The following is a 72,089-nucleotide window of genomic DNA, read 5'->3' as shown; positions in this document are numbered from 1 at the left end:
CATCTGTCGCTGAAACTCTCACTCATGCCTTCGTTAACTCTAGAGTCGACTATTCCAATGCACTCCTGGCTGGTCTCCCACATTCCACCCTGCACAAACTTGAGGTCATCCAAAACTCTGCTGCCCATGTCTTAACTTGTAGCGAGTCCTGCTCCCTATTCACCTCTGTGCTCACTGACCCACACTGGCTCTCGGTCAAGCATTGTCTTGATTTTAAAATTTTCATCCTTGTTTTCAAATCACTCCATGGCCTCTCCTCTCCCTATCTCTAATCTCCTCCAGACCCACAATCCTCTAAGGTATCTGTGCCCCTCTAATTCTGGCCACCTTGTGCTTCCCCAATTTTAGTGGCTCCCGGTTGGTGTCCGTGCCTTAAAGTTGCCTAAATCCCCAAGCTCTGGAATTCCCTCCCTACACTTCTCCACCTTTCTGCCTCACTTTCCTCCTTTAAGACAGAAAGAGGTGCACAATCAGTGAGGGGAGACTTTGGCCTGAGTGAGACAGAGACCGAGTGAGTATTTTTGGGAATTCGGTTCAAAGTGGGAATTCGGTGCATAGGGAGAAAGAGGTGCTTTAGGTAAGGTTTACTGCAAGGAGTGTGACTTAGAATAAAGTGCTGGAAGTTGGGTAATTAAAGGAGTTAGGGAAGGAATGGAAAGAGGTGTTCTTTTGCTTTTTGCTTTCTAACTTTCTCAGCCTTCAGGAAGTGGTTGTGCTCTGTCACAGGAGAAGAAGCTAGTTATTTGGTGAGTATCTGGTAAATGACTAAGGTTTATTCTATTCCTAAGGTTCAAAATAGTCTTGCAACTGGACGTAAGGCTAATAAAACATATAAAAACAAAAGTAAAATATATAATTGAATAAAATAATTAAATAATTAATTAGAAAACATTAAGGATGTCAGGACAGGTGATGTGTCACAGCTGCAGCATGTGGGAGATCCTGAATGCAGTTTGGTCCAGGCTAAACACATGTTTGAAGTTTGAGCAGCTTCAGCTCAGAGTTTATGAGCTGGAGGTTGAACTGCAGACACTGCGATGAATCAGGGAGGGGGAAAGTTACCTGGATTCTATGTACCAGGAGGCAGTCACACCTCTTCGGACAGGGTCTTCTGATTTGGTCAGTGGTCAGGGACAGGAGAGTGTGACTGCGAGTGAGGCAAGTAAGGGGACTCAGAGGGCAGAAGCGCAGGAGCCTCAGCCTTTACAGTTGTCCAACAAGTTTGAGGTTTTTTCAGCTTGTTTGAATGAGAGTGAGGGCTGCAGGGTAGATGAGCTAACTGGCCATGGCACCATGGTACAGGAAGCCATTCAAGTGGGGGGAGAAAAAAGGAATGTAGTGCTAGTAGAGGATAGTATAGCCAGAGCTCTGTAGCAAAGACCGTGAGTCCAGGCGGCTGTGTTGCCTGCCTGGTGCCAGGGTGCGGGACATCTGCTCTGGGCTGGAGAGGAACTTGCAGTGGGAGGGGGAGGACCAGTCGTCATGGTCCATATAGGTATCAATGACATAGGCAGGACAAAGAAGGAGGTTCTACATAGTCAGTATGAGGAGCTTGGCACCAAATTAAGAAGCAGAACCACAAAGGTCATAATCTCTGGATCATTACCCAAGCCACATGCAAATAGGCATAGGACAAATCAGATTAGGGAGATGAATGTGTGGCTTAAAGACTGGTGTGGAAGAAGTGGGTTCTGGCTCATGGGGCACTGGCACCAGTGCTGGGGAAAGTGGGATTTGTACGCTTGGGATGGTCTACACCTGAACCATGCTGGAACCTGTGTTCTTGTGAGCTGCATAACTAGGCAAGTAGAGAGGGCTCTAAATGAGATAGTGAGGCCAAGGGATCAAATTTGGGAAGATGTGGTAAATCAAAGAGCAGAGCAAGGCAAAAGGAAAAGGTACTTTACGGGAAATGAAAAACAGATTGTGATAGGAAGGGATAGAGTACAAATCTAACAGTAAATCAACAGATGAAACTAGAGGTTATAAAAAGAATAAAAGGATAAAACTAAAGACTCTGTACCTGAATGCACATAGTATTCAAAACAAAACAGATGAACTGCGAGTGCACATAGAAATAAGTAATTACAATTTGATAGCCACTACGGAGACATGGCTGCAGCACGACATTGATTGGGATCTGAACATTGAAGGGTACAGGGTATTTGGGAAGGACAGGAAGTGAGTAAAAGATGAGAAATGGTAAAGGCAAGAAGTCACTTGTGGGAGTTGTGTACAGGCCCCCTAACAATAACCACGGGAGGTAGAGTTAAGCATAAAGGAATAAATTATTGGAGCTTGTCAGAAAGACATGGCGATAATCATGGGAGATTTAAATTTACATGTAGGGCAGAATCTTCCGGTCAGTGTGCGGGGGCGGGCATGACACGCATACACGTAAAATGATGACCGATGATGTCGGGCATGCATCCCGATGACATCGCGCATCATCACGATATTTCATTCGGCCAGCGCACGCCTGCCGAAATGTTAAAGGCCTATTAAGGCCATTAAGGGATTAATTAAAGTACATAAGAATGCTGCCCGTCCAACCTTAAGGTTGGCGGGCAGCCGAAAACCCAAGCGGCCTTCATGTTCTTCAGTAAACCTCATCCACGGGTGGGATGAGGTTTCCTGAAGCTTTTATAAAATAAATAAATTAATTTTCCCACCTTTACAAACATGTCCCAACTCATGTGGCACTGTCACATGATGAGACATGTTTAAATAAATTTTTACATCATTTACTGAACTTTTTTATTGTCTATTCAATCTCCCTGAGGGAGCTCCATGCCTCAGGGAGGTTGCTGCGCACTTTCGCGTGCATGTGCGAAAGAGTGCAGGCCCCGATTCTCCCTCCTCCCCCCGTCCGCACATATAGCGCTGCACTACCAGCCGCACATTACACTGGGCGGGCCTTAACTGGCCCTCCTGCATAAATTGGCGGCACACAGCCGATCGCGGGCAGCGATCAGCTTTGGACCCGCCCCCCAGCTGCTGCCGCCCAGCCCGCCCACTGTAGGAAAAATCCAGGCCATTGACTGGAAAAGTCAGATGGGCAAAACTAGCCTAGTTTGAGACTACACTGAATGTTTTCAGGATAGTTTCTTAGAACAGCATGTTCTGGAGCCAACCAGAGAGCAGGCTATGCTAGACCTGGTATTGTGCAATTAGATAGAAGTAATTAATGATCTCATAGTGAAGGCACCCCTAGGTATCAGCAACCATAATATGATTGAATCTTACATTCAGTTTGAGGGAGAGAGGAGTGGGTCTGAGATTAAGTTTTTAAACTTAAATAAGGACAATTATGAGGGCATGAAAGCTTAGCTGGCTCAAGTGAATTGGCAAATTAGGTTAAGGGATAGGTCAATAGAGATGCAGTGGCTAATATTTAAGGGGATATTTCAGAATGCACAGAATAGATGTATTCCAACGAGTAAGAAAAAGTCCAAGGGACGGACACACCATCCGTGGTTAACTAGAAAGGTTAAAGATAGTTTCAAACTTAAAGAAAAAGCATTTAATTGTGCAAAGCCAGGTGGTAGGCCAGAAGGTTGGACAGAATATAAGGAACAGCAAAGAATGACTAAAATACTAATAAGGAGGGAAAAATTAGAGTATGCGAGAAAGCTAGCCAGAAATATAAAAGTAGATAGTAAGAGTTTTTATAAATACTTAAAAAAGAAAAGAATTAACAAAGTGAGCAGTGGTCCTATAGAAAGTGAGTCTGGAGAATCGATAATGGAAAACAATGAGATGGCAGATGAATTGAACAGGCATTTTGCATCAGTTTTCACTGTAGAGGATGCTAGTAACATCCTAAGAGCAGCTATAAGCCAGGAAATGGAAGTGGGGAAGGAAGTCAGGAAAATTACAGTCACCAGAGAAGTGGTACTGAGCAAATTGTTGGAGCAGTGGGCTGATGAGGGCCTGGGTCCTGATGGACTTCATCCTAGGGTCTTAAAAGAAGTGGCTAGTGAGATAGTTAATGCATTAGTTTTAATTTTCCAAAACTCACTCAATTTGGGGAAGGTCCCATTAGATTGGAAGATAACAAATGTAATTCCATTATTCAAAAAGGGAGGGAGACAGAAAGCGGGAAATTACAGGCCAGTTAGCTTAACATCTGTCATAGGGAAAATGTTAAGAGCTGTTATTAAAGAAGTTATAGCAGGGCACTTGGATAAGTTCAAGGTCATCAGGCAGAGTCAATATGGTTTTGTGAAAGGGAAATCATGTTTAACCAACTTACTGGAGTTCTTTGAGGAAGTAACATGTGCAGTGGATAAAGGGGAACCTGTGGATGTACTATACTTAGATTTCCTGAAGGCATTTGATAAAGTGCCACATCAAAGGTTATTGCGGAAAATATAAGTTCATGGTATTGGGGGTAACATATTGGCATGGATAGATTGGCTGGCTAACAGGAAGCAGAGAGTAGGCATAAATAGGTCTTTTTCAGGTTGGCAAGATGTTGGCGTGGTGTGCCACAGGGATCAGTGCTGGGGCCTCAACTGTTTACAACTTATATAAATGACTTGGGTGAAACAATTGAAGGGATGGTTGCCAAATTTGCTGATGACACAAAGAGAGGTAGGAAAGTAAGTTGTGAAGAGAACATAAGGAGGCCACGAAAAAATATAGATAGGTTAAGTGAGATCTGGCAAATGGAGTATAATGTGGGAAAATGTGAAATGGTCCATTTTGGCAGGAAGAATAAAAGAGAAGCATATTATCTAAAAGGTAAGAGATTGCAGAGCTCTGAGGTACAGAGAGATCTGGGTGTCCTAGTGCATGAATCACCAAAAGGCTAGTATGCAGGTACAGCAAGTAATTAGGAAAGCTAAAAGGGTGTTCTCATTTATTGAGAGGGGAACTGAATACAAAAGTAGGGAGGTGATGCTCAAGTTTTACAGAGCACTAGTGAGACCACATTTGGAGTACTATGAACAGTATTGGTCACCTTGTTTAAGGAAGGGTGTAAATGCATGGGAAGCAGTTCAGAGAATGATTACCAGACTAATACCTGGAGTGGGTGGGTTGTCTTATGAGGAAAGGTTGGACTGACTGGGCTTGTATCCGCTGGAGTTCAGAAGAGTAAGAGGCGACACTCGAAACATATAAGATCCTGAGAGGTTTTGACATTGTGGATGTGGAGAGAATGTTTCCTCTTGTGGGAGAATCTAGAAGTAGGGGTCACTGTTTAAAAATAAGGAGTGACCCATTTGAGGTGAAATTTTTTCACTCAGGCAGTTGTGAGTCTTCGGAACTCTCTTCCTGAACAGGTGGTGGAAGCAGAGTCTTTGAATATTTTTAAGGCAGAGGTGGGTAGATTCTTGATAAACAAGGGGGTGATAGGTTATTGATGGTAGGTGGGATGCAAATTTCAGGTTACTATCAGATCAACCATGATCTTATTAAATGGCGGAGCGGGCTCGAGAGGCCAAATGGCCTACTCCTGCTCCTTGTTCATATGTTAAAAGCTATTTCTTTGACCCAAGCTTTTGCTCATCTGATCTAATATCTCCTTATGTGGCTTGATTTCATCCTTTGTTTTACAATGCTCCTGTGAAGCATCTTGGGACATTTCGTTATGTTCAAAGTGCTACAAGTTGTTGTTGTAATGCCTGTTTAAAAAACTGGCCTTCCAATGCAAGGAGCTGAACTCCCACAGCATTGCTAACAGTAAGTTGTATGGTACTCTGTTTTATAATGACAGGAACGTCATACCATGTAACATAAAAGCCATTATAGAGTCATAGAGTCACAGAGCCATAGAGGTCTACAGCACAGAAAAAGGCCCTTCGGCCCATCGAGTCTGCACCGGTCAAACAAGTACCTAACTATTCTAATCCCATTCCAGCACTAAGGCCATAGCCTTGTATGCCACGGCATCACAAATGCACATCCAAATACTTCTTAAATGTTATGAGGGTTTCTGTCTCTACCACCCTTCAGGCAGCGAGTTCCAGATTCCCACCCCCTCTGATTGAAAAAATCCTTCCTCACATCCCCTCTAAACCTCCTGCCCCTTTTCTTAAATCTATGCCCCCTGGTTATTGATCCTTCCACCAAGGGGAAAAGTTCCTTCCTGTCTACCCCATCTATGCCCCTCATAATTTTATACACCTCAAGCATGTCCCCCCTCAATCTCCTCTGCTCCAGGGAAAATAACCCCAGTCTATCCAATTTCTCCTCATAACTAAAACTCTCCAGCCCGGGCCACGTCCTGGTGAATCTCCTCTGCACTCTCTCTAGTGCAATAACATCCTTCCTATAATGCGGATACTCTAGCTGTGGCCTAACCAGTGTTTTATATAGTTCCAGCATAACCTCCCTGCTATTATATTTTATGACTCAGCTAATAAAGGCAAGTATCCCATATGCCTTCTTACCACCTTATCTACCTGTCCCGCTACCTTAAGGGACCGGTGGACATGCACACCAAGGTCCCTCTGATCCCCGGTACTTCCCAGGGCCCTACCATTTATCGTGTATTCCCATGCCTTATTTGTCCTGCCCAAGTGCATCACCTCACACGTATCCAGATTAAGTTCCATTTGCCACTGATAGCCCATCTGACCAGCCCATCCATATCCTCCTCACTATTTACCGCCCCACCAATTTTCGTGTCATCTGCAGACTTAGTGATCAACCCTCCTACAGTCAAGTCTAAATTGTTTATATATACCACAAACAGCAAGAGACCTAACACTGATCTCTGTGGAACCCCACTGGACACAGGCATCCAGTCACAAAAACACCCCTCGACCATCACCCTCTGCTTCCTGCCACTCAGCCAATTCTGGATCCAATTTGCCAATTTGCCTTGGATCCCATTATTTTGCCAGTAAATGTGCTGTGTGCTAAATGTGGCCTGTTCCTTATAGATGATAAAAGTTCTAAATGAAGGAAAGCAAATTGTTTGGTTAGCTACAACGACGAGAAGAACTTGCATTTATACCGCATATTTAACATTGTTGAAGGGATTTTAAAAGCTGATGACCAAAAGCTTGGTTAAAGAGGTTAATTTTTAGGAGTATGCTAAAGGAGAGAGAGAGAGGGAGAGAGAGAGAGAGACAGACAAAGAGAGAGAGAGAGGCAGAGAGCAGTCGGGAAGGAATTCCAGAGCTCAGAGCCTAGGTAGCTGAAATCACGGCCTCAAATGATAGGGTGATTAAAATCACAGATGGTCAAGAGATCAGAATTGGGGAAGCAGGAAGTTTTCGGAGGGTTGTTTAGCTGGAGGAGGTTGCATAAATTTAGAGAGGTGAGGCCATGAGGGACTTTTAAACAAGAATGAGAATTGGGAGCCAATGTAGTTCAGCGAGCAAAGGTGTGATAGATGATTGCGACTTGGTGCGAGTTAGGATATGATAGCAGAGTCAAGCTTATGAAGGGTGGAAGATGGGAGGGTGGCCAGGAGTGTGTTGGAATAGTCATGCCTCAAGGTAACGAAGGCATAAATGAAGGTTTCTGTAGCAGATGAGCTGAGGCCAGGGCAAAATCAGGTGATGTTCTGGAGGTGAAAATAATCAATCTTAGTGATGAAGCTGATATGTGGTTGGATGCACATCTCACGGTCAAATATGACATCAAGGTTACAAATAGTCTAGTTCATTCTCAGACTGTTGCCAGTGAGTGGAGATGCAGTATCTACCGATCAGAATTTGTGAAGGAGGGCAAAGAAAATGGTTTCAATCTTCCCAATATTTATTTGGAGGAAAGTTCTGCTCATCCAACACTGGATGTTGGACAAACAATGTGACAAATTAGTGACAGTGGACAGGGTCGAGAGAGGTGGTGGTGAGGCAGAACTGGGTGCATCAGTGTGCATGTGGAATGGGACATTGTGTTTTAGCATGATGTCACTGAGGGAGAAGTATGGAAATGAGAAATAGGGAGGGGGCCAAGGGTATATTCTTGGGGGACACTGGAGGTAATGTGCAGGAGCAGGATGAGAAGCCACTACAAGTGATTCACTGGTCGCAACTGTGTAAATAAGAATGGAACCAGGTGAGAAAGGTCCCACCTAGCTGGACAACAGTGGAGAAGCATTGAGAGGATAGTATGGTCAACCGTGTCAAAGGCTGAGAGGGATGGGATGCGAAGGTTTACCATGGTCACAGCCATGTAGGATTTCACTTGTCTCTTCCACAGGGGGCTGTTTCTGTACTGTGGCTTTAGTTTGGGGTCTAGATGGGGTTCAGGGATGGAAATTCATTCCTCAATACCTCACCAGGCTACTCATCAGCAATTTCATCAGCTTTGTAAATGAGCCTCAGCTGCAAGCATTCTTTTCTGCTCAGTAATGATGATTCCCGGTTCTTGATCACATGCAGGGGTTCCACAATTTCTTTATCTTTATATCTCAATCTTGTCAAGTTTTGGCCTATTACTTTCAGTGTCGCCCCTCCTGGACATTACAACTGGATGGAGGAAGGCTGCAATGTGATATTTTTAAGCCATTTTACTTCATCAGATTCTACTGAAACACCTGCGCCAGTATTTAGCTTGAATTCTGTGGGGTGACCATAAACTTCTAATTTAATGCGCCAATAATTATTTTCTGCTTCGTTAACTGCTCCTAAGAAGGTTATTTGTTTTTTTTGTAGTTCTTCCACTTTTTGGGTCTTACTTGGCTTTGTTGTTATTTCTGTCTACTTATGAGCTACAGGAACTTTAGATCTGCAGACTATTTTAAAATGTCCTAACTTCCTACAATTGTGGCACTCAGCTCCCCCTGCTGGGCATTCTTCCCACTTGCAGGATTTTCCCGCCTCACCGAGAGCATCTTAAGATGGCGATTAGCATGCCTTTTTCTGATTTTACGGGCTTTTACTTCACTGCCTTTTCTCTTTTTTGTTCGACATATTGAATGGCTTCACTCATTTTTTCCAAGGGACATCACTTTCCCCATGAACATCTACTTTGTTTAGCTTCCTAAGCTCGGTCTGTCATGCTATTTTTATTGCCTTTGTGAGAGTTAAATCTTCCGTTGTTTGTAAAAGACCAATAGGGTTTCATCTAAGATCCCCAACCATTATACGATTGTGTAATAATTCATCCCTGAGGATCCCATAGTTGCAATTTTCCACAGGTCTGTACAGGTCATTTATAAACGAGTCCATGGATTTGCCTGGTTTTTACCTCCTCTTATTAAATTTCACTCTCTCAATGACCAAATTTTTTTCAACACTGAAATATGGATCATAAACCTGGAGGACTTCCTCATAAGAGATTAAAGCCTCACTGACACCCTATCTACCCTGTCTTGCAATAACACTGTCTGCCTTGGCCCCTACTGCATAGAATAAAGCATTGACCTGATCCTCCTAGCCCTTGTTATGCAAACCTGAAGCTGTTCTGTATCTGGATAATCTCTTCCGCCAATTGTCTCAGCGTTGAGCCTGTTATGAGCCTTCACCGCTTCGGAATGGTTCTGGGAGTGACAATGTAGACTCAATGCTTAATCTAAGCTCTGGATCTGTTGCTGCTTCAGTAGTTTGGCTTGTAGATTATACTCGCTACTGTCTAGACTCTGGGTCTGTATGTCTGCTTGCATCTACAGCACTCATGATGCTCTATTCTCAGGTGAGTCTTCAATCATTTTTCTTTTTGTCCTTTTCCCAAGGATTTTTCGGTATTTCAGGTCTGCAGTCTTCTCTTGGAGTTTTCCTGGGTCTTTATGCTCTTTCAGCTGCCATCATGTTTTGTCTTGAGTTCTGGATCTATTTGGGGTTTCTTTCGGATTTGTCTGTTACCCTAAGAGTGCTACCATAGACTCATATTCCTAAAAAACCATACTCGTTTATTTATAGAATTATGTACATCTCAGTTGTACTCCTACATCCCACTGGATCTCAGTTTCTTAGACATTGCATCATGGTTACATCATTAATTACATCAGTATCAGGTGCTCCTGATGTTAACCCTCTACTCTACAGTGGCAGGGGGAGAGCACTGACTAGAGGGCTTCAAACATGGAGTTACTGGAAAAGTGGGCAATGATTTGGGAGGCAACAAAATCTTCAAGGATTTTGGGGAGGGAAGGGAGATTGGAGATGAGATGGTAATTTTCAAGGACAGAGGAGTCAAGTGCTTTTTGTTTCAGAAGAGAGCGGTGATGATGGCAGATTTAAAGGATAAAGGGACACCTGAAGGGAAAGAACTGTTTACAATATCAGCTAACATGAGGGCCAGGAAGGGAAGCTGGGTGTTCGGCAGTTTAGTGGGAATAGGGCTGAGGGAGCAGGAGGTGCTTCTCACGGACAGCACAAGAGGGGATAGGAGAGAAACTAGAGAATGATGCGATTTCAGGGCCAGGGCAGAGGGGGCTTTACAGGCAGATTGGCCCAGTGGGTTAGTGGGCATGAGGGACATGGCTGAGGCAGCTGATCGGATAGTATCAAAGTGTGATTAGTGTCAAAGAAACCCATGAGCTCCTTGCACTTATTGTCAGAGGTGAGGGTGCACAACACAAGGGAGAGGGGGTGAAACAGATTGTTTGTAGGGGAGGAGAGAAGCTGGGAGTTATCTTTGCATTCCAGGATGATCCTGGAATAGTGAGCAGTTTTAGCGGAGGAGAACTGGACCCGATGGCGTTTTATGTTGTCCAGCCAGATCTGGTAGTGAATGGCTAAATCAGTTGTCCATCACATCTGTTCAAGTCTGCCTCTCTTGGGCTTAATGCAAGGGTTATGAGGGCCACACCGGAGGATTGACTGGGATGAGAGAGGGTAGTAGATTTCATCAGGACAAGCCCATCAATGGTGGAGTTAATGGCATGGTTCAGCAGAATGTGGGTTGCAGAAAGATTGTGGTGACAGGAGGTCAAAGGCTAGACACAGGAAATTGAAAGTGCAGTTGAAAGTGACTTGTGGGTGAGTTTTTTTTCTGTTGCAGACACAAGTGGAAGTGAAATTTAGAGTGTAGAGGGGGATGTGGGTGGAAAGTCATACAAGGAAGTGATCAAAAATGGCTTTTCTGTGATTGACACATTGAAGTAGGGAGGTCACTGAGATGACACGTTCAAGGGGGTGGCCATGAATATGGATCGGTCCAATGGTATTGGTGAGGGAAGCTCATGGATTGGGCAGGTACTTGTAAATCTACATCTCCAGGTCAAAATAAACCAGAATGAAATTATTTCTCTTTTATTTTGCTATCTTTGACACTGAACATTGATAGACAGATGCTCGTTGGTAACAGGACATTTATGTAGATTGATTGAAGGCCCCGCCAAAAGGAGGTTGGTCAGATTTCCCAGAGATTTGAAGAACTGCTTATGGTCCTTCGATTCTTTGGGTTGTCGCAAATCTTTAACTTACTTAATTTTATGCAAAATGGATGGTGATAAATTAAGCAAGTAGATAAATATTTGTACATCACAAAACGCAGGTGATTGTTCAGGGGGGAGGTTGACTTTTGAAGGCCTGGAAAGGACTTAGTATCAATTTAACAGAAGTTTGCACAACGTAGCTGATGAAAAATCATCTGGGGGCAATTTTGTCAATGGAATGGACATTTTTACACTTAAAGGTGTGAAAAAAACACCTTTCAGTCTCATTTATTTTGACATTGCTTGAATATTCCTTAATTGCAATGCGTTGCCCTAGTAACGGAATTGAAAGATGATCTCTCTCAGAGAAATGTTGGGAAAATTTGCCTTGACTCTTTAGCAAATGTAACTTAGCATCCGCCTGTCACCGCATGCTTTGTTATATTGACTATATTGATATTGACTCTGAATATTAAGAATTTGCAACTCAATCCAAACTACTGCATGAAAAGCAGAGCTTCCAGCCAATTAGGTGAGAACAGAAAAAGGTGCCTGCATCCCTCCTGTTACTGTGACAGTAATCAGCTCCCAGAGCAGAGAGGTTACCTTTCTAAACAAAAACTGCTGAGCATTTCTGCTCAAAAACACCTGTCATTCAGGAGTAAAATGGAGAATAGCAGAGAAACATATTTTTTCTTTATTCTTGCATGGGACGTGGACGTCTCTGGCAAGGCCAGCATTTGTTGCCCATCCTTAATTGCCCTTGAAACAGAGTAGCTTGCTAGTCCATTTCAGAGGGTAGTTAAGAATCAACCACATTTCTATGGGGTCTGGCATCACATTTAGATCAGACCAGGTAGGGATGGCAGATTTCTTTCCCTAAAGGAGATTAGTGAACCAGATGGGTTTCAATGACAATCGATGATAGTTATTATGGCCAGCATTACTGAGACTAACTTTATAATTCCAGATTTATTAACTGAAATTAAATTTCACCAGCTGCCATGGTGGGATTTTAACCTGTGTCCCCAGAACATTTGCCTGGGCCTCTGGATTACTAGCTCAGTGACACCATCTCCCTCATGAAATTAAAATAACAGATCCCTGATTCAAACATATATGACATGGTAAATTCTCTTGTCTTGTTGAATTATTGCACTTTTGTCTGGAAGCCAATAATTGCATTTATGCAGGGCACTATCCACCAAGGGAAAACAGGACAGCACAGTGGGAACCCTGGCATAGGGAGATCGGCATAGAGCATTGGTGTGCAATACACTTTCAAGCAGATTTAGACTCCCAGACAGCCCATAATTGTTTGCGGCCTCGAGATGTCTATGTTTCATCTCCATATGGCGTATATGAGGCTGCAGCTCCTCCTCCTCTACTTGAAGAGGCTGCTCAATTGCTGGCTGCACTTCAGTCCCATATTCCTTGGTCATCCAAGTGCAGAGGTGGGTAACTTGAAGCTCCTCCTCATGGATCAGCTCCTGGACCTGGCTTAACAGGTCTTGTCAGCGTGCAGTTGAGGGGACCATTCAGTCCGACTGCCTGTCTCTCTTCCGCACCCATGTACGTGCGCAGGTGTCCTTAGGAATATGTGATAGTAATAACTACCCTTGACATTAAAGCAGCAGGATTGAGGGAGCTTGACAGGGTAGATGTTGAGAAGATGTTTCCATTAGTGGGGGAATCTCGAACTAGGGGACATAGTTACAGAACAAGGGGACATTCATTTAAAACTGAGATGTGAAGGAATTTCTTCTCTCAGAGGGTAGTGAATGTCTGGAATTCTCTACCTCAGAGAGTTGTGGAGCCTAGATCACTGAAAGTATCTAAAGAGGAGGTAGATAGGTTTTTTGAAATATCAGGGAGTTGAGGATTATGAGGAGCTGGCATGAAAGAGGAGTTGAGGCCTGGGGCAGATCAGCCATGATCTTATTGAATGGTGAGGCAGGCTTGTGGCACCGAATGGCCTACTCCTGCTCTTATTTCTTATAATTTGACAAAGTGTGGCATCAAGGACAAAACACTCAATTGGCTGGATCATGACTAGCGTAAAGGAAGAAGGCTGTGATTGCTGCAGTTGTCCAGTCCCTCCGCTGCCCTGATATTCCGCGCTCCAAACGCTAGAGTGTGCTGCAGCCGCCACTCCCGACTTCTGTGACGGTAGGGGCGGATCTTCCAGCATCCCAGTGTCCCCCATTGTTGGTTCCTCCAACATCCCAGTATCCTTCAGGCCCACTCCTTCCATGTCCCAGTGACTAAATTTCCAGGATCCGCTCTTCCTATATCCCAGGGTCCTCCACTAAACCACTATCCTCCAGTATCCCAGGATCCTCCAGGGGTCGCTCCTCCAGTATCCCAGGGTTTCGCCGCTCCCAGTCACCTGACGGCTCGTGGTTTCCGGTGCTGTGTGACCAGCTGCCTCCCACCGGTGTCCTGACCCAGTGCGAACCTGCGGCTCCTCGGCAGCGGCCCTTTCTGATCCGGCTTCGACCCTCCGCCCACACTCACTCAGGATGCTGGCGCTTTTCAACCGGTTGCTGGACTGGATCAAGTCGCTGTTCTGGAAGGAGGAGATGGAGCTGACTCTGGTCGGGCTGCAGTATTCGGGAAAGACTACCTTCGTCAACGTTATCGCGGTGAGTGAGCCTGCGGCCGACCTAGACGCCCCCCCCCCCCCTCCTACGATGCATACATACCCCCCTCCTACGATGCATACATACCCCCCCTCCTACGATGCATACATACCCCCCTCCTACGATGCATACATACCCCCCTCCTACGATGCATACATACCCCCCCTCCTACGATGCATACATACCCCCCCTCCTACGATGCATACATACCCCCCCCTCCTACGATGCATACATACCCCCCTCCTACGATGCATACATACCCCCCTCCTACGATGCATACATACCCCCCCTCCTACGATGCATACATACCCCCCTCCTACGATGCATACATACCCCCCTCCTACGATGCATACATACCCCCCCTCCTACGATGCATACATACCCCCCTCCTACGATGCATACATACCCCCCTCCTACGATGCATACATACCCCCCTCCTACGATGCATACATACCCCCCTCCTACGATGCATACATACCCCCCTCCTACGATGCATACATACCCCCCTCCTACGATGCATACATACCCCCCTCCTACGATGCATACATACCCCCCTCCTACGATGCATACATACCCCCCTCCTACGATGCATACATACCCCCCTCCTACGATGCATACATACCCCCCTCCTACGATGCATACATACCCCCCCTCCTACGATGCATACATACCCCCCCTCCGACGATGCATACATACCCCCCTCCCACGATGCATACATACCACCCCTCCCACGATGCATGCATGCCACCCCCATGTATGCATGCATCTCTCTCCCCCCCCCCCCCATGTATGTCCCTGCCAATCACCTCACCCCGCTGCCCCTCACCCGTGTGCCCCCCCTCCCCCCCCCCCAATTCAATACGACCATGGCTTAATCAGCTCCATTTTCCTGCTCCGTCCCCATATCCCTTAATTCCCTGAGATCAAAATTCTGTATCCCAGCCTTAAACATATTCAACGATGGAGCATCCAAAACACTCTGGGGTAGAGAATTCCAAAGATTTACAATCCTTTGAGTGAAGTAATTTCTCCTCTTCTTAGTCCTACATGATCAGCCCCTTATCCTGACACTGTGCCCCTGTGATTTAGACTCTCCAAATCGGCAAAAACAATGTGCCGACCCTGTCAAGCCACTTCAGAATGTTGTAGGTTTCAATGAGATCATTTATCATTCTTCTAAAGTCCAGAGTATATTAGCCCTATTTACTCAGCCTCTCAACAGACAACCCCCCATTGACCCTTTGCTGTACCGCCTCCAATGCAAGTGTATCCTTTCTCAAATGTGGAGGCCAAAACTGCACTACTCCAGAAGCAATATCACCAAAACCCATACAACTGTAGCAAGACTTCTTTATTCCTGTACCCCAATCCCTTTACATTAAAGGCCAACATGCCATTTGCCTTCCTAATTGTTTGCTGCACTGGTACCTTTCTGCTTTTCATGTACATGCACACCCAAGTCTCTTTGAGCACCAGCACTTAGACATTTCTGACCTTTTAAAAACTATTTTTTTTATTCTTACGACCAAAGTGAATAACATCACACTTTCCTATATTATATTCCATCTGCCACCTTGTTGCCCATTCACCTAACCTTTATATATCTCTTTGCAGCCTCTGTGTCCTCCCTGCAGCCTACCTTCCCGCCTAGCTTGGTATCATCAAATTTACATGAGATTGTCTCCTTATCTAAGTCATTAACATAGATTGTAAATAGTTGAGACCCTAGCACTGAACGTAGCGACACTCCACTATTCATAGAGATAAAAACAAAAAACTGCAGATGCTGGAAATCCAAAACAAAGACAGAATTACCTGGAAAAACTCAGCAGGTCTGGCAGCATTGGCGGAGAAGAAAAAAGTTGATGTTTCAAGTCCTCATGACCCTTCAACAGAACTCTGTTGAAGGGTCATGAGGACTCGAAACATCAACTTTTTTCTTCTCCGCCAATGCTGCCAGACCTGCTGAGTTTTTCCAGGTAATTCTGTTTTTGTTCTCCACTATTCATAGCTTGCCAACTTGAAAAAGTCCTGTTTATGCCCATTTTGTTTTCTATCCATTATCCCAGCTACTATATTACCCCCAACTCCATGAGCCCTTATCTTACCTATTAATCTTCTATGTGGCACCTTATCAAATGCCTTTTGGAAATCCAGGTACACTACATCCGCTCGTTACCCTCTATCTACCCTACTAGTTACATCCTCAAGAAACACTTATAAAGTTTGTTAGACAGGATCTCTCTTTAGTAAAACCATGTTGATTAGTCATACTGTGCTTTTCTAAGTGTATTGTTGCTTTGTATTGGTGAGCAGGTTATTGCTGAATAAGTGCTGCTTGATAGCACTGTTGACAACTCCTTCCATTTTGCTGTGAGTTGAAGATGATGATTGATCGGGTTGGATTTCTCCTTTTTATGGATAGGATATTCCTCGCAATTTTCTGCATTGGTTGATAAATGCCAGTGTTGTTGCTGTACTGCAGCAGCTTGGATAGAGACTGTTGTCCCCTCCTTGCTCATGTTTCTTTCCTGTTCCTGCTAAGCCATTCCTTCACCATTCCATCAAATCCTAAACTATCCCACTGTCCTGCCATACTTTTCCTATCCCTCAGCTCTCTATTCAGGCTCCCGCCATGCAGTTTCCACCCATCTCCCCACATTCCTTCTTGCTTCATTGATCACAGACAATGGTGAGTGAGTTGATTTCCACCGGTACAGCAGTGACAGTGTCAGAATTGCTGTCTGAATCTCTGGGCTAGGAAAATTGTCCTGTGCTTGTGCTCCTGAACCTAATTGTCCTGTGTTTGTGCTCCTGAACCTAATTGTCCTGTGTTTGTGCTCCTGAACCTAATTGTCCTGTGTTTGTGCTCCTGAACCTAATTGTCCTGTGTTTGTGCTCCTGAACCTAATTGTTCTGTGTTTGTGCTCCTGAACCTAATTGTCCTGTGTTTGTGCTCCTGAACCTAATTGTCCTGTGTTTGTGCTCCTGAACCTAATTGTCCTGTGTTTGTGCTCCTGAACCTAATTGTCCTGTGTTTGTGCTCCTGAACCTAATTGTCCTGTGTTTGTGCTCCTGAACCTAATTGTCCTGTGTTTGTGCTCCTGAACCTAATTGTCCTGTGTTTGTGCTCCTGAACCTAATTGTCCTGTGTTTGTGCTCCTGAACCTAATCTATTGATCCCTTGTGAAGAATATGTATTTCTGTTAAGAATAAGATTAGCTGTAGCTGTGATGCCGTTTACAGTATGATGGCTTACTCGCACTTGGCTGGCACACAGTAATGCCATTGGGGCAGGGTATTACAGGGTTTCTGGCACCAGTGGAACTGCACCACAGCAAGAGGAATAAATTGCAATGGAAGCAACTACTGTATTAAAAATAATTAGTCATTACTGACTGAAACAGATGAGTAATTAAACTCGTAATCCTGAAAATTAACACATCTTCCACATAACTCAGTCACCACTCTTTACTATGTTACTCAGCTGTCTGGCTACATTTGCTCACAAAATGTCTGTTCACTTGTGAACAAGGCTCTTGCCGTTCGAGCTTATTGTGGATGATTCCATCAACATTATAGCCTTGTCAGAAACCTGGCTAAGGGTTCATGACACCTTCCCACTAAATGAAGCCCACTATGCCATCCACCATTTGACCCCCAAGACTGTCACAATGGTGGTGTGGATCTTATCACCGAATCACCATGAAAACTTTCTAAATATCTTCTCTGCTTCCCTTCCTGTACTTCTGTATTGAACAGCTTCTCATCCTTGATGACTTTAACCTCCACCTCAACTCATTCTATCTATCGTCATGAGTTCACTTCCCTCTTATCCTTCCTTCATCTCTTCCTTGTAAGCTCCCCAATCCATATTCTTGGCCGTCTCCTAGACTTTGTTGTCTCATATGGCCTCACTGCTCTGTTTGTATCAATCCTTGTATCACTCCACCTATGTTCCTATTCCCCTTCCAAACTGCACTTTCAAAATTCTAACTGCTTTTGGTCCACCACTCACCATGATTGCTGCAATTACTGATCTGCTCAACCACAGCCTTACCTTCACCTTTACCGTAGTTCCTGTTGAAACCATTGCTCTCTCCCTGGTTGTTCCCCCTGCTCGATCTGGCTGGATCACATAAAGCACTATTGTGTTCTGCTCTGGTCTGCCAAAGCTACTTATTATTCCAGTATCATCTTGAAATGTAAATGTAACTACCGCCCCCCCCTCTAATGCAAACTGTCTTAAATGCCTCTTTCCTATCTCCTCCACCCTCAGCTTGAACCTGGTGAGGAACTCACGGAAGATGACGATTGAGACTATTGAATTAGTTGCCTCCGCTGTCAGACGCTTGCCCTACATTTGAATTTCGGGAAGATCAAAGCCACTCACTTTGCTGGCTGCCACAAACTCTGCTCCCTTGCTACTGTATCCACCCTTTCCCCTGGCAACTTTGCTGAACCAGACTGCAATCTTGGTGTCATATTTGACACCAAGGTAAGCTTCTGACTGCATCTGCTATCACTATGACAGCCTATATCCATCTCCAACATTGTCTGACTCTGCCCCACCCTCAGCTCATAGCTGAAACCCTCATTCACGTATTTGTTACCTCAGTACATCTGGCCAGCCTCCCACTTACCATCCATAAACTTGATGTCTAAAGCTCTGCTATCTGTTCTTAAGTCCTGCTCAGTCATCTCCCCTGTGTTCACTGACCTACTGTACATTGGCTCCCAGCTATTTTTAAATTCTCATCCTTGTTTTCAAATCCCTCTGTGACCTTGCCCCTCCCCATCTCTAATCTACTTCAGCCTCACAACCCTCAGGATATCTGTGCCCTGCTAATGTTGGCCTCAAACATTCCTGATTTTAATTGCTCCACAATTGGTGACTGAGCTTTTTGCTGTCTAGGCCCCAAGCTCTGGAATTTTGGTCAACTGACCCAATGTTTTCTTGTCAAATTTAGCTCTAATGCTCTTGTGAAGCATTGGCAGGCTTTGTTAAAGGCGCTATACGAATACAAGTTAGTTTAAGGACAGAAGTCTAGAAGTGAGATTTTTTTCCCCCAGTTCACTTTCTATAACCCACTTCCATGGGCTTTGTTTAAGAACCTAAGTAGTGGGAGAAGGATTTAGATCATCCAGTTACTTGAGCCTACTCTGCCATTCGGGAAGATCTGGCTGAAGTTCCAAATTAACTTCACTTCCTTATCCCTATATCTTTGAATTCCCTAAGCACCCAAAAACCTCGACCTCAATCTTGAATATACTCGATGACTGAGCACCTGGGGTAGAGAATTCCAGTGATTCACAACCCTCTGAGTGAAGTTGTTTTTCCCTAACTCAGTTCTGAATGGCCCAACCCTTTTTCTCAAATTATGACCCTGATTTCAGACTGTCCAACCAAAGGAATCGACTCTTAGATTCTACCTGTCAAGTCCTCTCAGAAATTGTTTCCAGTGAACGTTGCTTGTTTATAGATCTAGTCAATTAAGCAGCACGAATTGAGAGTGAATTTACTTTCTTGGATGGCAGACTTTTATGGGCTAGAGGATTGAGGGCCCTAAGTTCCTCCATGATATCTCAAAATGTAGATTGAGCAGAATAAAATTCTGCTCTCTTTGGTCTAAGCAAAGGTTCTCTTCTTCCCCCCCCCCCCCCAAACTAAATTTTAGATAATATTGATAACCAATTCAGGCAATTGAGTTTCCTTATTGAATTTTATCTTTGCTCTGCACCATCCTGCAGCAGTTTGGCTGTCAGATTGCAGAAGAGGGCATGTGCTGAGTTATACAGTGTGTTGGGAATTAAATTCAAGTTAATACTGCTGCAAATAGGAATGCTACTTTTCAATAGTGTAATAGGAAGGGACGCAAAGGTGTACTGTTCACCTGGATGTTACTTTCTGTTTTAGCTTGCCAAACTGCGCGTTCTAAATAAGCCTCCATTTTAGTTGGCGATTTCTTTCTGAAGATGACGATAAGCGAAACATCCAGCATTGTGCAGTTTTTATGTGGAGGTTGTAGTTGGGCGTGGTCTTCCACTTAGTCTTGTACTAACTGCCTGACTCAGTAATTTCTGTGGTGTAAATTGATTGCAGAATTATTGTAATGGACATAATTTAGCTTGAATTTGTGCTTCAGGTTAGTGTTATTTTTGGCATTTTCAGACCAGATATATCTTTAGCTTTGCCACTTGGGGATTTTTTAGCCCAGCTGTTTTTTGCTTTAGCTAATGTGAGCAGTGTTTCAGAGATTTTGGTTTTCTCCCCACAATGTTGTATTAAGTTGGTATTGTGCAATAAACCTCTATGGAAATGAAGTTCTTCAACATCACTGTTGCTGCTTAGACTCATGATCTTACATATTTGAGCTGCAAGACACCAGAATCAAAAGATGGAAAATGGTGCCATGTTTATTTGGTGTGAACTGTTGGTTCTGTCTGTGTTTTGGAGCAAGAATCAAAATTTGCCGGCTGTAGGTACTGACGTGGGAAATAACCAGGCAACATTAAGTATCTGGGCAACATCATGTACACACCATAGATTATTCAAGTAGTCATGTTAGGCAGCTTGGATTTAATCCACATAACAAGAGATTATGCATTGAGATGCTCTGATTTCTTTCGAACGTGCCATTGAGTGGCAGTAATTAACTGACAGTGCTTAGATTTCTGTAGTAGAAGCTGAAGCAATGTGAATGCAGCCAAATGATCAGATCTATTATTGCAGTACTGAAACTGTGGAGCTGCAAAATTTGGTAGTCAGATACTTTGTGTAAAGGAAACTTAAACCCTGTGCTACATTAATTGAACAGAATGTGTTGTCTGAATTTGACCTGACTGCCTGCTGCTGCAGCAAATGACTGTTGCTTAACAGGACCTGGCGCAACACATCTTACTGTTGGCATGACTTGTATACCTAGACCCTGAGGCCCCGATGGATACTATGTAATTTACCTGATGCTGAATCCCTCATCCAGGCTGTTATTACTTCTAGACCAAGTATTTCAGTGCTCTCTTGGTGGGTCTGTATCTTCCACCCTCCAGGAACTTGACCTCATGCAGAACTCTGCCTATATCCTAACTTTCATTGAGTCCGTTCACCCGTCGCCCCTGTGCTTGCTAACTATGTTGGCTTCTGCTCTGGCACTGCCTGGATTTTAGAATTCTTATCCTTGTTTTCAAATCCACCCACCCCGCTCCTTGGCCTCATGCCTCCCTATCTCTGTATCTTCCAGATCTGCATCCCTGAGGTCTTTCTGCCACTCTAATGCTGGCCTCTTGGGCACCCCCAGTTTTAATCACTCCATCATTGGCTGCATTGGTTGGTTAGCTCAGTTGACTGGATGCCTGGCTTGTGATGCAGAGTGACACCAACAGCGTGGGTTCAATTTCCCGTACTGGCTGAGGTCATCCATGAGGTCTCAATCTCGCCTGAGGTGTGGTGACCCTCAAGTTAAACTCACCACCAGTTGCGTCTCTCTTATGAGAGAGCAGCCTGTGGTCCTCTGGGACTATGGCGGCAGCACTCGTATATATTCATGGTAAAAGTAGCCATCAGTGTTAAATGGGACCAGGCCATTTGGGGGTGAAACTGGGAATCACTTTTTCACCTAAAGGGTAATGGAAATCAGAACACCTCTTCTGTCCCTTTTTAAAAGGCTGACTATGCAAGCACATTTGGCGTTTTCAAGATTGAATTTGGTATATTTTTGTTAGATTATGATATGCAGGGATATGGAGCTAAGGTCAGAAATAAATTTGAGGCCCAGGTCAAATAAAATTGAAGGTGCAGGTGTGAATGGCCTCCTCCCATTCATATATTCCCTTAGCTGATGGAGTATCATTGATTTGGGCACAGTTTGTACTTTAAAATATTTTGTCTTCTCGCTGTTGCTTCAAAAATGTGCCAGAATACCTATCTTGCAAGTACGGTGTGATCTCTTATGAAGTCATTGATGAAACTTGGCCCCTTTGATTGTAATGAAAAATTAGAAATGGAAAGGCAAGTGAAGCTGCAGTTTCAGTGCGAAATATGAAGAAAGAAACCTTGGGAGTAAATGCAGGTATTGCCTTATGGTTCAGTGGTTAATATGTGGTAGTGAGCCATAAAGGTTGGATTTACTCGGTGCTCTCTACTGATTTGGATAGTCTCAGCTGAGGATTTGGAAAATGCAGCCAAGGTTTCTGGTGGTGATTATTGTCTAGCTACTCCAGTTAGAAGGTGCCCAATTTTCTAGTTTTCAGCTTTCTAATTTCACTCAAGAATAATCATTTCAATGAGGTAATTGAGACCTTCTAACACGTATAGAACTGAACCCCAATGTGAGTTACCATTTTGGGAGCAGGAAGGGGAGAAATACCTTTAAGAAACACTCTTTTGTGTATACTTGTAAACCAATTTTTTTTTTGCAGACCATGGTAGAAGTCAACTCCATTTTTGAGGTGGAGAGTGAGCTTATAACGCATGAGCCTCTGCTTAATACACAAGGTTGTGTCGAGGACACAGATCATGGTTGACTCTTCCTTTCTATGACTGTGCTTTACTGCTCAAACTCTGCAGTCAGGCTAAAATCAGAATCTTAAGTGCTGAAATTGCAGCTGGATGCATACCCATACAGCCTGTGGTATACAACAATTTGCATTTATATCGTGCTGTTAGCATAGTAAAAGGTCTCAAGGTGCATGCTGTACAATAATGCTTGTAATTCTGACTTTCAATTTATAAAGAATGCATGTTTTATGTATATTGGGTTGCTTGGGATGCCATTGAAGCTTGTCATGTCCTAGTGCTCACTTTTGGAGAACTGGGTGAATTTGATGCAAGCGATTATAGTTATTGTGCCTGTCTATTGGTTTGAAAGGTGACCTCTTGGAGTTTGTTTCCTTGGTGGCTGGCAGTTATAGGAGATATACACTTGGGGATTTACTGCCACTGTTTTATGCTGCATCTGGAACCATGAGTTGAGAAATGGCTTGCTTAACTCAGATAACCAGTATTATGAAACATTATTTCAGCAATATTATTGTGGCCTGATTAAATTATCAAGTGGGTTGAAGGATACAAGCTAATTGTCTTTTGAAAATTTTTAGGTATCTTGCACAGGCCAGGATTGAGTTGCGATAATCACCATTTCCTTGTTCCCTAGCGACCTTTTTATTTGACTCATCAATCTCGGCGCTGGTCATGTTCTGAGATATTGTCAGGGCAAATGGGAGTTTGGTGATTAATGTGCACATGTTTTGAATAAAGATGCGGATGCAGTTTTTCTTGTAGGTTTTTTTTTGCAGCATTGCTATTTTTCTCCCTTCATAGGTTATCTTTTGGAAAACTCTGGAGTAAAATTTGATGGTACTGGATTTGTGTGGGGAAAGTTGATTTATATTTTAAGATTATTGTGTGGAATCAAACGTAGGTCAGTGTAGGCAAACAAGAGAACAAGGATCTTCATTCTGAACAGAATTATCAGGTTGCAAAAAGCATTCTGCACTTGTAAATAGAGCAGCCAATTGTTCATTCCTGAAGGAAAACTATTAAATGAGCATATTTTTTGTCTGAGGAATACGAATAGTCTTTTTTTAAGCTGTGTACCTACTGTGTGCAGGGAAGTCCTGTAGGTTATTATGGCATTTGTTAATTGCTGCTCATTTATGCTTAGCTTTCAGAGATGTGGAATCAAGGTGTCATTTACCTGTTCAGAGAGTAGCAAAAGATTCCATTTTTTGTTTTTTGAAGAAGAGCATAGTGCCCTGTCTTGGCTGACATTCCTGATGCAACCAACATCACCTGTTGCAATTTATGGACCTCTTCAAACTAGCAAATTCAACTTGTCCAAAGCTCAGCTTCCCAATTTCCTGTACTGCACTAAGCCTGTCTGCTCATCAACCCTGCGCGTCAAATTTAATGCCCTCATCTTCAAAGATGTACATGCCTTTGTTTCAGAAGAACATTGCATTCTCCAGAGTTGATGCCTTCTGGAATTTGCTAACAGCACTGTGGGTATCCCTACACCACGTGGACTGAACGATTCAAGAAGGCAGCTTGCCGCCACCTTCTCGAGGGCAATAAGGGATGGGCAATAAATGCTGGCCGAGCCAGCGATGCCCAAATCCCATGAACGAATTTAAAAATTCCTGTGTCTCCATGCCCCTCCCCTATTTGCAAAGCTTTTAACTTCCTTTGTCCTATTCCCTGCCTAAACTGCTCCATCACTTGACCTTTTTCCTAAGTTTGAAAACTTTCTCAAAGCTCAGCTTTTAAATCAAGCTTTTGACCATCCTTTTTAAACCCTGTCCTGGCTCTGTTGAATTCCTTGTAATATTACCCTGTGGACCTCCGTACAAGGATTCATCTCACCAATAGATGTGCTATATAATTGCTAGCTGTTTGCAAGTTGCTGGCCTTTTAACAAAGGGAGCTGTGAAGTAAAGAGGCTGATAGTGATCAGATCAAAATGTTCAGCCACAAAAGGGGCATTACTGATAATAAAGCTTGGGACTGAGTTCTGCATTATTGCTGATGTGACATACCAGATAACAGTTGATATGATCAATTTTTACTTGCTCCTGTCATATGTATTGAAGCTAGAGCTTTCTAGCAACCTGTCCACTGAATAACAGCATGTTAAAGTACCTCTAAAAGGAAAGAAAGCTATTGTACAAAGCCTTAAAGCAGTACTTGAAGATTTCTTGGTGCAAATGAGCGTGTGTAAAGTTAGATTACGCACAGTGCTGAGAGGTTTGGGAGATCATCCAAGAGATGAATAAGTGACTTGTGTTCATAGAATTATAGAAACTTATAGTATGGAAGGAGGCTATTTAGCCCATCATGTCTGTCCTGGCTCTTTGAGTGGTTGTGTTTCGTCCCATAACTCCACTTTTGTCACTAATGCAAATTCCTCATCCTCAAGCATATGCCCAACTCCTTTTTCAGAATTATTAATGAAATCAGCTTCCCCAATCTTCTCAGGATGTTCCGGATCCTGACATCTCAAGAGAAATATTCTATTTTCCCTCTAAGGTCTTTTGCCAATGATTTTAAATCTATGACTACTAGTTGTTGACCCACTTGCCAGGGGTGCAGTTTTTCTCTCTATACACTACCAAAACCCCTCAGCATTTTAACCTCTTGGTGACCATTCAACCTTCCCTGTTCCAAGGAGAATGGTCTTAACATTTCCAGCTTCTTCCCATAACTGAAGCCCCTCATCCTGTACCTTTTCTAAGGCCTCTACACCTTTTTTTCATTGACTCACAAGATGTGTGTTGCTGGTGAGACCAGCATTTATTGCCCAGCCCCAATTGCCCTTGAGAAGGTGGTGGTGAGTTGCTTTCTTGAACTGCTACAGTCCATGTGGTGTAGGCACATGCACAGTGCTGTTGGGAAGCGAGTTCCAGAATTTTGACCCAGCGACAGTGAAGGAGTGGTGATATATTGCCAACAAAGGATGGTGAGTGGCTTGGAGGGGAGCTTGCAGGCAGTGGCGTTTCCATGCATCTGCTGCCCTTGTCCTTCTAGGTGGTAGAGGTTATGGGTTTGGAAGGTGCTGTCGAAAGAGCCTTGATGAGTTGCCGCTGTTCATCTTGTAGATAGTGCACACTGATGCCACTGTTAATGGAGAGAGTGAACGTTGGAGGTGGTGGATGGGGTGACAGTCAAATAAGCTGCTTTGTGCTGAGTGCTGTCAAGCTTCTTGAGTGTTGTTGGAGCTGCACTTATCCAGGCAATTGGAGAGTGTTCCATCACACTCCTGACTTGTGCCTAGATAGTGGACAAGCTTTGGGGAGTTGGCAGGTGAGTTACTCTGCACAAAATTCCCAGCCTCTGACCTGCTTTTGTAGCCACAGTATTTATATGGCTCGTTCAGTTTCTGGTGAATGATAACCTCCAGGATATTGATAATGGGGGATTCAGCGATGGTAATGCCAAGGGGAGATGGTTGGATTCTCTTTTTTTTTAAGATAGTCATTGCCTGGCACTCGTGTGGCATGAATGTTACTTGCCCCTTGTCAGCCCAAACCTGGATATTGTTCAGGTCTTGCTGCACTTGGACAAGGACTGCTTCAGTATCTGAGGAATTGTGAATGGTGCTAACATTGTGCAGTTGTCATTGAACATCCCAACTTCTGACCTTATGATGGAAGGAAGGTCATTGATGAGGCAGCTGAAGATGGTTGGGCCTAGCACCCTACCCTGACGAATTCCTGCAATGATGTCCTGGGACTGAGGTGATTGACCTCCAACCGCAACCGTCTTCCTTTGTGCTAGGTATGACTCTAACCAGTGGGGAATTTTCATCTTGAATACCATTGACTCCAGTTTTGCTAGGGCTCCTTGATGCCATACTTGGTCAAATGCTGCCTTGATATCAAGGGCAGTTACACTCGCCTAGCCTTTGGATTTCAGCGCTCTTGTCCATGTTTGAACCAAGACTGTAATGAGGTCAGGAACTGAGTGGCCCTGCTGGAACCCAAACTGAGTGTCAGTGAGCAGCTTATTGCTGAAGAAGTGCTGCTTGATAGCATTGACAACCCCTTCCATCACTTTGATGATCGAGTAGACGGTTGGGGTGGTTATTGACTGGGCTGGATTTGTCCTTTATCTGGGCAGGAAACCTGAGCAGTTTTCTACATTGCAGGGTAGATGCCAGTGTTGTAGTTATACTGGAACAGTTTTCCTAGAGTGAGTGCCCAGAATTGTCCAGAATGCTCCAGCTGAGGCCTAACCAGTGATTTAAAGTTTTAGCAATGACTTCTTTGCTTTTATATCCTATTCCTCTTCATATAATCAAATAATTAAATGCTTTAATATTTACCTTTTCACCTTGCCTTGTCACCTTTGAGGATTTTTGTATATGGATGCCAAGGTGTCTCTATTCATCTACACTTCTCAATTAGATTTTTTATGTTTATGTATTTTCAGTTGCTATTTATGAAAGACCAACTTTCCATTAGTCCTCCCCAAATGCATCACTTCGAATTTTCCATATTGAACTCCATCTGCCATGCCTCTGCCTATTTTACCATCCTGAAGTCTATAACTACCTTAATCAATATCGACTTTGCCAAGTTTTATATAATCTGCACACTTTTTAATGCTACTCCCTACACCTGGGTCTAGGCCATTTGAAAAAATTAAAGAATATACCCAAAATTGACCCTTGGGGAGCACCACTGCCAACCAGTTTGGAGAAAAATCGACCCATTACTTGCCTTTGCTTCATGTCACTGAGCCGATTTCGCTTCCATACAGCTCGTTTCTTTAATTCCATCTTATCAAGCCTCCTCCTCCTACACGTTCTCAAATATCTTCTGAAAGTCCATATATACAACATTTGCACTGTGGCAAGCAACACTGTTAACCACATCAAAGAATTCAATCTAGTTAGTACGATGGGCATTTACCTTTAACGAATCCATACTGATGCCCCTTGTTAAACTTTCACTTGGGAACAGCATGGTTAATTTTTCTCTTATTACGGCTTTCAATAACTTGTATTAATTTAGCACTTCTAACTTGTGGTCATCTGTCATATTCATTACTGCTCTCACATGATCTCCGCCCCATTTTGTCATTAGTTGACGATTTTCGCTTCCCCACCCACATTCTTGTCTATTGCATGGAGTTCAGCTATTTGCTTGGATGGATAAAATTGGAATCAAACCAAACTCATGATGAAGAGTGAAATATGGATTCTTAAAGCCTGCAGCATGTAATGCAGCCTAAAGGCCCTTTGAACTTCAATGATTCACGATGATTTATTGCAAGACGGTGATGACTCACAACTTGGTCAGTTGTGGTTTGTATCTCATCAATTCTAGAGATACCTGTTAATGCTTGGACCAAGTATATTAATATCCAGGACAAAGTTATGGCTGCTTGATTTATTGACATCAAAAAAATTGGACCTTCAGTAAAGAAAAAAGCTTCCATCTTGACCCATTCTCAGTATTTCTAAAGTTCTATACATACACTCTATCGTGTATATTTCCTTGACTTGCAGTGGTCATATTTTTATCTCACTTGCCAGATTTTTCTGATTTTAATTTCCTACATCTCCATTTATAGTGGAAAATGCCGACATACATTTGTCACTGCGCAATCTGGGAGAGGGTGGGATGATTCTCTAGGAGTAGCAATGGTTAAGAGATATTTGATTAAGGCATTCAATATCATGAAGGGTTTAAGTGGAATGAGTGAAAAACATTTTCAGTGACAGAGTTATGGTTACCAAAGGATGTGAATTTTAGGTAACTGGCCAAGAACCAGGGGCAACCATGAGGGGGAAATAATTTTCAGATCTGGGATCTGTTACCCGACAGGATTGAATCGTTTTCAGAAGGAAACTGCACTATTACTTGGATTGCAAGATTGTGGAAAGATCAGGGATATGGGACTAAATGGGTAGCACCTTGGGCATGATGGGCTGATGGCATCTCACTATCATTGTGATTTCAAGCTCTTTGCACTTGAAGAAAGAGCAGGTCCATCAACAAATGTAGAGAAAAGATCAGGTAATAGTTTGGATGTAGATGCTTTGTCAGTTTGTTCTGTCTTTTGGCAGTTTTGTTGAAAACCAGCTTGATATTATCATGCCAATTTTGCAGCTGTAAAGCGCTGATAAACATGGAAGTGTTACTTGATGAACTTCCTTTAACTTTTTTAATATGTATACTTTCTCATTCACGTTTGAAGACTTAAATTGCTATATGAGTAAAGCACAACTTTTACCCATCAATTAAGATAAAAGGAAAGTATCTTGTAACCTGTTTAGTTGTATTATTGCTGGTTGATCTTTGGCTCAACTATATGTAAGTTGACTTAAGCCAGTAATTACTTGTTTCAGCATTGGATGTTTGTGCGCCATGTTTGAAGGACACCTGCATAACTTGTTGGAAGTTGCAGTGAGCTGTGCTGCTCTCTTGCATGGTATAAATACTCGGCTTCTTTTGAAATATCCTGTATTGTGCGTGCATCTTTTTTGAAAATGTGTGAGCGTCCCCCAGTTAATATTTTCTGACAGTGTAGAAGAAACTTCCCACAAGACGAGAAGTTGTTTGGTGTAATTACATGCTGCTGAGTGGAATGCAATCTTAAAGGAATTTTTTTATGACTATTCAGGTTTGGTTTTATCATTGCAATCTTAGTGTCCACTTATTAGAGTTAAGTTGGTGCGATGTTAGTTTGAATGGCTTGTTGGAAGTGAAGGCATTTAGTTAGAATACTGTGTGCAGTTGGGCTTCACGTTATGGAAGAATATTTACGCTATGGACAGTAAACGACTCTCATTTTCTTGGATGTTGTAATGAATTATAAATAAAAAAGGCAAGAAAAACTTGGGATTTTTTCTTGCATTGCTTCATAATTTTAATCAACGAGAGGGAGAAACCATAGGCATGCTGCTTCCGGCCAGTTAGGGCTATAGATACAAGATGAAATGCAGAAGATTTAGAATAGCAGCCAAAGGAGATTTCTTCAGGATAATGAAGCTGAGAGATTCACTTCTCATGGTTAGTGGGTGAGGGAGACATGGCATCAACATTCAGGATTAGTTTGGACTTGTGGATAAAGAGATACAAAAATAGGATGGGTAGGCTTGAAGGAGACTTGTCATGTGCAGAGTAAATGCTGACATGAGTTGATTGATTGGATCCAAGGGCCTTTTACATATTATAACTTTAATGTAGTTGAGCTTTGGAGGTTCATGATTTTTGTGCTCGCGATAAGTTATTCTTATAACTTTTAAACCTGTGATCTCTGTCATCTGGAAGAACGAGGGTAGCAAGCACATGGTAACAACACCACCTGCAATTAACTCTTCAAATCACACTCCATACCGTTATATTGGCGTTATTTCATAGTCACTTGATTTAAATCCTGGAACTCCCTACCAACAGCACTATGGGTTCAAGAAGATGGTGCACTACATTTTCAAGGGCAGTTGAAGACAGGCACTAAATGCTAACCTTAACAGTGCCCATATCCCATAAATGAAGAAGAAAAATCTCTTCAACCCTGGGCATAATAGATGATATAATTGAGTTTGTGAATAATAATGTCTCGGTTCTGAAATTTGACCCTGGATTTGGAGGAATTAAATATCCGATTTGAGGTATTGCCAGGTGGAAGGAAACTACTTCAGAAGGTCTATTTTTCGAATAGAAATTTCAGAATTGGGCTCAAATAGAAACATTGTTACATTCATTAATCTACCAATTCAAACACAGTACATGGCAGGAAAAACTGAGTCAAAAGTGTGAATGCTGCTGTTCGAAGTGTTTTATTGGGTACTTGTTTTGCATACTTCAAAATTGCTCTGAACTTAGATGAAAGTGTCAAAATTCTTGTGTGTCAGAACTTCTAACAATTTTTTCTACGAGGAATAAAGATACAGCATTGTAATGTACTGTGCCTTAGACATAAAATTGAGTTAGTTTTCTTTTTTGCCAGCCTAGTTGTTGAAGGGTGCCAATACATCACTTGTATGCATTTTGGCTGTGGTGCTGGCATGTGAGAAATATTATTTCGTCACGTGTTGATTCCCAAGGGCTACCTACCCTTTTTCTTTTTCTTGTAGTTTACCACAGTATAACATAAACTACAGAAAGAAAGGCTTGCATTTATATAGTGTCTTTCACAACCTAAGAATATTTCAAAGTGCTTTATAGCCAATGAAATGCTTTTGATGTAGGAAGCATGGCAGCCAACTTGTGCACGGTAAGACCCCATGAAGCAATAAAATGGCGACCGGATAGTCTGTTTTCGTGTTGGTTGCAGGCTAAATATTGACTAGGATGCTGGGAGTAAACTCCAACACTTCACAATAGTGCCCTGGGATATTTTACATCCAGCTCAGACAGCAGACAGGGCTTCAATTTAATGTTTTATCTTTCAGTAATGCACTGGAGTCCTAGTCTAGTTTTGCTCTAGAATATGGAGAACATAGTGACTGGCCGGTGGTGAGGAGAATGGTCTGCTTTGTATCCTTCCTACTGTCACTCATCCCCCGTTCTAAGCCTTGTGTGTTTACGGCAGTGGGGTGTTAACTCGGAAGAGTCACTCCTGTCTGTCCCCTTAGTTGCTAGTGACTGGTTACACATGTTTAGCTGAAGGTTGCTGTTTGTATAGAAGGCATTTATCCTGAGCGCCTTAATAAAATCTCTCAGTACAGTCAGAGTTAATGAAATTTGCAGAGGGCAAAGGATTTTTTATTGTTCTAGGTTAGTTTGATTTGTAGTCTCCAACTGGACAGTAGATTTGATTATGGAATGATGCAGTGCAGGAGGCCATTTGAGCCATTGTGCCTGTATTGGCCCTTTGGAAAAGCTATCTAATTAGTCCTACCCCCCTTGCTCTTTCTCCACAGTGTGGCTAAGTTTTCCTTTTCAAGTATTTGAATACTTTTTCAAAAGTTATCGAATTTACTTCCACCGCCCTTTCAGGCAGTATGTTGCAGATTATCTTGACTCGCTTTGTAAAATTCTTTTTCCTCACTGTCTTTGGTTCTTTTGTCAGTTACCTCAATTCTGTCTCCTTTGGTTACTGATCGTTTTTCAATTGGAAAGTTTCTTGTTTACTATGTCAAAACCGTTCATGGTTTTGAGAGCCTCTATCATATCTCTCCGTAACTTTCTCTCTCATATCGAACCTAATTTCTCTACTCCCCACGTAACTGAAGCCTTTCATCCTTGGTACTATTCCAGTAAAGCTCTTCTGCAAACCTTTAACTTGACATCTTTGTGATTTGTGAAAGTCCAGTGCTCATAAATGGCCACACCGTTCCAACTGGTGCATAACCAGTGCTTTGTAGAGGTTTAACATAACTTGCTTTTGGGGATCAAGGAATTCTGCTTCTATAAACTCCCAGAAAATATAATTTTATTGAGCTATAAACAGGTTAAAGTAAATTAAAATGTGGACTGTAGAAATGCTGCCCTGTAGCTGAAATATTGACAACAGTATGAATGTAGTATAATTGTGCTGAAAAGGTGGTCATTCTTTGAATTTTTCTATTAAATGACTAGCTGATTATTCAGCTTGTCTGTGATGGGAATTCCATTTCTTATTTCCCCCCCCTCCCAAGCCCACCTCCCCACCACCACTTTTACCCCCAACCAGTGGAAAGATTTATTCAGCTTTCAGTTCCGATGAAGGCTATGCCCGAAAATTAATGTATTTTCTCTATGGGTATTGGCTGACCTCCTGCACACTTGGAGCATATTATTTTAGGTGTTCCTCTGCAAACAAATTTATCAATGTTAACTTATTGTGGAGTAGAAATTTGGAGTTTGATTTGTTGATTGAGGTGTTCCAGAGTAATCTTTACCAATGACATACTTTACAGCAGAGAACAAAATAAGGGTGATTGCTAAATTAATGATGCACCGATACCTCCAGACTAGTCTGAGTAGCCAGTATTGTAAAGTCACAAGATCCACTACTCACTTTCAGTTAAGTCAAAGTCAGCTGATGGTCTTATGCTTGATATGTTTTTATGCCATTTTACTGCTAACATATCTTCACACAATCTACCTCTTAACCATGCACGACTAATGCACAGTTTTCAAAGAATTGCTTGGAATTTTAAACATTTTAGATGTCTCAATCTACAGAATGCAGTGTTAGATTAATCACCTTCCGAGGCACTACTGCCTTAGGGAGTTTACGTTTCACTAAGGCTGCTTGCACTAAATTCTCCAGTGTGTAAATCTATTTTGGTTTGCCCTTTCCATTCTAATCTGAAATTTTTGTTCAGTATTTTAGTCTGTTATGGTACTGCTGTGCAAAATTGAGTTTTGGCATTATAACCAGAACTTGTTGCATTGCAACTGTTGCTGTGTGAACTGAAGATACCTTGCTTAACCATTTCCTCTAGAGCTGCAACGGCATTGTACAGTGCCTGCAAGCTGGAGCTATACACAGTGCTTTGCAAAGGCACTTAATAACCAAGCTGTCACAACCCAAAACATGGCCAAATGAGTGGATTTGAAGGAGAGATGAAGAACAAGGCAGGTGATTTAGGAAGTGTGTGCTAATGCTGGTGGCTGATGTCATTAGAATGGTGTACCACAATTTGTCAGTTAGTTTTGATTTTAACTAGATCAGCTCCCGTTCTGTGTTCAGTGAAAATCCAACAGAAGTGTTTCAAACAAAGAATGATCGTTGAGATGAGCTTAGAGTTGGGTTGCGATGTTGCATTTCAAAACCTTGCAGATTGAAGGGAGGTTGGTGAATTGGTGGAGAAGATGGAGGGCTTGTGGATTTTTTTTTTTGAAGAATGGGCGATTACTGCCTTCTTGACATCTGGGAGGATGAAGTCTGAAGAATATTGCTAAGCAATATGCCCAGGAAAAATGGTTATTTCGTAAGGAGCTGAAGTTGGCAGAAGGCCAAAGAGGAAGATGCAAGAGAAACTAAAGAAACTGAGATTAGGGTTGGGTTGTAGAAAGGGTGGAGGGTTAATAATCTTACAGGGAAGGTGATGCTGGCTGAGTGGAAGGACTTGACCTTTTGAGATGAACCAGTGTGAGTTCCTCACATTTGGTATGGGAGGTATGTAAGAGGAATTTTTTATAAATTTATTCATAGGGTGTGGGAATCACTGGCTAGGCCAGCATTTATTGCCCATCCTTAATTGCCCTTGTTCAGAGGGCATTTAAGAGTCAGCCACATTACTGTGGGTCTGGAGTCACATGTAGGTCAGACCAGGTGAGGACAGCAGATTTCCTTCCCTAAAGTACATTAGTGAACCAGATGGGTGCTTACAACAATCGGCAAAGGTTTCATGGTCATCCTTAGGCTTTTAATTCCAGATTTTTATTGAATTCAAATTCCACCATCTGCCATGGTGGGATTTAAACCCAGATCCCCAGAGCATTACCCTGGGTTTCTGGATTACTAGTCCAGTGACAATACCAATATGCCATCGCCTCCCCAGGAGAAGGGAATTAAGGGTGGTGGCTTGTTATTGAGTTGTCCTGATAACCTGGAGTGGTAGAGGTGTGGCATTACTTAAATGTTCAGTCAGAAATTGTGGCTGAAGTCATCAATGGGGCACACAAATCCACAGCTGCCAGATAGGAATTGTTTGGCATTGTGAAGGAGCAAGTCGGTATGCTTTAGAAGAGGCAAAAATTGTCAAGTGGAGGAATATTTCTTCAAAGTACTCCAGCCCCACCCATGCCTATTCAAAATGTTAATTGGGAGTAACAAATTTTTACTATTAAAATGACAATTTACTCAGTTTTGAAGAACTGACAAAGTAGTTTGAAGCTATTTCTGAGATGACTGCCACTCATGTTAGAAAAGTTGTCATTTTTATTACTGCAAGTTACAACATCATGCAGCACTCCTTATGTTGAAATGTTAACAGTAAAGCTAATGTCAGATTAAGCCTCTTCTTTCCCAATGATTCCAATTAACTGACTAGTGTAAACTTTTCAAGAAACTGGTTATGAAAGACACTGGAGGTCAGGATTGGTGATGGTGACCAGAACATGCCTTCCAGGACCTTGGACGTAAGAACAGCTGTTGGGCGAAAAACAAGGGGATGTGAGGGGTGGAATAAGAGATATTCATGCAGAACCCTCCCCCTGATGCGAGCTGAGATCAGGAACCAATGCTTGGGGAATTGAACGCGTTCGATCATTCTCAAGTATAGCTAGTTGGAGCAAGAGAGGCGTTTCACTACATCCAGTTCAGGCCATTGCGTTTTAGTATGAGTTACAAAAACAAGTTTTTGTTTATTACCTTGGCATAAACTCATGCACTTCATGTAATTCACTTTAGTTTTGGAGAGAGGGAAGGGGAAATACAGCTGCAAAGTGTACAGCCTTCATGAAAACTCCCAGTACCAGTCAATCAGGTGCTCTAGTTTCATAATGTGATGGGCCAATTTGTACCAAGTTGCCAGAAATTAGGGTCCTGTTGCAAACTGTTAGGACAGGAGGTGTTTCCCACCTTGCTGATGTGACATCCGATGAATCAATCATGCCATGGCATGTCAGCCAGTTTCTGTCTTTAAGCTGTGTACCAGTATAGTGGAGCATGTTTTCAGTGAACAGAAATGGATATCCAGTGAAGTCATGGATTACTTTAATGTAAAAATGCAAGTGCTGTTAGTGCCAGTTAATTTTCTGCTGTCAGTAATTTAAATTTAAAAAAAAAACTGCATTGTAAAGTTCTAATTTACATGCAGTAAATTTTACAATAAACAGTCAAGTTTTTGTTTCCTATTATAAGCTAGATCCTGAGCATTCTGTTCACTGAAAGGTAGTGATTTTCCATCAAGCTTATTTAAGGATGTTCCATTGCTTTGAAAAGACTTGAGCTGGGTGTTAGTATTGGAAGGTACATGTGTCACTTTGGAAAAGCAAAATTGGAAATAAATACAAGCCTTTATTAACACGTGTAAATAGTGCAAGATATTTAACTGTTCAGGAATGCTAACTTATAGAACACAAGAACATAAATAGGAGCAGGAGTAAACCATTCGGGCCTTCGAGCTTGCTCTGCTCTTCAATAAGATCATGGCTGATCTGATTGTGGCCTTAACTCCGCTTCTTCACTTTCCTCATACCCCTTGACCCCCTTGTCAATCAACAATCTGTCTAATTCATCCTTGAATATCTTCAATGACCCAACCTCCATTGCTTGCTGGGGAAGTGAATTCCAAACACTAACAACTCTCAGAGCAGGAATTCCTCATCTGTCTAAAATAAGGCTCCTTATTTTTAAAATGTGGCCCCTTGTTCTAGATTCCTCCATGAGGTGGTACACCCTCTCAGCATCTACTCTGTCAAGCCCCCTCAGAATCTTATCTTTCAATAAGATCACCTCTCATTCTTCTAAACTCCAATGAATATAAAGCCAACCTGCTTAACCTTTAATATATATCTATTATAATGTGTCAGGGACTTGAGCCATTCATAACCTGTGGCTTTTCATAAAATAGACTACTGCGAAGTGCTGTTAGTTTCATTGCAAATCCCATGGACAGACTGCATGCTCAAATGTTTATTAATTTTGGTTGTTGAACAGGCTGTTTTACTGAATCATGATTATACAGTGAAATATTTATCTTGAGAATACTACCATCCATTTTTTAAAAAAAGCTGTTGGGGCCCAAATAATGCTTTCTAAATAGGGTATAGCCCTATTTATGCACATGTGCACTGCATTTCCATTTTAAAAAAAAAAGTCTGCACATCTTTTCAATTATAGTTTTTAATGGTGAAGTGAAAAATTCATCCTCCATGTTTCTCCTCCCCCTGAAAATAGGAAGTGATGAGTGCTGACAACTGGGATGATAAGTGGGTGTGGTGGGGGAGAGCGGGGATGGGGAAGGAACAAATTGCATTTCAAATAGGAACGATGGTAAAAATCACATCAGGATTTATGACTGATTAAGCATTGCGTCTCAGCGTCACAATGACCTATACCATATGGATAAAAACAAAAAACTGCGGATGCTAGTAATCCAAAACAAAAACAAAAATACCTGGAAAAACTTAGGTCTGACAGCATCTGCGGAGAGGAATACAGTTAACGTTTCGAGTCCGTATGACTCTTCAACAGAACTAAGGAAAAATAGAAAAGAGGTGTAATATAAGCTGGTTTAAGGGGGGTGGGGTGGGACAGGTAGAGCTGGATAGAGGGCCAGTGATAGGTGGAGATTGCCAAAAGATGTCATAGGCAAAAGGATAAAGAGGTGTTGAAACGCCTCTTTATCCTTTTGCCTATGACATCTTTTGGCAATCTCCACCTATCACTGGCCCTCTATCCAGCTCTACCTGTCCCACCCCTCCTTAAACCAGCTTATATTTCACCTCTTTTCTATTTTTCCTTAGTTCTGTTGAAGAGTCATATGGACTCGAAACGTTAACTGTATTTCTCTCCGCAGATGCTGTCAGACCTGCTGAGTTATACCATCTGGAGAATTGCAAAAATGCCATTGATACTAGACGTGAATTACTGCAATTTCTAAGTGAGGAGATATCTTACTATGTGATCTTAGCTACAGATACGGCTGTCTGGTTTATTTTTGTGTGGTCTTCAGAAATTTCTGAAGTTAAGTCAGACATCAAAAGTGTGGTTTTCGAGCCAAACCAGTGTGTGTTTATCACTAATACCTTGATATGGGGACATCACTTCCTGAGGTGAGCTGCTACCATCAGCAAAGATGATCTTAGAACTTAAACCGTGACCTTTCTTCAATTCCCAGCACTGCCCCACCCCTTGCCTACCCCTCCCAAAAAAAGCTAATTTTTATTCCTTTAAGGCTGCCAATCCTAGCCACTGAAGTGATTTGAAAGATTGGGTTACTGGGAAATGTCATTTGGTTTTCAGGTGGTGTTGGGGACCAGATGGTACCATCGTGTTTTATTTCAATGGTGAACATTGAACTTGGGGCATTTCGGAACATTTTTCACAAATAGACAACTGGTTGACTCGTTTTTACCAACTATCTCCTAAAAGGGTAGTGCTCTAGGCAAATTCAAAACCAGGAGCGTGTCTCTGGAAATCCCTCTGCCTTACTTTTTTGAAACAATCCAAACCATTTCATAACCCAGCTTTTTGATCAAGGTTTTTTGCTAAGTGTCCTCTACATCTGTTTCTCTAGCTATTTGTTCCTGCCCATCTCTAAAGGATCTTGAGGTATCTGGTATATTAAAGGCCCTGTATAGATGCAGCTTGTGCTGTTCCTCTTTGGTGACTCTGAAAGTGTTCTTTTTTTTATTGCAGAGGTTAGTGAGGACATAGGCTCTTTCAGGATGTTGGCAAGTACATTAAAAATGTGTAACTCATTGCACCTTTCCTCCTATTTAATGGCATTTTTAGCCAGCATTCTTATAGGATTGAATTTTTCCCACCATTTGCTTGTTGGAGTACATGGTAACATAGCCATTGTGCCTTCAAAATTTGGCCCAAATGACACTTGAAAACAGCTTCTGGTTGATGGCATCCTATTGGGAGCAATGCTTCCTATAAGCCTGCTTCATTGAACTAAAATAGAAATGGCAGTGCTGGTCATGCCAGTTTATCACTAAAACAATATTTCTAAAGCTAATTGCTGGAAATATTTAGATCAGGCAGGGTTGGTGGAGAGGAAAACGGTTGATGTTTCAGGTTGATGATCCTTTGCCAGATGGGGTAGATGGCAGAAGAGGGTAATGACAGGATAATTGTTCAAGACAAAAGAAGGTGGAACAAGTAAAGAAACAAAGATAGGTCTTGAGGTGTGAATGAGAATTGAAGAATCAACATCCACCATCTGATAGTATCTGAAATTGTTCAACTCAAAGTTTCTGGAAGACTAAAATGCCTCAATGAAAGATGAAGTGCTGTTCCTCAAACTTACATCCTGCATCATTGAAACAGTGTAGGAGGCTGAGGACATTGGCCATTGTCGGAGTGGTGTAGAGAATTAAAATGACAGGAGATTGGGAGTGCGGTCACGATTGTGGACTAAAGCTAGGTGATCCACAAAATGATTACCTAATCTGAAATTTGTCTCCCCAGCATTGCAGAAATTGTATTATTGAGCAATGAATATGGGGTGTTAAACTGAAAGTTACAAGTGAATCGCTGTTTCACCTGGGCAGTGTTTGGAGCCCTGCATAGTGAGAAGGGAGATGGTAAAGGGAGAGGGCTTGCACCTCCTACTCTTGCATGGGAAGGGATGTTGGGCATGACTAGAGGAGTAGACCAGAGCGACGAGGAGGAAACCGTTCCTTTGGAATGCTGAAGAGAGGGAAAGTTGTTTGGCATCGTGCTGGAAATGGTGCAAATAATGGAGGAAAATTCATTCTGCAGTGCACAGTGAAAACGAGTATATGATTTGATTCTGGGAGGGAGTGAAAAGGGTGATTGCAGAATTGTGGGAAATGGAATAGCATTGTTGAGGACCCTATCAAACAAAATAGGGGAATCCTCAGTTGAGGAAGGAGGAAGATATATTAGAAACACAGGGTCAAATTAGAAGCAAAGTTGCTTTCATTTTCCAGCTCTGGTCGAGCACAGGAAATGGCAGTGGTAGTCATCAATATACTAGAAAAATGGGTGAGGGAGGAGACCAAGTAGGACTGGAAGTAAGGATGCTCCACATTTCCCACAGAAGGGCAGGCATAGCTAGGACACAGGTTCCCATAGCAGTACTCAAGTTAAATTTAGCTCAGTGCAGTTATGGCAACTGTAAGAATGGTATATTAAAACTAAATTGACTAGTTTGTGTAATGTTCTTTCATGCAACCTACCTGAAACATTGAAAGTTGTTTCATCTTTTCCTGTGAGCCATGCAAGCTCATATCTGGATGGTGGATTCATTGAGAACACCAGGAGATGCTTTTGCCCCAGTGGATATGCGCTGTTTTGGATTTTCATTTCTCTTGTTAGTGAGCAGCTGCAGTACTTATTAGGTTGCCCTCTGCTAGCAATACCCATGAAGCCATTTACACAGGAAGAAATTAGGCTCGAATGGCCAGTCTTGAGGTTGTTAAAAATATAATATTTAGCGTATCTCCTAATGAATTGTCAGCCTTGAGTCACTGGAAGCACACTCATCTGTCAGATGGTTCGATTTTCAAACTGACTCTGCATTCTCAAGGACAAAATCCGGGCTGATACTTTGCTGCACCAAGGGAGAGCTGCACTGTTGGAGGTATTTTCTTTCAAATGACACATTAAACAGTCTGCCTGCACAAAGTTGGCTTGAAAGACCCCATGCATTGTTTGTTGAACAGGGCCATCCTCTGGATGCCCTGACCCAAATCTTGTTCTCAACTAATCTTATAAACAGATCATCTGGTCATTTATTTCAAAGCCATTAGTGTGAACTTGCTGTTTGCAAATTGACTGCTCAATTTCTAACCTTCGGTATCTCTGGCTGTGGAAGTCTTTGGAACATCCTGAGGATATGATAATTCTTTCTCGTATGTTAATTGTTTAGAGGTGAGGGTATAGAAGGTATGAAATGTCTGTAATTGCATTTTTATTAATATGGAATGAATTTTAATTTCTTCCTTTAACTTCTAGTGTGGTCAGTTCAGCGAAGATATGATTCCAACTGTTGGCTTCAATATGAGAAAGGTCACCAAAGGCAATGTAACAATAAAGGTATGTATTGAAACTGATCGTGCAATAATGCACAGTTATGCTGTTCTTTAATCTGATTTATCAACATTTTATGCTTGGGACAGTCATTTGAGTATTCAACACCGTTTGCCTATACAACCCACTAGTTCTAAAGGAATTAATTATTTGACGTGCTTTGAGACATCACAACACACTGTGCTATATAAATTCAACTGTTAAGTTATAGTGCAAATTGATTTTTAAATGTATAATTATTTGTGACTCAACTGATAATATTGATGATTCTGCACATTTGTAACCCTGTACAGAGGGAATGAGGTTAATCCAACAGCATTTCTTCTTTAGATTGATAGGGTTTACATTGTGGGTACACTATCATACGATGCACAATGAACAAAGGTAAATGAAGACTTTCAACAGATATTTGGTGTCATAGGTTCCTTTCTGGATAGTTCTATCTTCAGAAAAGATGGGGAACTAATTTGTGCCTGTTGGAACATGGCCGGTACCTTGGTATTAGCACTGAAAATATGGAATTGCACGCCAGCCTCAATTAGTATGGGGTTTTGTTTAAACATTTTCTTTATGATTGGAAATTACAAAACATTTGTGTATGTGCCATAAACCTGTTAATTGGAGTACCTCTGCCACTCCTTTTTTTCACCTAAGTATAACACATATTAATCTGCCATCACTGATCCCAGTTTATATTTTTGTCCAAGTCATTTTGAAGTTCCTGGGCTGCCGATCTTAAATTCAACTGGTTTGGTGGTAACTGCAAATTTGACCAATTCTTGTTTAGCTTCATTATCCATGTTAATGTAAATGACAAACAGTAGTGTTTGCAACACTTTCAGGGGAGGAAAAGTAGGAAGGGAACAAAAATGTTGGAAAACAGCAGGCCAGGTAGTGCACATGGAGAATGAGGGTTAACATCTCAAGGCAAGAGCTTTTATTGTAAACCTTTAAAAGTAAAAGACTTTTAGGTTCAGTTATGCAAGTCTTTAAAACTGGGAGGGCAGATTATTAAAGCTGATATTTTTTTTACAAATTATTACATCAAATGCAAAAGCCAAGAGTCAATCCTAACGCTATAAAATCATTCATTCTGTGTTTGAATTGTGCTTAGTTTTGACGCCCGATTTTTAGAAAGAATGCCATGACTATAAAAAGAATACAGAAGCAATTTACTAAGGTGGCACTTGGATGTGAAGTTTTAATTTCCCGTAACTACAGAAACTGGTGGTCTTTTCACTAGAACAGAGAAGGTTTGTAGATTGAATAGAGGTGTTCAAAACTGAGTTTAAACAGGGGAAAGCTCATTTTCACTGCTTGCTTAGTCATTTAACTAGTGGATTAACTTAACTTGGTCACCAACAGAACAAAGGGAGAGATTGGAATTGTTATGCAAAAGGTAATGACATATTCTTGGTTGAGCGGAGAGTTCAATGGGTCCAAGTAGAGAAACAACTAAAACCTGGGTGGGCATTTTCCAAAAAAATTGAGGGCAAATGGAATGCTAGTCTTTAACTCAAGTGAGTTGGACTACAAAGAAGTGGAAGTTGTTGCAGCTGAATAAAACCCTGTTTGGACCCCACCTTGTGCCCAACTTTCAGTACTGGGCAATGCAGTTCAGGATGGATATATTGGCCATTACGGGGCGCAGCGTAGAGTCACTGGAATAATACTGGGGCTAAAAGGGTTAAATTGAGGACTCGTTACATTGACGAGGCTTGTATTCACTTTAATATAGGTTAAAGGGTGATCTAATTGAGGTGTGTAGGATTAAAGGATTTGATAGGGTAGGTAGAGAGAAACTCTTTCCTCTGGGGAAGTTCCAGAACGAGGGGGCATAACCTTAAAATTAGAGAGAAGCTGTTTGAGTGAAATCAGGAAGCACCTCTTCATGAAAGCATACTGGAAATCTGCAACTCCTCCACTCTCCTGTTGAAGAAGAAATAGCTTGTATTTATATGTTCCCTTTGAAGATCTTAGGATGTCCCAAATCACTTTATAGCCAATGAAATACTTTTTGAAGTATGGTCACTGTTAGAATGTAGGCATGATCAGTTGAAAATTTTAAAACTGAAAATTGTTAGATTATTGCTACGCAAGGAATATTAAGGGATACAACCAAGATGGATAGATGAGATAAAGATACAGATCAGTCATGATCTAATTGAATGGTGGAACAAGCTTGAGGCACAAAGGCCTGTTTCTGTTCTAGTTTTCTTGCTGTGTTTTGTGTTCCCTAACACTGTAATGGAAGCATAATCCATAATTTTTAAAAGGAAAATTTAAGATATTTGAAGGTTTGGGGAAAGGGCAGGGGGTTGGGTCTTTTAGTAAATTGTTACTCCACTAACATACTCTTAAGCCAATTCTTCCACTAATCTCCAACGATTTCCAGTTTTTAACTTGAATTCCTGTTCAATGTTTTCGCTATGTGGGTACATGGCTGTGCACCAGTCTGGAAGGCACCATACAGGCCTCATTCCATGATAAATAACATACGACTGACAAAACTAACCCCACACAACTAAATTAAGAGAACATTGTTCCTGTTATGTGAAGTAGTTATTAAGTCATGTTAACCCAGTTCATTGGATTTTCCGTGGAGAGAGAGATAACGTTTCAAGTCTGTATGACCCTTTTTCAGAAGATCCTCCTTCTGAAGAAGGGTCATACAGACTCGAAATGTTAACTTTGTGTCTGTCTCTCCACAGATGCTGCCAGACCTGCTGAGTCTTTCCAGCATTTTCTGTTTTTATTTCAGATTTCCAGCATCCACAGTAGTTTGCTTTTATCATAGGATTTTCCACCCTCCACTCAGGGTGTCAGCTTCTCCAAAATTTAGGCAGGACTTATCCTTCCGAATTATTTTTCTTTTGCAGAATGTGGGCGTTGCTGGCTAGGCCAGCATTGTTGCCTATCCCTAATTGCTCTTGAGAAAGTGGTGGTGAGGCACCTTCTTGACCTGCTTGGTGTTTACAAGCAATTGTTCACTTTTGACTTCGTTATTTTGCTTGAGAAGGCTCATGAGTCTCTTGTTGCTATATCTTGCCACCCTTTTTGACAAGAGACTTCCAGTTTACTGGGATCTTCCCAGCTATTAACTGCTTCAAAGTGTCAACACCTTACAAATTAAATTCCTGGTATCTTAATGTTTGCAAGTAAATACCGTCTGCAGCCTAAATTGACTTGATTATTCCTCTCCTCTCTGACATTTAACTAAGATTCAAGGATAGATATGGAAAAGCAGGAGTGTTTAATATTGGTTATGTTTGGTCCTGGCTAATGTTCCCTCTTTTTTTGGAGGGGACAGATGATTTATTTAAGTGCTCAGCCATGCACATGCAGTAACACGGGACCAACTTGGCAGGTGGACTGCCAAGGGTTGCTGCGAGGCTACACATCTTTCAGGGAACATAGCTCCTCGTAAATATGTGTTTTATTATGACAATTGCCAACCTCTGCACTGAACTAAACTTGAATAAACTGAGCAAACCACCAACTTCCACATTCAACAGAACATTCTTCTCCATTTCCACATCCAGTATGATGTCACTACCAAGCACATCTTCCCCTCTCCCCTTTTCAGCATTCAGATGGGACTCTTCCTTCCTGGATGCCCTGGTTCACTCTTCAATCACCCAACACTCGCTTACCTTTTCACAGCTTCTCGTCCAAGCTCAGGAAGTACAACTCCTATCCTTTCTGCTCGTCCTTTTAGCTCCTCCTTTCCCACCATCCTGGGTCCCAAACACCCCTTGCAAATGAAATAGCATTGTACTTGTACTTTCAATTCATTACACTGTATTTGCTGCTCATTGATGTGGTTTCCTCTACTTTGGGGAAATCAAATGTAGATTGGATGATTGCTTTGCTGAACACTCCCTTTCAGTCTGTGACCCTGGGCGTGGCACTAAACTTCCATTTGCTTGTCATTTTAATTTTTTGCTCTATTGCTACTCTGAACTCTCTGCCCTTGGCTTCTGACACAGTTTCAATGAGGCTTGAGAAACAGCATCTCTTATTGTGTTTGGGCTATTTACAATCTTCCAGACTCAATACTGAATTAGACGACAACCACTGCTTTTTTTTTCTGGTTGGCAGTCACTGGTAATGGTTCTGCTGTTGTCATTTGCACCTTAAGACCTATCTTTTGTTTCTTGCCCCATCTACGCCCCCATTTTGTTGTTTAATCTCTCCTGACTTCCTCCCAATCGGATCCATTTCCTCTTCTCCTTTTCCCTGCCTTTACGTGCTTAAAATTGTTTACATCTGTAACATTTTCCAGTTCTGAGGGAAGGTTGCTGATCTGAAACCTTATTATCTTTTTCATTCATGAAATATGTGGGTGTTTTTCCCTTGAGGTGGTGAGCTGCTTTCTTGAACCATTGTAGACTGTATACACATATGTCCGTAGCACCGTTCTGTTGGGGAGTTGCAGGATTTTGAAAGTTGGCAGCCATTTGGCCCATCAAGTCCATACTTGCTCTCTATGAAACAATCCGGTCAGTTCCGTTTCCCTACTATATTCCCCTAGTCCCACAAGTTTATTTCCTTCAAGCGTCCATCCAATTTTCACCATGTCTGCTTCCATCACCCTCATGGGCAGAAAGCTCCAGGTCATTACCATTTACTGCATTAAAGTTCTTTCTCTTATTCCCCTGCATCTCTTTCCCAAAACCTTAAGTCTATGTTCCCTGGTCCTTCTACCATCAGCTAATGGGAATGACTTTTCTTTGACCACCTTCTCTAAGCCTGTCATAATCCTGTATGTCTCGATCAAACCTCCCTCAATCTCCTTTGCTCTGAGTTGAACAAACTTGGCTTCTACTGGCTAAACTCACAGCTAATATTCTTGGAACTATCCTGGTAAGTTTCCTCTGCACCCTTTCAAGGACCTTCACATTCTTCCTAAAGTATGGACCAGAAGCAAAACTCTAGTTGTGGCCAAATTAGAGCTTTATGAAGGTTCAGTATAACTTTCCTGCTTTTGTATTCTACATCAATTTATGAAGCCCAAGATCACGTATCTTTGCTAACTCTGACCTGGCAACTTCTTGAATCTGTGCACTTGGACCCCAAGGTTCCCCCCGTCCCTGCACGCCCTTTAGAGCTGTACTATTAATTCTGTGTTGCTTCTCCCTATCACTTCTGCCAAGATGCATCACCTCATCCTTCTATGTATTAAATTCCATCTGTCACTTGTCTTCTCATTCTGCTAACCTTTCAGCCTCCTATTGTGGTGAATTGGTATCATCCTCATTGCGTGCCACACCTTCAAGTTTGGTATCATTGGCAAATGTTAAAATTTTGCTCTGTATTCCAATTCATATAAATCAAAAAAATAGTGGTCCAAGCACTGAACGTTGAGGAACACCTCCAGCCTGGAAAAACAATCATTTACCATGACTCATTGTTTTCTGTCCTTTATCCAAGCTGACACTAACTCCTATTCCTTGAGCATCAATTTTGTAACAGCCTTTTATGTGGCATTTTGTCAAATATCATCTTAAAACCCAGAAAGACAACGTCCATTGTTTTTCCCATTATCAACCCCCTTCTGTTCATCAAAAAATTCAATTAGATTAGTCAAAGATGATCCTTTACAAATCCTTGCTGCCTCTCCTTAATTAATTCAAACTTTTCCAAGTGCCCATTGATTTTTTTTCCCTCCGATTATTATTCTTGATTACATTTGAGTGTTGTTGGAGCTGACCTCATTCAGGTAAGTGGAGAGTATTCCACCATAATTCTGACTTATGCATTGGTGGAATGGCTTTGGAGTCGGGGGCTGAGTCACTTGTTGCAGAATGTTCAGCCTCTTAAACTGACCACAGTATTGGTCTGGTCCAGTTTAGTTTGTGAGCCCCAGGATGTTGATGGGTGATTGATGGAATGCCAGTGAATGTCAGGAGAAAGTAATTAGGCTCTTATTGAAGTTGGTCATTGTCTGGCATTTGTATGGTGTAAATGTTACTTGCTACTTAGCAACCAAGCCTAAATGATGTCTAGGCCTTGATGCATATGGCACGGACTGATTCATTATCTGAACCCCAAGCATCAGTGAATATCCTGGCTTCTGACCTGAATTGCAGTGTATTTCCATTTTGTTTTTCTGACTAATTTAGCATAGTGTCAAAAATGTCACTTAAAGAAAAGTTCCTAAGGAAAATATTGCGCAAAATATTGCAAGAAATGTGCATAAATCTGGCTCTGACAATTCTTTCCACCTTCCCTCCCCATCAAACAATATAATGACTCTGTGGATTTGTTGAATATCTTGGACTTGGGTTACACACTGTCCATTGCCAGCAACTTGTTATCATTTGTAGTAAATATGCCTAGCAAGCCAGTTTTAATCCCTGGGGCCATTGTGACTCCCTCGAACAGAAGAACTTCCAGGATCAACCCAGTGCCTGTTTATCCTCCTTGCCCTTTAGACCTGTGCAGGACTCTGCCTGTTAGAGCTTCTGTCTGCTTCCTGACCCCCCAGTGTCTCAGACTACGATTCACGGGAAGGTTGCCTGAGTTAGTGGTCTGCTCCCTTCATTTCTGTCTGTGCTTCATCTGTTGTCCTGTGCCTCCATGCTTCGGGAAGAAGGCAAGGAAGGGTGGAAACAAGCAGAGGGGTAAAACAAGTGAGAGGAAATAATGGGAAAAGTGCAGAAATAGGAAGAGGCTAATGAAGGAGGGGAGGGCTGGGAAAAGTAATAGCACATGCTATACTAATCATATAGTAGTCTATGTCTCCAATGAACAAATTTTTCAGTGCTGCAGCCCAGCAAATGAGAAGAACAAGAGGGGCCCTCTGAAGAACAAAAGTGGTGAAACTTTTTTCCTGTTTCTTTTTCATTATGACATTCTCTCTAGTTCAGTTTGTGTGTGTATGAGAGAGCCTGTGAGGCAGGATGTTTCTGCCTGCTGGTAGAATAAGTTCATAACTTGGTAATGCCTACATTATAAAAGATTGAAGACTGCTTTGACAGTGTGTTAAATCACAGTTGTGCATGGGAATACTCTCATGTTGCTATATATAATTGGCATTTTATTTTTCTTAAAGATCTGGGACATTGGTGGGCAGCCAAGATTTCGAAGTATGTGGGAACGCTATTGCCGAGGGGTCAATGCTGTTGTGTAAGTATATCTCGCAATTTATGCCTGATAATTGCTGCAAAGAGCAGTTGCATAAATTTTGAATTGTGATGGCGCCTTCATTGACTACCTGTCAGGAAACTCAACAGGTGCAAGGAATTGAGCACATTGACTTTTTAATGAAGAGGCAGTTTCCTCAAGTACCTTATCACACATACTTTCCCCACCACAAGAAAACACTGTTGCACAGTCTCCTGGGAAACCATAGTCTTCTATGAACTTCTGATGCCCATGGTTAAATGTGATGATCTCGCTCACCAATTGTGATGCAGTTTCAACAGGGAGCCCTGACCTTTCCTTCTGTGCACCACAGAGTGTTTGATATTCCCGATGCACTGGAGTATCACCGTTAACAAATCAGTGACCTGAAACATTAACTCTGTTTCTCACTCCACAGGTGCTGTATGGCCTGCTGAAATAGTTCCAGCATTTTCTATCTTTGTTTGACATACAGAATTGTTTTTAAATCTAGTCCAACTGCTTAAAAACTATTTTTCCTTTTTAGTCTGCTGGACAAGCTGAACAGGCCTGAGGGAAAAAGTTTGGGTAGTCTTAACTCAGTTTGGCTGTTGCTAAAGCTTTAGATTCTGTAGGGCACAAATTAATCCACAAAAGCCTGCGGTGTCTAGGTCTTTGCAACAAATTTATCAACTTTATTGAGATTGTGTATGCAGAAGTTTCTACTGTAAGACTGACGAGGGCAAAACTCAACTTATTCTGGCTTGAAAGGGAGTTAAACAGGGTAATCCCTTGCTTCCTGTAGTTTTCATTACTATCGATGCTCTCCTAATACTTTAGAGGAGAAAGGCTGAATAATAACTCAAGGTCATTACAACTTACCTCATTTGCATTTGCTAATGATGTAGTTTTGTGATTCAGATATGTTTATGGTGAACAATCAGTTGATCCTAGAAAACTTTTGCAAGAAAACTGGCCCTAAAATTAATATTTTTTAAAAAAAAAAGCTGGCTTCCATAATGGGAAGAATCTAGAACACAAGTTACCCAATAATTTTATTAAGCTGGCAGTACCTTGTGTATAGGGTTGATGATGTCATATAATTTGGTTATTTCCTACAACTTGTATCCAGTTTTACAGGCCCTGAATTCTTCAGTGGGTACAGCTTGAAAAATTAAGTCATGCCATGGTTGACAGCTTACATGGCTTTTAGTTAGTAATACGAGATCTTCCCCTTTTGGCTACATCAGGACTTGACCTTTGTCTTTAATTGGGGAAATGCATTGGAGCAACTTGCTCAAGCAGCGAAGACCACTTGTGAAGTTGCCATCTTGAATTTTGACTAAATTTACAACAAATTAAGAGCATGTTCTCAGTCGGGGGGGGGGGCGTAGAATGCCACTCATGGAAAACCAATGTACAAACTTGCACACTTACCCAAATTTTCTTCCAGTATCCAAACTTAACACCAAATTGATTGAATACGATTTGGTAGCTATCTATACTACAGTATTCTTTGAAAATAAATTTTAAAACAATTTTAAATAGGATAATTGAAATACTTGATGAGAAGGAGATGGGTTTTTTTTCTCCACCAGTTTATTCCCTATTGTCTCCTTACTCTAAAAGCAATGATGTGTTATGGGATGAGTTAAGTGTCAATGGCCTACCATTTCCTAGGCCAAATGATTGCTCTAATGGTGAACTTGGACAATGGCTAACTGAAATTGGCTCATTGCAAAGTTCAGGGATTGAGCCAGAGGCTTTTTGATATAGGTTCACTGCCAACAATACTGCTGGGTTCCATAACTTGTAAAACATTTATATTCCTCTTGATTTTCATAAGAGCTTTGTGTTGCCAACAGCCAATATATAGTGCTAACTTCAAGACATCCCAAGGCACCTTACGGGACTGTTATCAAATGTGGAATGAGAGAACACATGCCAATTGTTTCCATTCGTGTTCAGGCTTTGGGCGAAAACTGAAGCTTTAAGGGCTTCTCCATGTTGCAAAATTGGTTCTGCATTTGACTTCAATAGCATAATAAATTGTAGTGCTACTAGTTCTAAATGGTCACTGGGCTCCAATGGAATACTGCAGGTGGCTGAGGACAGAGGTGTCAGAGTGAGTAGGGTGGAGAAAAAAAATGACAGGTGACTGGAAGCTCAGGGTCTCACTGAGGGTCTTACTTCTCCCATTGGAGAAGTGGTTTTCAAAGGACAGTTGCAGATGTTCCGAGTTTACATGTTCAAAAATCCACCATGCTCATATAGTCCAGCCAAAGTGGGGTTTTCTCTTTTTGTCCTAAATCAGGTTTGGCTATGGTGACATCATTTAAATCACATGCATTAATTTTAGTAGAAAGCACCTTGCACATGCACAGTGTGGATAAATTAACTTCACACGTGTATATTTATATCACACACATCTAGCACCACTCAGTAATCAAGGACCTAAAGCACTCGATCAAAAAAACACTTGCACTTTGCTTTTTTACCTTTAATATTTTACTTGCAAACATGCATGAAGTAAAGCAAAACACTGCAGATGCTGAAAATGTAGAGTAAAAACACAATGCTGGCAGTACTCAAAAGTTTGGGCAGCACCTGTCAAGTGTTAATGTTTCAGTTGATGACCTTCCATCAGAACTGACAAAAGTTAAGAGGTGTAACAGGTTTTAAACAAGTACAGAGGCAGGAAGGGAAGAACAAAAGGGGGGGGCCTGTGATAGGGTGGAAGGTAGGAGAGATTAAGTAACAAGGGAAGATGACACGGGGCAAAAGATGTTCTGTTGGGCCCAATCTTAACATTGCTATTAAACCTACTGATAAGGGTAGCACTATCTGACGAACGGACCTCCACCTAGCAATGGATAAACAGCACCCCTGACACCACCTATGTGCCTCTGGACCATGACCCCACCACTGAACATCATGCTATTGTTTTCAAGACTGTCACTCACCTCCTTTCCTGGAGATCTTCCTGCCAAGGCCTCAAACCTCTTAGACGCCAATCTCATGCAGTCCAATTCTACCTTCTTCCCATGATCCACAAATAGGACTTCCCTGTCAACGTTTGCGTGTCTGCCACCTCGTGTGATGTCACCACCAAACTTATTCCCCCCTCACTTGCAGCATTCTGCCTCCCCCACCCACCCTCCAAAAACACCTTGGTCCACTCCTTGATCACCCTCAACACTCCATCGCCTTCTCACTGCATCTTCCAGTGCAAGTACAGGAGATGCAACATCTGTCCTTTTATCTCTTCTCGTCCCACAGTCAAGAGTCCTAAATATGCCTTCCAGGTGAAACAGCGATTTACCTGTACTTTCAATTTAGTATATTGTATTCACTGTTCATGATGCAGTCTACACTGGGGAAATGCAAATTGTGATTGCTTTGTGGGACACCTCTATTAAGTCTGCAAGTGAGACCCTGAGCTTCCAGTCACCTGTCATTTTTTTTCTCCACCCTACTCTCACTCTGACACCTCTGTCCTCAGCCACCTGCAGTATTCCATTGGAGCCCAGTGTAAGCTCGGAACAGTTCCTTATCTTTTGATTTAGTTACTTTACAGCCTTCCAGGTTTGACTTTTCAGTTCAGCGATGTCAGGTTGTTATCTCTGCCCCGTTTGTTTTAGGCAGCAGCTGTTGACTCTGCTTTCCCATTTCGAGCTCCCCGGACCCATCTTTTGTTTCTTATTCTGTTGCTGTTTCTTTTTGCCTTGCACAATCATCCCTTTTCCAGTTCATTTTCTCCTGGCTTCCACCCTATTACAGACTTTTGCTTTTTTGTTCTTTCCTCTTTTCAGGACTCTGTCCTTGCTTAAAACCTATTGCACCTCTAACATTTTCCAGTTCTGAAGAAAGGTCATTGCACCAGAAAATAAATGCACGTGCTGTGCAATTGAGCATCGCGATCACATACCCAACAACTATCATTCATTTTAAATTCCTATTTGGAAAAGCAGTTAGCCACATCTGGATTTCCAATTATCCATATAGGACTTGTAAATGTTGCAGTGGGCAAAAGTATCCTAAACAGATCACCACCTTCAGCCACTGAAACAAAGGTTTAAAACCACAGGTGGTTTGGAAACTGCCACAGCAGTGTTTGTTTCTGCTTTGGTTATGTCATCATCACAGACTAACTTCCGTATTCTGCTAGCATTGATGAATGTGGCTAACAATGTGATAATGACTAGATAATCATTTCTTGTGATGTTGATTGAGGGATTGATCCTCAGTTGGATCCTCAAGCAAGATTTTAGAACTTTGTCCAAAAAACGCTAATATGAATACATCATTCCCATGGACCTCCTAGTGTCAGGTTGCAGAGTTATAGAAATGGAAAATGGGTTGTACATTGAATTGTGCATGATTTAACCAAATTTGAGATTACTTTTGCGTAGCATTAGCAGTGATATTACACTGTCTTCCTTTTTAAAGGTACATGGTGGATGCTGCAGACCGTGACAAAATAGAGGCTTCTAGAAACGAACTTCACAATCTGTTAGATAAACCACAGCTGCAAGGAATCCCTGTGAGTAATTATAACACTGCCTTCATAAAGTATAGATTGTATTCTGCCCAATTTCTGTAGTTTGCACTTTTTACTCTAAACTTTGATTACTAGCTTTATATTTAAATATAAGTCTATAGCATGGGAGGAAAAGGCATATCACATTTTAAAATCTGCTCAGGAAGCGAAGTATAATTTGACCTATCAAAACTGTGCTTATAACAAGCTAAATATGAGATAATTATTCACCTTCACTTTAACATAAATGCAGGTTGATATTCCTTTGAAGCTGTGATTCTTGAAAGTTCATGAGAGAATTTTTCTCTTTAGTTAAATATAGACCGGAATTTCCCCCTTGGTTGAAAATTCCAATTAAGTGAGGTTCTTCAATCTAGTATTGTTGAATCTCTCCAGTTTTATAAAATAACACGCCTGCTGTATATCACTTTCGATCTTGTGAAAAGTCGATTTGAAATTGCCACCCAATCTTGTGATATAGTCATTCTAATTTGTCTGGATGAGGTGGGGACAGTCACAGGTTCAGCATTGTAATGATTTTTACACTTAAAAGCGTTCAGTTGTTGGGAGTTGGTCGAGGGGGTTGATACTCTGAAACCTAGATGTTTTACAAGCAAAGATCGAGATCCTAGTACGTGGAGCAAAGAACAAATGTATATATTGCCATCTTGTCCAAAGTCATTCTAACTTTTATGATGGTTTCAAAAGAAAATTTTAGTGCTAGGCAGGCAGTTTGATTTGATCAACAACTTAAGTGTACAGTGTCTCGCATGATGTCCAGACTTCTGAAAAGTGCTTTACATTACTTTTTTGCAGTATAGTTGCTTTTAGGTAGACAAATGTGGCACCCAAGTTGCACACACAAATAGGAATGTGAGCAATCACCAGGTACTGTTTTAGTTTTTGACGGATAACCATTGGCTACAACCCCAGGAGAACCCTCCATCTTGAATTGTGCCATGGGATCTTTTGTTAATTTGAGATTTCAGGCATGGCTTTCACGTGTGTTGTTTTCCCAAAAAGATAACCTTCTGATAACGTAGTACTGCACTGGTGTGTCAATTTAGTTTATATTCTAGCGTAATTTAAACAAAAAGGGCATTTTCAAAGGGTTAGACTTGACAGGTGGGGTCTCAGTTTAACATTTCATTGAAAGAGTGCACCTTTGTGCAGTGCTCCCTCAGTATTGCACTGAAATGCCAGCCTGGATTTATATACTCCATTCCTTGGAGTGGGACTTGAGCTCAGAATCTTCTGACTCAGTTGGGAATGTTTCCACTGAGCCATGCTTGTAACAAGTGTGTTTTATTGCCTGCGATCCTTCCGAAGCTTGCATATGGGCTTAGTACTTGATAACTGCCAGCATCTTCAGAATCACAGCCTGAGAGTCACCTTGATGAGAAAATCTAAAACTAGTTGTAGTGTTTAGGATTGACTTTCATGGTGCTGCAGTTCTTTGTAAACTGGTATTAGTACACTGGCAGTTTCTGTAGTGATTTGTAAAACTTTGACCATGATAACTCAAGCTGTGGTTTGGTCAAGTATGTGAAAGATGCTGATGTTTGAATGAACTGCTCAAGCCTCACATTTAATTGTAAATGGTTGCAGTACACTATGGGACACCAGAGGGTGCAGTGTCTCAGGTTTTTAGTAAGAGTTCCAGTTCAAACAGTGTTATTGCAGTGGCTGATTGTGTTGGGCACTGCTCGGGGGAGTCTTAATTTTACTGATTTCAGGAACTCCATGATCTGCTGTGAGCACAGCTGCATTTCAAATCTGTTAAACACTAGTGATCTGACACCTGTCTGCAGTTATTTTAGTTCAAATCTACTTCAATTGTACAATGCAGGCTCAAGAGTTTCACGGTTAATGTGAGACAGTGAGAGCAACAGACTCAGCTTCACAGCTGCCACTTGTCCACTTGAAGCACTTTAGACGGAGAATGTGCAGACCCCTAAGGGTCACTGTTCAGGGCTCAAGTAAGGTACAAATTGTATTTATGTAGTGTGTTTTAACATCATTTCCTGTTTTAGACATTATAAGTTTGTCTCAATGGAGCCAATTCCTACTCAACCATATGTTGCCTTTTGGAACAAGAAGAAACTATAGGTCACCTTTTACTTTGGGATTTCTCAAAACATTTCACAGTAGTGTAAATTACTTCATGGATAAATGCAGAAAACAACAAGGTCCCATAAACAGAAATAACCAGTTAATCTCTGTTATTAGTTATTAGTGGCAAAGTTTGTTAAAAGAAAAGGCACGAAGGAAATCACACTTTCAAAACTAACTCAGTTCCTCTGTCAACACTATCTGTCCCAACACTAGTAGATGTCACCAGTACCTCATCACTGGGTCAAACTTCTAGTCTAGTTGCTTCTTGTAAGGCAAAACTTGTGGAATCCTGCAGTAAAAGGTGCCTTATAAATACAAACTCTTTCTTTTGTACCAAATGGTAACACCTGGCCACTTTTAAGAGATCCTTGACTGTTCAGTTGATCAGAAACAACAAGGGAATGGACTGTTGCGAATATCTAGTTCATAATTTGTTTTAGAATATAACTTTTAGTTTTAGAAATAAAGTTTTAACTGTAGGAAAATGGGGGCACCTGGTTGAGAAACTGGTACAATTAACTGATGTAAATGCAACAAGAGCAAGCCTGCGTTTATTACCCTAAAAGGTAGCCTGTGTTTGTCTTGCAAGGATGGTGAAAAAAATTGTACAGTGATCCATGTGCAAGCTTGTAATGGAATCAGAGTCTGGAGAGAGAGCAGTTACATCAATTAGAAATATAAATTATTCCTATGGGTTACAGTTGTGTTGAAAGTAGGATAATTTGTTTTCAGTTTGAGGACATGCCAAAGCATGCCACATTGCCATAGAGATGGTGATTCCAGTTGGAGCCTTGGTTAGAAAGTTCTTTTGTTTAATTTATCTACTTTTTTTGCTGGTAGAAGCAAGTAGCTCATTTTAGGAACTGACCAAACTGGTAAATTTGGTCCTCTGAAGGCTGCAACTCAGTGGGGAGAGCTAAAGGAAATGAATGTTAGTCAGGCCTGTCCTTAAGCAGGGAAAAGACTAACTTCATCGTTCGCTGCCCAGAATGCAGGTGAGGGCTCAAGCTCAGTTTGGATTTTGTGAAGGAAAAAGCAGCCAGAAGATTTGCCTAGTTTGAAGCTAGAGTGGTCCTCAGAGCCGTGGCAGAAAGCAGTTAGCTTAAACAGTTAGTTTGAAAGAGCTGTAAGAATCTGAGAGCAGACTGAGGAAAAAGCAGTCTATGTATGTTCAAAGCCAAGACAAGGAGTTGAGGTGTCCACAGTCTTGAGGTCTGTAAAGAAAAATTGGAAAATTGCTTAGCTGAGGGCTAATGGAAGGATCCCCATGAAATTTGTATCTCGAGGAATAGCTAGAACACTAAGGAGAATTAAAGTAAATTCCAGAAAGCTGTGGCATGCCTTTGGGTTGGTCCCATGAAAAGTGAATGAACCTTCAAGATTTTGAAGATAAGGGAACTCTGGGTGGTGAGGGGATGTAAAAAGTAGAACTGAGTTCATAGTATAAGTAATTATAAACTATAGTGTTAAGTTAATACTGCTTACTTTATTGTATATCAAAGAATTAAACAGTTTGTTTTTGTTTAAAAACATCAAATCTTGTGGCATAATTCTGTCAGTTAATTACTGCTCGGATTGTTCTTAAATGTTAATGGTTCCTAGCAGGATCATAACAGTAAATTTATATGCTGGATTCCAAACACAATATTTGGCAACTTTAATCCCTGTATTGCCTTCAAGAGTTTGGTGATATCTGGATCCACAGCATTCTGCTCAATAATTAACAGATTTATCTACATCCTCTGCAAGCTTATGCTAGATTAATTTGAACCCAAGGCTTCTCGTGAGAACTGACATCCTTGATAAATTAGCAAGGTCACAAGTGAATGTTGTGTATCTTTCAGTGGATGTGTCATTTTAAATTGCATATTCTACCAATTTGTGGGATAAGCAATGCCAGTTTTTTTTTAACACTCCAAGGTTAGGAAGGAAAGTGTTTTTCTAGAATGCTAACTTCCAAATATTTTGTCCTGTGCATTTGAGAGATAAGGGTGACTAGGTCCACGTGTCCTGCCAGTGCAGCTCACTAATGGCCTGTTCTAAAAGCCATTGGTAGCTGCCAAAATGTTGCTGGCATGTAAACATGCATAGGTTTGAGCATTTTGTGGCAATGTACAGTGGTTGTAGCTTTGTGTTGGTGGGAGTGTTTTGTCCCAATGATATCTCTGGCAGGCTTCCTATCAGGAACTCAGATTGTGTCGGCTGACTGGTGATGTTTATAATTGTTGTGGACTGAGAGCTGGTTGCAATCAGTTAGTCTTGGTGTCAGTCCAGTGTCTAATGCATGTAATTCAATTATGCTTCACTGCAAGCTTGTATTAATTCAGCACCTTTTCTTATAGATCACATGGGTAAGTTGGCGTCAGAAGTGGAAATGTCACATGGGTATCTTGGGGATATTCAGAGGATGATTTAAGACAGTGTGCAGAAAGTGCTGACAGCCGTGTATGTTATGGATGCTAGATAATTGGGCAGTCACATTAGGAGTGATTCCACGCTTTTTTGTGCATCCTTTGTCCTCTGAATCAAGAGAAATCCTGTAAAATATACTGGAAACCCTGATGCAAGAATGGTATCTAATGATGCTGAACAGGTGCAACTTCTGTTAGCTGGGGAAAGCCCCCGGCATAGCTGCTCTTCACACAGATGTAAGCAACTTTGAATATTAACACTTGATGCGCAAGAGCTTTGAATTAATGCACGATGTTTGAATTTTGTCTTTAATATAAAAATAACATTTTTGCGCATTTATAAAGTGAGGAATCCTATTCTTCCTTATCCTGTATGTGCTATTGAGACTTGCTGTTTTCTAAGCAGGTGGAAAAAGATAACTGGCCCATTGTCATTTCAAGAAATGTTATTGTGCAAGAAATTTAGATGTGATTTTTCACTATGTTCAAAAGTCCTCCCTCTAAGAACAAATTGGTTCTCGAAGGGCTTGTGCTTCTTCAATGAAATAACCCTTTGAAAGATGAACATGTATCCTCTGTCACAGTATTAGTTGTAACAGTAGATTTTGTGATCTTTTCAGGTCCTAGTTCTTGGAAATAAGAGAGATCTTCCAAATGCTCTGGATGAAAAACAGCTCATTGAAAAAATGTAAGTCATTGTTGTAGATAACTGCACTTTATTTTTTTTCTCTGTTAGTTCTTGCCTCAATGATAGTATTAATGGTATTGAGAAATTTAAATCTGACATTGAACTTTAACAACATTTGCTTTGTTTGAATATATTTTACTGTTTCTTATTTTTAAGTATAGCTGATTAAAATGCTTCTAAGGGAATCGAAACACCTTGTCTCAATCGCACCAATAGGATCATGAATAAAATAGCAACTTGCATTTTTGTTACACCTTTAAAAAGTGTGGGGAAAGAAATGCTTCAAATTGGAGTTGTGTAGTGTACAAATACCATATTCTCTCAATTCTTGTTCTGAGTTCAAGGCTGATTTCTTTTAGTGTGTGGCTCTTAAATTTTTTGCATGGGTGCAAGTACACTAACTTACGTGCAGCCTGGAGCTTTTGGTTGGTCGCGCAGCTTAGAGGGAACATTGCTTCCAAATATTGCTCATTTCTAAACTGCGTAAGTTTCAAAGACAACCGATTTCAATCTCGAGGCCTTGTCTAGGGCATGAGAACTGATACTGGGGGAAGAGGGCAGGACTGGGAGATGAGAGCCATGTTTGCACTTTAACATCAAGTGCAAGCGATCGCACTACTTGGTTCACAACCCTGAGGCACTTACCATATCAGCTCATTTGAGGAAAACATTTTCTGAAACCTAACTTCTGACCAATTGATCTGGAACCAACCTTGTAGAGAAGCTAATTTCCTGTGGATCTGGAAATTTTGGGGTTATCCTGGAATAAGGGACCTTGGAATGTTTTATTTAAAGATGCCAGTTAACACATCCCTAAGTTATATCTGGTCTTGGTAGGTTACAGCTTTTGACTGAAGTACATTAACTCAAATCATGGCTACCTTGCACTTTACATTTTGCTTAAGTTTTTGGAGAGCTGTGGTAAAGTGCAACTCCTCTTAAATAGATCCTGTAAGATATCAATTCAGCATTGGGCTTGTGCCACCTGGATTGTGACACTGGTTTTGCAGGGGATTTGGACCCAACAGAAATAAGACATGGACATACTGGCCTTAGTCCTACTTTTCTGGAAGTGGCACCTTTGACACTTGGCCACAACAATGCTGTAGTGCATTTTTACCTAGCTTTTTCAATCGAAGTATTCACACTGACAGCCTGACACCAACATCTGTAGGCCATTCTAGTGCTGCTGCTGAAAACAGCATTTTCTGGGCATCCATGGGATCTAAATCAGTTTGATGGGTCTCTAATTCCCTTAAAGATTAGGTAGTTGATCTATTATCACAGGCACAACAGCACTGATGCCTGAGTTGATCAATGTCATGGAATGCTAATAAGAGATCAGAGTACATCAGAATTGCTTATCTGACCACTTGTGCATAATGGCCAGGCATTACTGAGTATCTAACAAAAGGTATACAGCAGAATTGGCTGTTGGAAGAATACATATTTTACTTTGAATTTGGTTATCTTTCACAGCATTTTAAAAAATCTTTATAGCATTACGTTGCATTTTGCTTTGGTTATTTGGGGGCTATGGTAAAGTGAATTCTTATGGCAGTAGCTGGCTAAAATATTTATGGTCGCTGCTGGTGTGTTCCATTCTTTTGATTATATATTCATATCAGAATATTTGTAATTTTTCCTGGGAATGAATTTGATTTTATATTTTGAATTGCTTTTTCTGTTGTAGGAATTTGGCTGCTATCCAGGATAGAGAAATCTGCTGCTATTCAATTTCGTGCAAAGAAAAGGATAACATAGGTAGGAAAGGTTGTACAAGCTCCCTTTATCAATTAAGTTTTGACACTTTGGAAATATCACTCAATTCAAGGAAGGAGGGAGAAACAATGAGACTGCAAAGCTATCAGTTTCTGTTGTGGGCATCTTACTGGAATTTAATAGGTACAGAACAACTGACACTTGAACTAGTATGAGCTGAATAAAGAGTCAGTATGGAATAGTGAAGGGTAGGTCATGTCTGACTAAGACTGACAGTTGCTTGGCTAGTACAGATCTTGAATATTGCTGAAAATGTTGCCAAAGTTTTGTCTTTCACTCATCAAGACAAATGCAAGAATGCCAAATTTCAAATGATCGCAGCAGTTTATGCTACAAGAGAAAAGGGGAATGATTAGTTGTCAAGTCAACTCTGGCCAAAGTGTTGCCATGGAGAAAGCAATGGGGAACTGTAGGCTTCCCAAGCTCCTGGGTAATTCAAAAAAGACACAAGACTTGAACATATTCCTTTTGTTTGCCAAGATGCATCTCTGTGTATGGATGTATGTTGCTTCGAGCAAGTGTAAATGAGCCATGATACAAGCTCGACTGATTTCTTAAAATTGGTTATTGCTGTAGCTATTGATGCACTACCAAGCAACTAAATGATCTGACTTTAATTTTTGTTGTGTTGTTCTGATGGCTCACCTCACTTCAGAAAATAGGACTCATGTCGTATTCTCCAGTTGAATCACAAGATTGCTGTGTTCCACTTCAGAAAAAGTGATTAAAGCATCTAACCAATGTAAACCTTGACACTGCTTTTGTATTGATGAGCTTTAACATGGTCAGGGATAGCTTGGTACCATACCAGGTGGAATTGATGACTGTTACCAATGATTTAGGCATCCTGAGTTGGCTCGAGTCAGTGAATGTGGCCAGTGCTTCTTTGCAGGATAAAGTTCAATGGTCCCTCTCCAAATGTGCCTTGGCCTGGATTTGGCAGTTAGCAGCAAATAAATGGTACACACCGTTAATTGCACTTACAGACTTTGTAAACTTTTGCACGCTGACATAGTTATTAATACCAAGACAACTTGGAATCCTTTTACAGGGGACCTGAGTGAGCAAGGCAAACAATGGTGTCTCCTTAACTAATGAGATTGAAGATTCCTCACTGAGAGTGTGAACCAGGAAGTGTCAATTAAATATTTAATTCAATTCTAGATCATGTACAGAAAGTGAAATAGAGAGGGAAGGAAAAATGGAATTAGAGGTGAGTTTTTTAATTCTAAAATCGCCAACAAAATCTGAAGAAATGAGACACCACATTTTTAAAAGTTAATTTTCAACACTAAAGATTGTTTGGCAGTAATTATCAAGCCATTAAAAATTCACTTGCACTCGAACTTACAAAGCCCTAATGTTCACTGGGCATCTCACTGGTAAGTACTATTTTATGCAGTTCAATGTATTTGAATGCAAGGTCTCGATACGATACTGTTAGTACATTTTGCAGCACATAATTGGTTATATTTCATGGTTGTACAGAGATGCTTAAGAGTCTTGGCTGGAAGGTAAAGGGGAGGCCAAAGTCCAGTGTGCTTACTGCAACATCTTCAGTGATACCTTGAAGATAATGACATGAGTCATCAATAGTATGGTGGTGAGGGAAAAGAAATATCAAGTTGAGTGGGTATTTAACACTTGGGCGGTTGGTTATCAGGTGGAGTTATGTAAGATATTCAAGGACCTGAGTGGATAGTTTACTCCAGAGCAATTATCAAAGGAGTTGTACAGCATGTTCCATCTTTGGAAACTTCATCACCAAGCTTACAGGTGATGGCCATTGCTTTTTTAAACGAAGCATGCTGTGTTGTAACAAATTCAGTTTGTACCTGCTAAATTTTGGGGTTAGATTTAATTTTAGAATTCTGGTTTTAAATCTAATTTGATAAATTGCACAGATGGAAGCTTGGTGATCAACCTGATGTTTCACTGCAGCAGAGGTTCAAAGATGTTTTTAAGACGTTATTAACTTGCTAAGATTGTGGTATAGCTGTAAAAATATTGCTATTTCCCTAACAGCCTTGAAAGGTCGAAATCTGAAATTAAAAATGTGAGAAATATAAGATTAGTGTTTGAAGAAACAAGTTCATGTTTTGAGAAGGATCCTATATCATATGAACCAGGTAGAAAAGTCATTTTACAGGATGATCTTAAAGGATAAAGAATAGGTACAGGTCCACAATTTCAGTTTCACAAGGGACCTTGATTTTTGCTTAGATTGCAGACAGAGAGAGAAGTTGTCGCCATGGTTGATCAATTCAATGAATAAAATTTGACTACACATGCTGAATATTGCTTCGCCCACTCCAACTAGGGAAAGAGTTTGCGGTTAAACTGTTAAGCAAATTTTGTCCTGCTGTTGCAGATCTGGTAAATCCCATGTTTGCAAATAATGAATATCAAACTCAGGCCATTAACCAAATAGTGCTACAAAATTGACCAGTCCAAGCTGAACTTAAAGCTCTTTAAAAGTTTTTGCTTAAATTTCAATTAAATGAATTGTGGAATGCTGCGCACCTGAGAATGTTGAAACTTTGTTACATTCCTGTAATGAATAATGTTTAATGGTCCTGGCAGACCGATCGTGTCAGCCTGTTCCTGCCCCACGGAACTAATTTCTCGTTATCTTGACTCTCTTCTCTCTCCCCTTGTACAGTCCCTTCCCACCTACATCCGTGATTCCTCTGACACCTTACGTCACATCAACAATTTCCAGTTCCCTGGCCCCAACCGCTTCCTCTTCACCATGGTTGTCCAATCCCTCTACACCTCCATCCCCCACCAGGATGGTCTGAGGGCCCTTAGCATCTTCCTTGAACAGAGGCCCGAACAATCCCCATCCACCACTACTCTCCTCCGTCTGGCTGAACTTGTTCTCACACTGAACAATTTCTCCTTTAACTCCACTCACTTCCTCCAAATAAAAGGTGTGGCTATGGGTACCTGCATGGGCCCCAGCTGTGCCTATCTCTTTATGGGGTATGTGGAACATTCCTTGTTCCAGTCCTACTCCAGCCCCCTCCCACAACTCTTTCTCCGGTACATCGATGATTACTTCGGTGCTGCTTCATGCTCTCGTCGGGACCTGGAAAAATTTATTAATTTTGCTTCCAATCTCCACCCCTCCATCATTGTCACATGGTCCATCTCTGACACTTTTCCCTTCCTTGACCTCTCTGTCTCAATTTCTGGTGATAGACTGTCCACCAATATCCATTACAAGCCTACCGACTCCCACAGCTACTTCGACTACAGCTCCTCACACCCCGCTTCCTGTAAGGACTCCATCCCATTCTCTCAGTTCCTTCGCCTCCGTCGCATCTGTTCTGATGACGCTACCTTCAAAAACAGCTCCTCGGACATGTCCTCCTTCTTCCTTAACCAAGGTTTTCCACCCACGGTCGTTGACAGGGCCCTCAACCGTGTCCGGCCCATATCCCGCGCATCCGCCCTCACGCCTTCTCCTCCCTCCCAGAAACATGATAGGGTCCCCCTTGTCCTCACTTATCACCCCACCAGCCTCCGCATTCAAAGGATCATCCTCTACCATTTCCGCCAACTCCAGCATGATGCCACCACCAAACACATCTTCCCTTCACCCCCCCCTGGTGGCATTCCGTAGGGATCATTCCCTCCGGGACACCCTGGTCCACTCCTCCGTCACCCCCTACTCCTCAACCCCCACCTATGGCACCTCCCCATGCCCCCGCAGAAGATGCAACACCTGCCCCTTCACTTCCTCTCTCCTCACCGTCCAAGGGCCCAAACACTCCTTTCAAGTGAAGCAGCATTTCACTTGCATTTCCCCTAACTTAGTCTACTGCATTCGTTGCTCCCAATGTGGTCTCCTCTACATTGGAGAGACCAAATGCAAACTGGGCGACCGCTTTGCAGAACACCTGCGGTCTGTCCGCAAGAAAGACCCAAACCTCCCTGTCGATTGCCATTTTAACACTCCACCCTGCTCTCTTGCCCACATGTCTGTCCTTGGCTTGCTGCATTGTTCCAGTGAAGCCCAACGCAAACTGGAGCAACAGCACCTCATCTTCCAACTAGGCACTTTACAGCCTTCCGGGCTGAATATTGAATTCAACAACTTTAGATCTTAAACTCCCCCTCCCCCCATCCCCACCCTGTTTCTTCCAGACCTGTTGAGTTTTTCTAGAATTTTCTGTTTTTATTCTAAATTTGGAATAGTTTGATTTACTTTTTATTTGAAATCAAATGCACATGTGATTTTTGCACATTCCCTTTCTGGTGTACAGGTGAGAATTGGACTTTGAGGTTGGAGTCTTAGCTATTAAAATTTTTTTAAACTATCTTTGATGTTGACTTATCTAATTGGGTTACCAAAAGAAGCTGGGAATTTTTATATATCACTAACTTGTATTTTTATTTTATCTTTTTAGATATCACCCTGCAGTGGCTTATTCAGCACTCAAAATCCAGAAGAAGCTGAAACTTAATGGTGAAGATCCATGTGTGATTGGCCACACTCCTTTCTCCACTCAGTTTACTTCATTCTTCATGGGATAACCTGCAGAAATACACTATTCTGAATATATTGAAATACTTTGAGTCCCTCATGACACATACAGCTGAAAAGTATGTCCTCATTGTGAGAGACTAACTTGCTTTACAAATGCCATTATATAAAAATCATGATTGAGACAAATGTTGAAGTCAGTGATAGAAAAGCACAAGGAAGAGCCAATGAAAATAATCATGCTTATTTCTTAGCCTCATGTGTTTGGAATCTGCAGTATCAAGTAATGTTTTATAGCTTTTATTGATCTTTCACCATTAATGTCCTTACAAATGGGGTTATGGAGCATGTTGCATTGCACCCCATACTTGTGTTGGTGCTGTAGATATTTCAATGTCACTAGAATTTTTTAAATGTTCACTGTTGGTACAGTATTTAATTTAGTCATAAGCTTTTGCATACAAATAGAATACGAACGTTGTAGTTGGGGGACCATCACTGAAGTTTATTTAACATGCTTTAACTGAAATTTATGCGTTGGATGTGCTGGTTGAATACACTGCTTCAACATTAGAGTCTTGACACTATTGGGCAACATGTGACCTTTCTGTAACCGTGCATGCAAAACTTCCAATTACAAGATTTGTAAATAATATATGTGGAATTGGTTTACTTTTTCTATTTAGTTGACTTGTGAATAATTGTGCTCTCTCCCACTTCTGTTGAAATAAATGGAGTTAACGAGGGCATATTGTTGTCATGTTTGTCATCATTCCGATTTCAGCTGTGTACAAAAGTTCAATTTTCTGTTCATGGGCAATCTAATAGATAGCAAGCACATCTGATGTGTAATTTGGCCTTATTTTGAGGTAGGCCCTCTTAATTCTAAATCCAGGGAATTTTGCAAGATTACAATCAATGCATCCACTATCTCTGTAACCACTTCTTTTAAGAACCTTTTGGGTTGTAGGGGCTTGTCAAGCCTTTTGTCCCAATCAAGACTACTTGATTGTCTTAAACTCCTCCCTCCCTTTTATCTTTTGACTTCCTACTATTCTTAGGATGCTCTACTGTGAAGACTATACTAAATACTTGTTCAAAGTGTCTGCCACTTCCTCCTTTGCCATTATTAATTCCCCAGTCTCATTTTATAAGGTACCAATTAGACTATTATTTAAGTGGAGAGACTGCAGAATATTGCAATGCAGGAGGATCTGGGTGTTCATGTAATTGCAAAAAGTTACCTTGCAGGTACATGCAGGTAATTAGGAAGGCAAATTGAATGTTGGTCTTGCAAAAGGGATGGATTATAAAAGTAAGGAAGTCTTGCTACAACAGTACAGGGTATTGGTGTGACTGCACCTAGAGCACTATGTATTGTTTAGGTCTCCTTATTTAAGAAAGGATATGCTTTCATTGGAAGCAATTCAGAGAAGGTTCACTACTCTGATTCCTGGGATGAAGTTATTGTCTTAGGAGGAAAAATTGAGCAGGGTAGGCGTACACTCATTGGAGTTTCAAAGAATGAGGTGATCTCGTTGAAACATAAGATTCTGAAGGGGCTTGACAAGGTAGATGTTGAGAAGATGTCCCCCGTCATGGGGGAATCTAGAACTAGGGGGCACAGTTTAAAAATTACAGGTCTCCCATTTAAGGAGGAATTTCTTCTTTGAGGCTTGTTAGTCTTTGGAATTCTCTATCCCAGAGAGCAGTGGAGGCTAGGTCATTGGATACATTCAAGGCTGAGTTACAGATTTCTGACCTACAAGGGAGTTGAAGGTTATGGGAGGCCGGTGGGAAAATGGCATTAGGCCACAATATGATCTACCATGATCGTATTGTAGGGCAGAGCAGACTTGTGGCCGAATGGCCACCTTCTCCATTTTTTATGATATAAATATTGCCACATGTCAATGAAACCTTTTTGAACTCATCAAGAAAGACAGTTTTTCAGGTGTATTCAAGAGTTTGACAAATGTTTTTAAAATCTAGCATGATTTAAATAATTTAATCATTCAAATTTAGGGGGTAAAGTTTATCGAAGTGTTACGGACAGGAGAGGGACAGTTCAAACTGCACTGATCTCCTCTTGCCACCTGTCCTATAAGGTGTTTTGAATTATTTTTAAAAGAATAGGTGGTGGTGTTTTCCCAATCCCTCTATTTTTGTGATCCAATTTACTAATAATCCACAGCAAACTTGAGTTAGGATTAACTCAAAGTTAAAAACAAAAAGCTAAAAGCTACTGCGGATGCTGGAAATCCAAAACAAAAACAGAATTACCTGGAAAAACTCAGCAGGTCTGGCAGCATCAGTGGAGAAGAAATCAGTTAACGTTTCGAGCCTTCATGGCCCTTCGGCAGAAGGGCCATGAAGGCTCGAAACGTTAACTGATTTCTTCTCCACCGATGCTGCCAGACCTGCTGAGTTTTTCCAGGTAATTCTGTTTTTGTTTTAACTCAAAGTTAGTTTATTTTTACACATTCAAAACCTGGAAAAGGAGTATCTGCAATGTCTCACTCTGTACATTAACACAGTAAAGGGAGGGATAGAGAAAAGGAGTTTTACATTACAAGGACCACAGGAAAATGAATATTGGTTCACATGAGTTTGAGTCCAATGAGGAATTCTTTCACATAGGCATTCAAGATCAGCTGGCAGGAGACTAGATTTGCAGGGTTCGCTCTTCAGTTGGGGCTGATGTTGCAAGATGAAGTATGCACACATTGAGTTGGTTGTGTAGGTGATGGTATGAAATCTTCCAGCAATGTGAGGTTAGATGGGCAGGTTGATCTGCCTGGAGGAGCCTGTTTCTTTGTGGCTTACCAGTTAAATGTTAGAACTGTAGACTGGCTGTAAAGACCAGAGATATAATATTAAACTGTCCAAAAAGCTGGAGGCTGGGTGATGTGATCTGCCTTCTCCACAATCATTTCAAAAGAGATGTTATCCAGTCTCTGGAATTGGCTTTGGTTTCAGGACTACTGATGTCTGTCATTAGCTGTTGAAAGGGGTGCTATTTATGTTGAGGGTCTGGCGTTTGGGAAGCCATTGTCTCAGCAGACCCACTGATTCAGCTAGCAAGGCTGGCTTATCAAATGCACATGAAATCTCTGTAGATCCCTTTGCAATTAGTCAGAACAGTCCCAGGTACGATGCGAGTCAGTAGCTCTCTAGATGTAACGAAGTGTGACATTCCAGAAACTCTATTCTTTTGTCCCTGAAATTCCTGGGGATAGCTCCCAGGCAGAGGGCCAACTCTGATCAGGTAACTTGTAGCAGCCATCTTAATTTTCTTCATTCAGCAGACAAAGTCCAGTTTAAAAATAAAAATAGCAATAAGGATAAAGTTTTAAAATATAAAGGTAGGTTTTTGTGTTGTAGGAACCCAACTTAAGTATTTGCTTAGTCATCTGCATAAGCCTGACTCTGAAATCTCCTGTGGATCATTCCCATTAACCAGTGTTTTCCATCATAACCAATTGATTGAAAATTCTTTTGAGTTATCAACAGTCACAGATTGCAACTCTTTTGAGTACAATCACAGTTCTTGGTGTCCGGGAGTGGGACATGAACCCACAACCTTCTGATTCAAAGGCGAGGGTGCTATGGACTGAGCCACAAGGGCTTGGCTACTGAATTAAACTAATTTAAACTTAAGTTGTTTAAATTATTTAAGTTTAATCGGTGGTTTCGGTTGAATGGTGGTCACAGGCCTTGGATTCCAAGGGCAATTGACAATTTGAACTTGCTTCTCTTGAATTTTAAAGTAATTGTAGCATTGAGAAATAGACCAGAAGGAGGCTTAAATTAACTGTCGGTCACTGCAGCATCAAGTAATGAACGATGGATTGATGTGACCATGGGTGCCTGTATGTCCAAAATTGCACAATGTGATAAACACAACCAAGTGAGCACTGTTGGTGGAGATTCACCATGCTGGCCTGGGGTTGTAGGCAGTTAGTCTATCATTATGTCACAGGCCATTTGGCCCATCGAGTCCATGCCAGGGTTTTGTGTGCAAGGACTGCTTTGAGCCTTTTGAACCAGCATAATATCATAGAAACCTGAGCATTATTCACTTTAAAAACATTTGTCAAACTCTTGAACTCCAGAAAAAAACTCTTTTCTTTGAATTCATGCAATTTCCATTGACATGTGACATGTTAAGTTATCCAGTCTTTTGCACTCGAGTGTATTCTGCCTAGATTGTGCTGATATCTGTGTGGAAACTCCAGGTCATGGTTCCTGTGAAGTTCTTAAAGATTGTCATCCTCCCTGTCCCAATAGAAAACTAAAGTGTGGCAAGGAGGGATCTTCTGAATTAGAGCAGTCTGGAGAGAGCATTTAGAGCTCTCATTGTAGGGTGAAGTGATTAATAAAATCAGTAATGGTGGAAAACAATTAATAGGTTGAAGTAAGAGCATTGTACAGATTGAAGTATATTGTTTTTTTAAGTATAATATATAGTATCGTGTATTATCACATGAGCCTGGCGACAACACTGAAAATGATCTTTAATTGCTCCATAAACTGATAATATACCTCATTATGGAACAGTGGCATTTGTTGGTTATTAAATCAGTAACAAGAAGGAATGGCAGATTTAGTTTCTGAAGTTGATGCAAGATGTTGAACATCAGCCCTGAGCAATTCAAATGAGGATGCTGTATCTGTTATCCTCGACATATAGGATGCAATGTTTTATTCTGAGCAATAGAAGGGAAAGGAAGAAAAAAATTGATCTTTTGTTTCTGCCACATAAAATTCTAAATGTTACTGTAAGAGAAAGGGAGCCTTTCAACAGACTGCTTAAACACCGAAATATTGTGCCCCAGATTAATTTTGGTCGTGTAGATCATGACAAGGTATTTTACCTTCTCCAGAACAGTAAAATACTAGCGAATCTAGCCTGTGCTTGAAGGGGTTAAATTCAAAACTAATCTGCTGAAACAATTCAGTGAACAGTTAATCTATGGAACTGGCTCCCCAAGGAGATAGTGGAAGCAGATAGTATTGATTTATTCAAAAAGAAATTAGATTTTTCAGAAGATTACATTTTGACATACAGTTTGAGTAATATAATTTCAAAAGCTCTCTGCCACTGGGGTTTTGTCATGTCTAGTTCTATGGTAGACTAATTGATAGAGATTGATTGCCATGATAAGTACACAATTCCATTATCATTGTATCATGTGATTACCATGATGGTACACAAACCTGCTAGACTTTGGTCTTTTCCCATCTGGCAATTCCTGTGTTCCACTCAGTCTTCTGTCTGTACAAATGAAATAAGCTGCAACTGCTGGCAATCTTGTCTAAAAGCAAATTGCTGGAAAAACACATGTCTACGATCGCTATAGAGACTGGTAACTACTTTGGATTCTCAGTGAACGCAAAACAAGATTTCAAATTTTAAGACTTTTACCGTAACAACAAACTAAAAGCAACATCGACCAGAACTTAAGCAACTTACATGCTAAACTGCAGAAAAGATAGCCCATCAAAGTTCCATAACACAACCGATAACCCCACAGTACGTTTATGCAACGCATTCCTTGCAGAAGTAGTCTATACAGGACCCAACCCAAAGTTACTCCCAGCTTCCAATGGGTTTGCTTCTCACTGTTTTGCTGAGTTACAACATTCAGTGACTGTCGAAAGTTCTTTTAAGTTTTTCGAGAAATCTCAAACTGACCTCCAGCAGCACGGCTCATTCCGATGTTTCCTTCCAGCCACACCACAATTATACCAGAGTCCTCAAATTTCCACAGGTTCCATCTCTTCAACCAGAGAACATTTTCTCACCTGCTAGCCAACAGCGAAAACAGACTTTTTCTGTCTGTTGACTGCAGCAGCTACTCTGTCTCACTCCCTGGGACATTCGCTCTTTCTGAGTCTGACTGGAACAGTAAGACTGCAATAGGAAGAATGTCCGCCTCTCTATTTGTTTTCAGGTGTTAAACCTGGCACATGCATTTCAATAGCACTTGACCTGGGCCCCCAGCCCCCATGGTAACCAGGCAACACAGGCTGGTCATCAAGCAGAACATGTAGCAGATCACATGTCTCTCTTCATTACCCCATTTTACCTTAAATTAAAGAGACAGCATAAACATTACCATCCTTAAAAAAACTCATATTTGTAACACTAGATCAGACAGTATCTGAAGAAGACTGGTTTTATATTCCAGCTAAAACCTTTTAGGATGTAGTCTTTTGTTGTCTTTTCATAAATGCTGACAACCTCTGTTTCTAGCAAATTGTTCTTAATATCTTGCCTGTTGTTTAAAAAAAATTGAATAATAAAAGTTTAAATTTGTTAATGCAATATTTTTTGATTTGCTGCAGTTTTGTTTTGCCTGCAATTGTTAGAATAAATAATATTAAAGCTTCATTTTGTGGAGGTAGCAGGAAGCACTTTTTATATAGCTTAGCTTTAAGCATTGAAAACAATTTTTGCTTTGATTGCATGCCATATTTTCCTAACAGTGTATATGCAAAGAGAATTACAAACAATTGACATTTATTTCATATGCTAACCATGATAAAGTCTATTAAATTTGAGTGGCACTATACTACTCTATATGCAGTAATTTTTATTGCTACTTTTTGGGAAGTCTGGGGCTCAGTTGCTGAATTCGGTGGCTTAAAACATCCCAGATCTTTGGGATGTAACTTCAAATCCATGCAGACAAATAGGACAAGATTTCCCCCTTGGTATCTAAATTCAAATTAAACAGAGTAGTCACAGAACAGCACTAGTGGAGGATGATCCACCATGCAAAAAGTCTCAGTGGTACTAAGCATTGAACTGTGAAAGATTATGTAGGAAAGTTGAATATTTCCTAAAATTGGAGTTAAACCATATGTTGGAACTCCAGTCAATCCATATACCTGGTGACAGGGTGTACTTCATGCAGTTGCTGGATATAGAGGTTCCATTTCCTAAAGGTTGTTCCTTGCTGTATAAAATTCACCCAGCTCACATGATTCCACAATTAGTCAGAGGATAAATGTAGTTGCAAAGTGTTCATATTAAAAACTGGTGTATTTTCCTCAATTGATTTTTATTGGTCTCAAAACCATTTTGTCTTGTGGAATGCTTCTTATTCATTCTTGCCCAAAAGTTCAAAATAATTGCCCTAAAAGTAATTTTGGTCATTGCAGAGCAACGGTTTCTTCTTTTTAAATATGGAAAGAATTATGGAAGTGAAATAAAAGATGGGTTTCCCTCTCCTGCATTGACTTTCGAAATGTTCCAGGCATGCAAGAATCTGAACCCATGAGAAATTTATTAGTACTTACCTAGTAGTAGACACTGAAAATTGGCTTAAGATTTAGTGCCATCCTCTGAGGCTAATCATAAATTATTTGGAGGGGAGTACATCTTGCATTACCAAGGAACATCATCTCGCCAACTTTTTGTTGGAGAAAAGATTGAGGAAAGACAATGTAGTTAAATACAGTTGGTTGTGCTCTTGTCTCTGAGACACAAAGTTCCGAGTTCAAGTCCCACTCTGAGTTTGGGCACAATCCATGCTGGCACTCCAGTTGAGTTGAGGGTGTGCTGTGCTGTTGGAGTGACCTGTCCTTTGGGTGAGACATTAAACTGAGGCTGCCTCTGCCAGGTCCGGTGGATATAAGAAGTCCCCATGACACTATTTTGAAGAAGAGCAGGGGAGTTGTCCCCTGGTGTTTTCACCAATATTTATCCCTCAATCAACATCACAAAAACAGATTACCTGTCCGCTATCACAATGTTGTTTGTAGGAATTAAATGTATGTAAAATTGGCTGCTGCATTTCCTGCATTACAACAGTGACTACACTTCAAAAAATACTTGATTGACTCTAAAAGGCTTTGAGACCTCCAGTGGTTGTAGAAAACGCTATAGAAATTCAAGTCCTTTTCTTTCTTTGTTGATGTAGATGCTGGGCATTTGGTTCTGTCTAAGAGTATTAAACTAGAAGACAGTTTTAACGTTAAGCCTGATGTGAGAAATCAGAACCTGTTTTTTGCCCCGCTATCTTGAAAATGCTTAACTGATTTCCACAGCAAAAGTTGTTGATGGTATTTAAAGAACTGGATAAGTATTTCAGATGGGATCTGTCTTGACCGTGCCTATTGAGAACAGTTGCAGCACTGGATGAACGTTCTGTAGTTCTGCTTGATGAGGGAGTATTTCTGTCAGAGATCAACCATGAAGGGTCTGTGCTCGAGTAGGAGTGGGCTTCATGCACCTAGTTCCTTGCAATAATGCTATGATTTGTAAGCAGGTATTTCCCAGAATTAGAACTATATGAGTAAGAGGGTTCTCATTACCTATTGAGAGATAAAATTCAATCCTAAAACTAATGCAGATAAATGAATGAAGTCTGCGCTTTAATTGTTAATTCCAGTTAAAGAAAGGTTATTTCCTTTGTTGAAACTGAAGTGGGCTTGAAATACATTTTTCTGCCAATCCTACAAAACTGAGAGTTGAGGCTGATTTTATGTCAGTAGTGACTGCTGTGACAGGATCCCGAGATTGATCTTGCTGCCCTTAAGCATGAAGATTTTGTCACATGCAGACTATAGCCAATCGGAGAACCCTGGGATCAATTCTCTTTTTGCTTTGATCTAATTTTTTGATCTAATCTAATCTTTTGTAAACTGAAGTGAAACCCTTTCACCATTGCTTCAAATAACAACGAGTAGCTGAATACAGTAAGGGTTCTCATATGGATTTTACACAAACACATCTAATGCTATTACAAACAACTTTAGCTAATTCGTCTCCATTTTCACTTCTAGCCACATAGGAATGCCCAACGTTACAAATGTTGCCAAATAGTCATAGAATTATTCTTAAGGAGGTCGTCCAGCTGACTGTGTCCTGCCAATTGTTTGAAAGAACTATTAAAATTAGTTCCACT

At 41.3% G+C, this 72,089-nt stretch overlaps 1 protein-coding gene across 2 annotated transcripts; it reads left to right on the top strand.

Moving 5' to 3' along the window:
- Positions 1 to 13,566: 13,566 nt before the first annotated feature.
- On the top strand, positions 13,567 to 63,920 carry arl8ba (ADP-ribosylation factor-like 8Ba). 2 transcript variants are annotated; one of them, XM_078543780.1, is made up of 7 exons: positions 13,567 to 13,929; positions 39,962 to 40,042; positions 47,094 to 47,167; positions 51,593 to 51,686; positions 56,830 to 56,897; positions 58,591 to 58,670; positions 63,095 to 63,920. In XM_078543780.1, exons 1-7 carry the CDS (start codon positions 13,807 to 13,809, stop codon positions 63,142 to 63,144), a joined length of 570 nt encoding a protein of 189 aa, XP_078399906.1. In that variant the 5' UTR covers positions 13,567 to 13,806; the 3' UTR covers positions 63,145 to 63,920. The 2 variants fall into 2 exon arrangements, with proteins under 2 accessions (XP_078399906.1, XP_078399907.1); XM_078543781.1 differs by having other exon boundaries at positions 13,578 to 13,929; positions 58,591 to 58,661.
- Positions 63,921 to 72,089: the final 8,169 nt, after the last annotated feature.

Source organism: Cetorhinus maximus, chromosome 6 (assembly GCF_964194155.1).
Source record: "Cetorhinus maximus chromosome 6, sCetMax3.hap1.1, whole genome shotgun sequence".
NCBI lineage: Eukaryota > Metazoa > Chordata > Chondrichthyes > Lamniformes > Cetorhinidae > Cetorhinus > Cetorhinus maximus.
This window is presented reverse-complemented; position numbering and strand designations above follow the sequence as displayed.

Bases quoted from the DNA above. Each gene is read 5' to 3' on its own strand.
- arl8ba (XM_078543780.1), top strand. From the start codon at position 13,807: ATGCTGGCGCTTTTCAACCGGTTGCTGGACTGGATCAAGTCGCTGTTC. The intron at 13,930-39,961 runs GTGAGTGAGCCT...TTTAACTTCTAG, and splicing joins CCTTCGTCAACGTTATCGCG to TGTGGTCAGTTCAGCGAAGA. The intron at 40,043-47,093 runs GTATGTATTGAA...TTTTTCTTAAAG, and splicing joins AAGGCAATGTAACAATAAAG to ATCTGGGACATTGGTGGGCA.